The sequence below is a fragment of the Lepidothrix coronata genome, unplaced genomic scaffold, assembly GCF_001604755.1.
Source record: "Lepidothrix coronata isolate B3197 unplaced genomic scaffold, Lepidothrix_coronata-1.0 Scaffold36, whole genome shotgun sequence".
In the NCBI taxonomy this organism is placed as follows: domain Eukaryota; kingdom Metazoa; phylum Chordata; class Aves; order Passeriformes; family Pipridae; genus Lepidothrix; species Lepidothrix coronata.
Window position 1 is genome coordinate 362,971 of NW_016690216.1, and position 72,089 is coordinate 435,059.

The following is a 72,089-nucleotide window of genomic DNA, read 5'->3' on the forward strand; positions in this document are numbered from 1 at the left end:
TTGAAGACACTAGTCTCTAGAAGTATTTAGTGTCCCTAATCATCTCTAGGGTCAATTGGAAAGAAGATTAAGGCTGGTCTGATCCAATTAGCAGGGATTTGAGGAAAAAAAAAACAAAGAAAAAGTTGTAGATTAGCCTTTAATAAGCTCTCAAGCACAAGTCTGAGGAGCTGATACAGATCCTTCACACTGCTGCAAGGGGCTTTGCCCTTGTACTAATGTTTCCCTGTACTTATGTGTACACCTCAGTCCAGGCTGGACAGGATCCATCAAGCCATACAACTCTTGTGGCATCTGCATCCAGTCTGGAACATCATTATTAACCACCACATCCAAGAGTAAAGTGGTGCCTTCATTTGCCCAGGTGGGAGCCGAAGCTTTTAAGATTGGATGACTTACCCAAGGTACAAATGTACAGCGGGGAACACAGCCCTGGGATCACCAACCAAAAATTACTGCCCACAACAAGGAACTTTTCTACCTGAAGTTAGAAGAAGCAGTAAGAGTTAATCCTGAAGTAATATCATAAAGACCATTAGGAAACAGGCCCAGGTTTCTATTGCACAAAGGTATTTGAAGAAAAAGCATTCTCTTTACTTTAAAGTGTTGCTAACAAAATTCCATGAAATCAAACTGTAACACTTAAACTAATGAAGATCCAGCAGATGTTGGACTTGTGATATTTTATAGCATTGTTTATTTGGGGAAAAAATCCAGTTTTACTAAAATATTAATGAAAGCATGCTCATTTTGCTTCTGGATTCACTAAATGCCTGTGTTCAATAGCTTGTTCCTGTTTTCAGTCCCCACTGTTGCTTCTTCATCTTACTAGTAAGACAGCAATAGGCGAAAACAAAGAACTAATAGCTCTTGTGCACTGAACCATCGGATTCGTACTGTGAAGAGGATAACACAGAGGCTGACGTGAACCTATTTTTTCCTCTACCAGTGCACCTTGGAAACATGTCCATTTGAAGCCAAACTGAATTCAGACCCCCGCTAAAACTTCCTTTTGCTGATGACATCCATACTGTATGAACGAAAGTCACTGGCGACTTTTCAAGTCTTGATCTTCAGACTGCAAATCTCATTTTGAATAAAATACCCAATATATTGGGAAGTTTTCACAAAACAACTGTTCTTGACTTACTAGGAAAAATAAAAAAACCCCGAGTATTGCACTATGAAACTCAACCTAAGTCAGTGGATCACAACCATCCACAGTTGCTATGAGTTCTTGCCACTTGGAACATTTCTAAAGGCCAAGACTGAATTCCCTTTTCTGACTGACTGTCAGGAGAAGATCTCTTTTCTGTCCCCACAATAGAAACCTCAACTTCTGTCATTTCCATAACACTGTGCCTGTTTTTTCTGAATCACTCTGCTATACGTGCCTCTCTCCTGTTATACATCTGTTGTGGTACAAGCTTATATCCCCACTGTCATTCTATGAGTCAGTATTTGTACTTCTGTCTCATATTGTGATGAAAACATCTCTAGTGGCACTACACTTTAATTGGTATGAAAATATTTGGTAGCACAGTCACTAACACCCACAACTTTCATTTACTGCTTCTGTCTCTGTGGAATATTGGTATCATCCACTTGTACATGGCATTTTTCTATGCCTATTTTTTATTTCGGTCATGGGACTCCTAGTTTTGAGCAGTCCATTCTGGCAATACATGTCAGACTCTTTCCAGGGAAGTATCCTAGAGACCTGAGAAAGGAATTTAATCATGCTACAAACATCAGTAGATTTTACACCAACATCTCCAGTTGCACTTTCCACCAGGGTCAACAAGTCTGACAGAAGGCCAGGCAGGCCCATAAGACAAAAGCATTTCTGAAATTGCTATAGGCTGGCCTTCTTGGTCAGCAGTTCTGCCTACACAGAAAGCTGACTTCTGTTAGAAAAATCTCATGAGGAAATCACACTAACCATGATCATGTGTCCTGTGCGCTGCATACTGCTAGAACATTTAAGCCATCTTTAAAATTTTTATGAAATTTAACTTTTATATATGGCACAGAATATGATTGACGGATATGGCAGGAGGAAGTATATAAACACACTATTGTCTATTCAGGAAGGTTCAGGTAACAAGAAGAACTCTTTGAACTAATACCCACATCATTTCTCTCTCCTACACATACATGCATCCATATCCACCAAGTTAACTGAGCTTCCAGTTAAATAAGGCCTACCACAGGAAAAAATATTTGTTTCTGCCTGCTGTTTTTTGGAATAAAGTGCATAGAGGGTATTGTGAAAAAGGATCTGGCTTCTAAATAAAAATGCCTTTTTGTGCCCCTTCTGTATTGATCAGTTCATCAGTTTCTAAAGAAGTAACTTGAAGCTCAAATTTTGGCTACATTGATCTGGGACCTACATTTACCTATTGCAGCATAATTAAAGGGTGCAGACCTCTCCCTTACCCCACTCCCTTACCCCACCCCTTGCCATGGACCAGCCCCACAGCTGAAGGAACCAGGAGGCATTTGTGGTGCCAGCACCATCCTGGCAGGGGAATCAGCACTCCCTAGGAATGGTCAGGAATCAGGCTGCCATTCCTGCTCCCAATGTTGAATGAGACACAGCACAGTCTAAAAGAAGGATAAACATGCATAGACTAAACCTTAGCTGCTTTCAGGAAGCACTCTTTTGGGCTTCTTACTAATTCCTCATTTAGATGGACACTCTTCCAACACGTATTGCCATGAGAAACAGCAGAACAGATGAAGAAGAGAGGCACTGCTAACATTCCTGTATTTTAAAGTCAACCAGAAGAAAAGACGGTGGTGAGCCATTTGGTTGCAGTGGTCTTAGCAGTGCCCTGGGCAGCATGGGAGCCAACCACCAGCCTCTGTGACTGTTTATACAAACTAAACCTACAAGCTCCTGGGCAATACCTGGGGCCTGGGTCAAACATGGGTCTGGAGACTGGAGCAAAAGAAACATCCCTTGCTTTGGAACCAAAGCATGACCTAGAAGGGGGCATTTCTTTGCAAAGAACCTGGGCTGAATTCTGATTTTAGTTACATTCAGGAAAAAACCAAGATTAAGTTATCCTGTGCTTGCATTGCTGTCAGGTAGATCAGCTCAGGACTTCTGTCACTCGAGCAGGTGGCACACATAGCATAAATCTGCAGATATTTACACATAGTCATACAAAACCCAGTATCCATTCCATTTCATGGGTCATTAAGATCGTCTGTAGCACAGTATATGCAGCTATGAATAAATTAATTGTAAAAAATAAGCAGTGTTCTTTAGTTAGAGACAAGAACTCACTGCCAGGGAAAGTTTTTCTTAAAAAAAAAAAAAAAAAAAAAAAAAAAAAAAAAAAAATAAAAAGTTGAAGAAACAGAAGTCAGCTCCATATGAGAACAAAGAAAGTGTAATGCTATTTCAATGAAAACCACACAAAGTTCGGCAGAAAAGTAAAAGAACGCATTAAAAAAATAAAATAAAAAAACATTTAAAAGGAGTTAAAGGTGTGGAGACATGGGAGACATATACAGCCTCGCACCTCAGCCGGGAAGGAGCCGGGTGATGAGGCGGCAGCATCCCCCAGCGGGATCCTCGCTCTTTCCCTCCCTCCCTTGTTCCTTCGCTCCCTCCTTCCCTCCTTCCCTGCCGCCTCCCGGCCAACGGCACGTCCATGCTGCCATCTAGCGCTCCCGCCCCGCCGTGCACCCGCTCCCGCGCGGGCTGCAGCGGGATGAGGGAACAACTCGGAGTGGGCGGTACCGGCTGCCAGCCGGGGGGAACAGCCACCTCAGTGGCATTGCCGAGGCCCGGGATACAACTCTAATGTTTGACACGGGTCCAGATAAACCGCCTGCTGCGCGGGCGGCAGCACCCGAAAGAGGCAAAACCCCCTGAAATGCAGTACTTCTTCCTAAAGTTTCTTCGCATACAGCAGGAAACGGGCGTGCCCAGGCGGTTCATTGAAAGTCCTTTTAGGACTTCTTTAGGACTCCAAAGGCTGAATTAGCCTTAGGTGTTGCTGCAGGCATCTGGTTATGTGGGGAATCAGCCAATCCCTCCTTCCCGTTGCCCCCTCACGCAGGAGATGAAGAATGGCCAGTGAGATGGAAATGAAGCATCACCCAGGTCAGTGCTGCAGGTCCAGAGGCTGGCAGAGGAGGAAAGTGCTTTTTCTCCACCACATAACTGGAGTGGGGAGAGTTTCCCCTTTGTGTAAGAACCGCCCTTAAAAACGTGCCTCCTTAGAAACTTCATAACATTTAAACAGTCATCAACCACTAAGTAGCAGCATAGGAAATAAAATTAGACTAGCAACTACTAAAAATACCTGGATTGGTGGTAACAGAAGTCAGAAGTTCTTCCTGTCAGTGCTGGTGGGTTGCACCAGCGGCCACCCAGGCCCCTAGCAAGGGGAGAGAAAAATACTTTCAAACATAGAATAAAGGAGTTTCCTGACATCCCACGTTTTCATACAAGAATCATCCAGGAAGAGAGGTAATACAGCTTCTCTTCATAATCTGCACATCTCAGAGACAACTTTTTGTGATTTCATAAGATGTATGGGGTAAGATTTGCTACCAAACTCCTCCATATCTGGGCGTTTACATCCGGTGCTGTCCAGTCAAGTCTCTCCAACTGGATTAAAACACTTCACTTTACCAAATCCCAAAAGAGCAGAGAGAAACTCTCTTCCCTATTGCCCTGCCTTGTCTGGTTGAAAAGTGAGACGCAGAGTTATGGCAAGCAAAGAAAGCAAAAGAAAACAAAACAAAATCCAAACAATCCAGAAGACTCAAATGCTTCAGAACCACCAAGCCAGGGAAACAGGAAACAGTAGCATGAAACAACTGAATGATCACTAGAATAAAGTTGTTTCCTGACTGAGGCCAGTGAGGAAACAACTGAACTAGGAAAGTAAGAAGAAGGGTGGAAAACTGTTTTAATATTTTGGTTTGTTATAGTTTTCAGATGCAAAGCTCTAATTTGTAAGGAGAGCAATTCTAAAGTCTCAATTTTCACTAAAAAAACCCAAACATCCCCAATCCTTACAGCTGCAAAGATGATGGGAAAAAAACATGGAACTGCATTCTAGCGTACTCAAATGCCAGGACAAAAAGAGCAAGAAACAAAATGATTTGTTTAAAATCCTTGAGGAATGTAGGTCCAATTCCTGGTGGAACTTTGGTAACTACAGTTCAATATTTAGTATTAACAGGACTGAATGGATGAAAGACTACAATGATGATGACAACATGACTATTGTAATAAGAGCAAAAGCAAGTGTGCACTAGAAGAACCAGGTTTGCACAAAATAAAAAGGATCTCACACTCTGTGTTGAAAAATGTTGGAGCAACACTGGAAGTCCAGACATTTTTGGATTTATTTTGCTCTGTGAAGGAGACTGTTAATTTTAAGTGTCTGGAGTTAAGACTCCAAAGAGTGAGAAGCTCAGGTCCAGAAACCCAAAAGACTTTCCCTGCCTTCATGCTGATCAAGCTAATAATTTACAGGATGGCCCGGCAAGAAGCACTGCATAATTTTGGTGGGTGTCCATTTTGCTGAACAGCTCTCCTCTTGGCAGGGGACAGACTTGGTTCTTAGTTTTTCCTTTTGATGTCTCACACAGCAACTTTCTTTGTGTAAATAGCTACCTTCATCTGCTTTATATTCTTTTATAATGCTCAGGTTTAGAGAGTCAGGCCTGGGGTTACACAGGAACTCAGTTACATCGCAGGACAGTCCTAGTTGTACTGAACTCTACTACATGAAAAAAAAAAAATAAACCCCTTTTACAGTAGAGGCCAGTAGTAGTCATTTCTGAAGAAAAGATGGTGCAAGGAGCAATCCCTAATAACTTTCTTCACAGCTGTAATTCTTTCCCTTGCCAGATTTAAAGTCTAGCCTCAGAAAGGCACGAGGGAAATATGTTCTTGCCAAAAAACCACACTAGTGTTAGGAAAGACTATTCATGGAACAGTGATTGCTTTGGGGTATTACTGTGGCACTGCAAACTGCTACTGACAGTTAATAAATGGCTTATAAGCACTGAGTCTTAGAAAAGTGAGACCACATTACCCTTGGACAAATTAAAAACATTTTTACACGATTTATTTCTATCAAAGAAAGTTTCCCACTAATAGCAGTGGAAGATGTTGATCAGCTCACAGACTTTTTTAAAATCAGCTTAAGGACAACATTGCAATCACAACAGCATTATGTGGGGGCATTTTTGTCAGCATTGACAATTTTTATCCTGTACAAATGGTGGTGTTTAACAAAGACATATGTTTACACAGATGGAGGAGGGAGGTTGTAGTAATGGTGTGATTGAAAGTAAATTGGATTGGTTGGGGAGCTGATGCCAGCTGCCATTTCAGTCTAGGAGTAGGTGGGTACTCGAGATGGTCTGTAGTCACTGGGACCAGATACTGAAAGTTTGCTGGGTACCTGTTATTGTCCATTTAGATGATACTAAAACCCTCACTCAGCATCTGAGAGCTGGCTCAGGATTCAGTGGGGCATTTTGGATTCGGGTGTTCCCATCCTGAGAGAAGGAAACAAAAATGTTCCCTGGTGGCATTTAAGTACACATGTTTTTGGAGGTGGGCACACAGCACATAGGTGGAGGCCAGACTTGAGTATCCTTACAGCTCTCCAAATGGAGAATTTATTTAAAAATCACTCGCTCTCTCTTCCTCTATGGTGGCTGACTATCCATCAAGCCAGATACAAAGACAACCATACTGTTATGCAGCCAAAATAGTGTAGCATTGATCTTGCAGAGGAAACACTGTTCCTGGAGCACTAGTGTTCTATCTGGTCAAAGAGGGGCTTCTAAAGGCAGATGCTCATTTTCAGGATTTGGATCTTTATGAGCTACTATTACTGGAATATTGAAGTACTGCAGAGGTCATGGGAATGACACCTTTTTCCACCCAATGTCAGTCTCACATGAGCAAAGGGTCTGCTCCTCCCCACATCTCTCAGTTTACAGATGCTGCTGCAGTCTGGTGGTGATGCTGTCACGACAAGGGACAGAAAAGGAGCTGAAAGGGCTGTGCTACATTCGAATTTTCACTTAATTTTGTGGCATTAGGTTTTTACCTGCTCTTCTTCCTACTCCAATTAATTTAAATAATGCAGGGAACTTTTACGTATTTGGGATCTTCACAAGAAATAGTCAGGCCTAGCTCTCACTGTGGTTTACCAGATGTCAATCCACTCTGCAGAGAGGTCAGCATCATGCTTCCTTCCATATGTATTATCTTGTATATTATGAACAGTGTCTCAATAAAGGATTTTTTTAAAAATTTAGACACATTACAATTTTCAAAAATTCTAAAGCTATTTTTGGTATTTTCCCCTAATAACTACCATTTCCTTTTCATAATTTACAGACCCTTGATTGACTGAATTGCAACTAACTATTTAGCCATAGCACTAGCAATACGTGCATCAGGGTTCATTACTCTCTCTCTCTATGTATATGTACATGGAAGGCTGAAGAAAAAGGAAAACAGCACCCTATGGCATTCTAAAATTATTTAGCTAGACACACAAATATGAGCTGCAAACATAATATTAAAAGAGGGCAGGACTTATGAGACATCCCAGGTGAAGAACTATTCACTACCAGCTTTCATTTACAGGTTCCTAGCTTTGAAATGGGTAACATGCACCTATTTGATACTAAGCACTGCAAAAATACAATTCAAGAAGCTTTTTTCACAGTGAAGGCTTATATACAAAAATACTTTTTTTTCCTGAGAACAAAATTTGCAGGATGGCACAGAGAATTTTCATTGTTGAAACTACTACAGTAAAAAAGGTTTCAATATCAGTCATTATTTGATTATTCTGTTGAAAGGTTCAGATATAACTTAATTTAAACAGCAAGAGTAGCCTTCAAGAACACATAATTTACTGTTACAAACAGCAATGTATTTTATACACCAGAACATCTACACATATGGAGAAACAAAACCAGCTACATTGACTATAATAAGATTGCTTCAGCAGCCTAAATGACAGAGTTAATGCTCAACTATGTTAAATGGCTGCTATTTCCCTATTATAGTGGGTGATATATCTTCATTGTTTCAGTAATGCAGCTAACAATTGAGAGCTAAGTAGTAGCCACTCTTGCCTTCAGTAAGCTTTACAGGTATTTTATATGCAAAGAAATAGACTCCTTAAAATATGCCATTTACTACATCCCACCGAATTACAGTGTATAAACAATAATGGTTATTTGCTAAAACATTACAGCACGTATTTGTTGTAGCAAAGGAGGTAAAGCGATGAAATCCAAGGACAACATATAAGGTCTTAGTTTTAAACCAGGATTATGAACCTGAACAGCATTGTCAATATTGAAAGAGGCATTTCCATATTAACAATATAGGGTTTTATAGTCAAAAATCTATTATGGTAGTTTAAGTTTTTATTCAGGAAACAAATATTAATTTTGCAATAATACAAATTAAATTTACAAATTAAATTACCTTTAGACAGTCTCACGCAATGTTAAATTAGTGCTGTTCCTATGGCCAGGAGAAGCAGCCTGCAAGTGGAAAGCCTCTTTCTGTGTAAATTGGCTTTCAGCTTCCTTCCACTCCCTCCCAGCCTTCCCAAAACTGGAGACCCTATACTGGATCAACTATCTACCCTTCAAAGTTTAATACAAACCAAGGTACCATGGATTCTTGCCCAGTGAAGGAAGCATGGTCAAAAGGTCTCACAACAAACAGGACATCTTCTTGTGCTATCACTGTCATCCTGTGCAATATACAGAGACAGGAAAACCAAACATGCTCTTGAAAAGTGATTAAAAAGAAACATCACATTCGTATAAGATATATAAAATTGTGTATAAAGGGAGTCTACAAAGGAGATCCCACCTTAGAAAAATGTTAGGGATCAAAACCCACTAATCACATTAATTGATGGAAAGGGTGTAAACACCACCATCAGGGTGAAGCTTTAACTCCCAAGAAGGCCTTGGGCACCTTATGCAGGTAGCACTGCTGAAATAGATCATGTTGTGCAAAGCTTTTGGAATACAACACATGCAAAGATAGCTAATTTTTTTTTTTTTTAAAAAAAAGTTCTTTTTTACCTAGAACTTCAGCATATCAGTAAGGACTATTTTGAGATTAAAACTGACTTCTGACCATGCCTTTTGACATCACGATGCATTTGATGTATAACTCAATAGGGAAAGTTGCTTATGACAGGTTTGACTTTTCTACTCCAGGCCAGAGAACTTCAGACAGTGCAAAGGCCCCTCTTAAAATGGAAAGCATTTCGGTTTATGTAGTGAAGCATGAACTAAGATTCAGAGACAGCTCACAAAATTTTGCACTTCCCAGGATTCCTGAGCAATTTGGGTAAACAGACTCAGTTGTGCAGTCTGTAAAATGAGGGCTAGTAGAAAAACACCTCTGTAAAGACCTCCTGTTACATATGTTCAAGTGCCTGTGGATGTTAGGTGTGAACAGAGTGCCAGCTGCTCCCTGTTAGCTCACCATGGGCTCACGTGATAGCTCACCCTGCCCTTTCACGGGCAAACATACAGAGGGGCAGTTCCCACAGAGAAGGTGACACAGCAATTCCCTGCACCGGTGGATTCGCACGCCGTTTCCCTGAAGCACCTCAAAGAGAAGAGGTATGAAAGAGCAAGGTATTACTTCAGACCAGCAGTATCCACTTACTCTCAGTACTTACACTTAAGTCAGTGCTCCAACAGGAAATGAAAGCAGCAATCCTGTCATATGGTGGTTCTGTGGTATTCAGATTTTTGTATCTGCTACTTAAAAGACCCTTGTTATGCCAGTCAGACATATTGCCATGCACTGCTCACACAGGAGTGCTTTTTACATGAGAAGTTTGGTTCCAGTTGTGATTTTATTAATCTCCTTAGAAATGCTGGTTAGATAAGCACAAGCACCATGGGCCAACTGACCTGCACTGAAGTCACGGGAAAGTATTAAACACTGCAGAAAGTATTTGGCTATCAAGTTCTGTAGCTTGGTAGCCATGAAGAGACCAAGCTGCTGGGAACTTTATCCAGATAGCAGCCTTCAGACACTAACATAATAAACAACTTCTACCATGACAACTGGAACAAAAATCTGTTCACAGCAGGCATCTCCTCTGAGATGTTTTTCTATCTTGAGACTTTAACTGCTTTAAGGGATCTTAATTTATTCCACAGAGGAAGCTCTAACTCTTGCAGTCCCTAGTGCAACATGCACATAAATGAACAATAACATGAAGAAACTTTAAAATAATGCAGATTCTGATGTGGCACATGCCTCAGCTTACAGAGGTAGACCTTGCTCTCCATGCGTTAACCTATGTATGTGCAAAGTACCAAAAATTTAAACCATCTTTTTTCAACCCTATACAAAACCTGCAACACAGGCTAAACAAAGAGCATTGCCTGCTCTGTGTAAACTACGAAAAGGACAATTTTCTTTCTAACAGCTTCATACTAAGCTTTAGAGCAGGAGTCTCAACAGGAGTCTCACCCCTGAGGCTAATTAGATGCTGTACCTCAATGAAGAAGTCTCCAGTGACCCCGATGCTCACCCCCTTTCACCAAATCATGTGCTTTCAACTTTTCCTAAAGAATTACAATCAGCATCAGAGATGAGTTGAGAGGTTATTCTCATCTCCGTCTTTATTTTCAATCCTTATAGACAGGTTTGTTCACATTTTAGGAATTCAAGAATAATTTGGTACAGATGAAGAAACAGGAAAGACTATATGGTCCAGCCTTCTGCAAAGTGACTATGGCAAGGACTGCTGCTGCTAACTTTTATTAGGCATGTTTTTAAACTCTGCTAGTTGGCAGCTGGAATGTTGTCACAGGCAAAAAGGAGCACCCACATTTTATTTCACATTGCAGGCAGTTACAGGAGTATTTCACACCTGCCAGTTTGCATCTGCCGAGGTATTCAATGTTTTCTTCCAAATTAGCCCCACGCAGTACTCTCCCCCTCGGCTTACATGGCCTATGGCAAAACTCAGCAACACTGGCTATTTTTGTACGGAATAAGCCATAGGTGATCATGGAGTGGGAAAGCTAGAGTATGATGTATTTCACAATACTGCAGAATGCTTACAGTGCTTTGACAGCTCTTAACAGAGGCACAGTTATGAGCCTCAATTTTGCTTCTACTTATCCCATCAGCATTTACTCTTATTATGAGGAAACACAGCAGTGATTATTCCCTTATTATGCTGTACACAGCTTTAACCCTAGGATGGTTCAGGAGCTTAAACCATGATGTATGTGGTGGCTTCCCTGGCAATCAAGGACTTTGAAACTAGTGCAATGTGATACCAGTACTCTGTCTCTCAGTTCAGCTTCTTTTTGGAAGCCTTTAATGCTGCAAATTTTTTCAGTCATATCCTTAGGTCAGAGTAAAAGGGTTTTCTTATGCTTAATCTGACCTCTGAAAAAGTACAAGCATAAAACGAATGAGTCTGTGCTGTGACTTTCTTCCCTACACTTTTTTCAAAGTAAGAGGTTTCTCTAGGAATGTTGATTCTTCCTAATTTCCCTAATGAAATATTACCTACATAGCATCAGTTATTAAAAAAAAAAAGCTAATGTCCAAAAAACCTCCCTAAAAATGAATTTGAGACAATATCCTCAAGTAGCTTTTGTTTACCTACTTTTTAAAAAACCTTTGTTGAAATGGAAGCATGTTTACACATACACAAAAGCCCAGCTGTGATATGCAGCAAAGGACTCACTAGTACTAGACATTTACATTCCTCTCTGTTAAAGATGAAAAACATATACTTCTAATACCACAATAAGCTTAAAAGAATGTCAGAACATTTAAAAAGGCACCAGTCATGTCTTGTTTAGTTATATTATCCTTTATTATTTTACAATGTATTTCAAAAACTTTTACAGATGCCTTAAACTGTTCTACAAGAGCTGCAATACTGTCATAAAAGCACACCTACAGACCGAATGCACAAACAAACTGTAGTACCTACTGGTATTGAACCATTAATATCCAAAGGGTGTAGTCTTTTAGTAAATAGATGTGCAGTAATGCAAATGCAAACAGATGTTAATGCAGAAAACCAAAACTCTGCATTCATGGCTATAGAACAGAGGACTTTTCAAATACATTTGGTACTGTAACATTCTAGACAGCAATGAGTAGTATTACATATTTAAAGCAATACATGCCCTGAAAAGCCTGTATGTTCAATCTGTGCGTGTAAACCTGAATCAAAAATAAACTATATATATTAAAAAACATGAGACATCTAGTCTGCCAACAAGCTTTTACTTTGTTTTGTTTTTTCCTAGAATGACAATTAACCTGGGTGGGTGAACTCTGACCTGCATTATTATTTTACATTATCATATCCTCAGCATTTCTGTAGTATTATGATATGACAGCCTGTGATTTTTTTTTTATTATTTATTCCTTGTGCATAGGCACAGGGAATAACTTTGATGCATTAAATTTCTTTTCTGAGTCTCCAAGTGGTAAATATAACTCCTATTATAGCAAATACATTACCACAAAAAAGCATTGTATAATGAGGTTTATAACGTTTTGAAGTCCTCAGCTGTATTTCTCTGGTGCAACAAAGCAGTGGCACTGCAGTTTTCAAGCACTGTGTTTTGAATCCTCTCACGCACAGTGTTTACAAACAGCTCAGATATATATTATTCTCTACCTACAGAAGTTCTGCTTTTATTATCACTTCTGCTCACAGAAATTACTAAGACATCTCTAAACTTATACTGTCTGTAAGTTACAGGGTAAAGCCAATTGTTTGCATATGTTTTTAAGCCACGCTGATGTACTTTCATGGGACACTCATCAAAGCCATTAGAAGAGAACAGTAATTGCATATCAGATTTGTTAGGGGGAAAAAACCCAGAGTTAAAGTCAAAATTTAAGAGTGTGGCACTGTGGCAAGAGGCATTCTGTCCTGCTTTATACTTCAAGTTTAAAGTTTTAGTTACCATTAAACATTTCCTAACAGTAAACACCATTTCTTAACCAAGTACAGTCTACATTCCTCTATTCTCTGCAGGCAGGGCTGCAATGGGTCATCACTGCATTAGACCACAGCTTTTTCTGCCAGTCTTCCCAGCTAGCCTAAACAGCAGTCAGTGGTACTTATTAGCTTTTTATATATATATATATATATATATATATATATCAGTCAGTCACACTCATCATTACAAATATGTTCTAGTTTATTTACTGTACAATGTATGTATACATATTTGTGTTTATTCAATCCCTTTTTTCTTATTTTAAGCACTCCAACAGTTAAGGGCAGGCTGGGAAAAAATTCAGTATACATAAAAGGGTTATACATTTCAAGTCTGTAGTGATTCTAGTTTAACAGCAAGAGGGGAACATTGTGCTCACACTGTGCACATGGTTGGCAAAAATAAAGGCAAAAAAAGTGGCAGACTGTATTTTTCTCTGGAGTCAAAATCTAGAAAATTAAACAAAATAATGTTAATCCAAAGGGATGCAGAAACAAAGAGGGCATTTTATTTAATGTACAACTAGAGCTATTAAGAATTTTCTTTCACAGAGGCCCTGAGACTTGAGTTGAATGGATTCTCCCTACCATGTGTTTCATGTGAAGTCAAACTTAAAGCTCTATACGTATAGCATAAACATTTGGTATATAACAGTGGACCCATTTTTAAAAAGTGATGCAATAAAATCTACATGAAAAACAAATGGAAGAACAACTTGATTGGAGGCCTCTGTCCTTTGACCCCTGCCCTATCAGGCTAAACGTCCAATAAAATGTAAAATGCAGCATACATTTACTTAATCTAAAATTTTTGTGATGATTTATTGCAAATTGCACTTGGCAGTTCACCACACCAATGGAAAACTGGCCCCCCTGTTGTTCATTCACACAGTCTTTTAACACCAAATACAAGTCACCAGTAGAAAGATCTTGATAGAAAGTTTGCTGCTGTGCTGAGCCAGCTTGCTGCACCTTCTGGGTGTGACCCAACACGAGACACTGCTTTGTCCTGTTCCTTAGTAGGGCTTTCATCTTCTGGTAAATATTCAGGTAGATCTGTGTTCTGCTCTACTTCCACTGGAGTATCTTGGAACGGAACTAGCATCTGATAAAACACAACACAGATTAAAATTATGTCAGATGTTGTAACTTAAAAGAATGAATCGAAGTTATAACAGATACATGTTCAGGATGACAGACATGCACATTGTGACACTCCTCCCCATCGCCCTATACATCAAGAATATAAAAGGAACCAAATATGCTTAGAAGATACACAAGAAAAGCTTTGGCTTAATATGGAGGAAAAAGTATCAAATAAATAAAGACATAGCCCTTTTACTGTAGTTGTGAATCACATCAGCAACTCCAACCAAAAAAACCCAGGTTCATTGTGACCCTTTTCATACCATTAAGGAAAGTAACAATTACAGTATTTTTGTCCTTCTTCTGAACAATAAGTTCTGTAAAACTGTTCTACTATTCACGCCCTGACACAGGATACCCTTTATTCTCTTTGGACTGTATGTGTTGCACTACCACCAGATGTTACAGGCACAGAGGTGCTGACACTAAAGACACAGCCAAGCTATAACAGTCGGTATTTAGAAAGATACATGTCCTACCTCCTCACCACTTTCACTTTTCACAACTTGCTGTGCCTTCATAACTTTGGTTGATGCTATGGCCGTTGCCAATGCCTACAAGTATACAGAAAAAAACCAAGAGCTCAGTGCGACAGAATGCAATAATGTGAGGATCTGGAGGATTACCAAGCACTTACCTCTGCTTTTAAGTCTGAGCGAATTCGGACCACGCACCTTTGAACAGCCATTTGAAAGGTAAAACTAATAACACCTTTAATTTTCAACAAGGCTTCTTCACAAAGATTCCGTCGAGACTGAAAAACAAATAACAATCCCACAACTAAAGTCCTTTTGTAATACACCAAGTGAAAATGCTCACAATTATTTGTTAAGGTATTCCTGTATGTCTCAAGGCACATGGTTACAGAACCACATTTTTGTAACAGAAAAACCAAGACTTACATTTTAGTGCACAAATATTAGACTCTCTTGCCACCCAAAAAAAAAAATTGCTTACACTTTAGAAGTCAAAGAAGGATGGAATCAACTGTAAATAATCAGAGAAAAGTGCTGAAAAGCAAAGAATGTTTTTCTCTGTATGATCAGCTAAACAGTCCCCTCTGGTTAAGTTCTGATTGACTGAAGTGCTCATTGATGAGTAGTTAGTGTTTAAGTTGCTATTTATCAGGCACCTTGGCTCCATACTGACTGAATGCATCAAAGCAGCTGTTGTATTTATCAGCTGCTTCATCTGTGGCAGCTCACAGACATCATGGCACAGCATTAGCTTAATTCTTATTTCAAAGGGAAAATATTTGGTTGATAACTCACAGAATGTTTAAAGCAAGTGATGCCTGTGCTGTAACATTACATTGACCTGTACTAGTTGCAACTGTTACAATACCTTAGAACATTCTATTTTTTTCCTTTTAATATTTGCACAAGATGGTTGTAACAAAAATAATTAAAATACTGGAGACACTGCTAGCACATAAGGGGATAAAAAAGATACACTGTACCAGAAATAAACTGACAACCTTTACACAGGTTTAAAATAATCTTGTATTTAACTTTCACTGCAAGTTTCTGCAAAGTTTTATATAATTTTTTATTTCAAAGTATATCTGCATTAGTTATGAAATAATCACTGGTCAGCATTTAGGAAGGCTCCATGCATAACAAGCAAATTAAATTCTTTTAATCTCTGGAAGAACCTACTGAAGCGGTTTGGGGTTTTTTTAGCAGTTTAGCATGTATATTGAAATAATTCATTTGTGAAAGTTTATGTAGTGAAATAATTAACATTTTTGTGTTTTACAAAAAATAACTTTGTCAGGTAGGCTACCATTTCTATACAAAGAAAATATTTGATGCAAAGATGTCAGGCTGCCTTACACGAGTGAAAGTTGAAACTACTTCTGGACACAAGAAGCCAAACATTCATAGCTTCATTAGCCTAAACAAATAATTTATGCTTACATGAGTGTATGGCAATTCTGTGACAGAATCTGGCTTTTTACTTTAAGATCCCAGGTAAGTCATAGGCACCTCAGTTTAATTTCAAATGAGGCTTTCAGTGACCAGATAACTGGTGAACCACTTTGTGATAACCGAACAGAGTGATTCATGCTAATTACAAAGAAAACAGTAAGGTCAGTATAACCTAGGGAAAGAAGAAAAACAGATCGTAAAACTGAATTGGGCCCCTATAAAGACATAAAACAAGTTACCTCCCTTTTACCTTGTATGAAATTTATAGTGAGGAGACTCTGTTTAGTTAACTAGATGGTAACACCTTTCTTAAGAATTTATAACTTTGTCTAAGAAAAACATCTGTTGAATGTCTGACTTAACAATATATATTTATGCTTGTGTGTAGATAACAACCTTGTCTAAGAAAAACATCTGTTGAATTCCTGACATAACAATGTATACTGTTTATGCCTATGTATAATGAATATGCATGAATTAGCTGAGAATAAATACAGAATATTGTGCCTGCTTTGAGTGTGACAGGCCTCCTGAGACACATAGACTCGGCTTGGACACCACAGCGCTGTTTGCTCCCATCATATAATGAATCTGAGATTTTATTTCTCACATATTTCCTAAAGACAAAACTTTCTAAAGTTCATATGAACTCCTTAAAAAGCTGGCAGCTGTCAAGCCTTGCTGCACAGACATACTTTGCAAAAGACATTTAACTATGGCAGGTAGCTATAAACCCCAGCAATACACAGGTAGACATCTTTCTGCATGCTATTCCTGAAGCATGGGCACAAGGTAGGACAGGCAAAATGTAGGTTATTTTCTTGCACACCAAAGCCTGATTACCATACCCTAACAAACACTACTAAGATGCACAGACTAGAAAACTGACTGAAGGGCATGCCACAAACTGCTAAATTATTGCCTTGGTTTTTTTCCTTTTTTTAACATTTTTAGTAATTATCACCAAATTTGATAATTAGATCTTAAAATAAAAACATCTGACTCCACGCTAAATGACCTTTCCTCTATCTTCCTAAAACAATCAATATCTACTATGTGAGGTTTTTAAATCCACAAGCACTTGTAGGATCTGCAATCACTCCTAACAGCAGCTTTTTGTTGCAAATGTAAATGACTGAGAACACCACGTCTAAAGCCCTGTGTTTGCTCACTATGCCTTTTAATGCTCATATATGCCACTTAATATTCTTTGCTAGTTAAGTCAAGAACAACCTATTCAATGAAAGTAAGCTGCTTTTGTTGCTCACCTTGTTCACCATCCTCCCAGTCCTACCTTATTGTGACATTTAAAGTAGCATTAAAGGGAAGTTTAACTGCTGGGTGAGCACCTGGAGTATCACTAACATTTGTACACTAGCCATCTCAGCCAGTGCACGGCCAGATTTCTCTTTAATAACAAGCTAGAAAACATGCTGGTCTACCTGCAGTTTTTTTCTCTGCAGATGAATATCTAAATACCCTATGCTTTTTCTCAATACCACTGCATCAGTATCAAAGAGAGAAAACTCCACAAATCTCGCTAAGCTGCACTTGCCAAAGAACACAAAGAAACACTTTTAAGATATAATCAGACTACAGGCGAAATATCTAAACTCACAAAGTAGAAATGGTTGAAATTTCTTGCTTGGAGATACCTGTGAACAAACAAATCAACTACAAGCTTTAAAACAACAATTGATGGAACTGAATTAAAAAAACTTCACAGAGCACAAAAGCCAATGGTGTTGACAAAGCACTGCCTTTCTAGATAGAGCAAGTGCTGGAAGGACAAAACTGTAAAAAATATTTACTTTGTACAAAGTGAGCTAGAGCAGCATGTTATTTCTAAAGGAATTAGCTGTGGTCTTATGAAAACAGTACAGTGGGGATGCTGTTGATAAACTGGGCCTGTGGACACGCTTACTTGGCAAAATGTAAAGCAACAAAGCAAAGGATCAGGTTTGATCATTTAAAATGGGTACAAAACTGAAAGATACAGAGTCCGGAGGGCACTTGTGGATAACGTGCTTAAGCAGCCTACATGCTGTTTGGCAGCCGTAAAAAGGCAAACATGGCCCTGGGGTGTTATCTACAGGGGTATGGTAGATAAATCCGTAGAAGTTATTCTGACATTACATAAAGACTCAGTGAGACCTCATTAACTCAAATGCCATTCTGGTCACTATGGTAAAAAAGATCTCACGGACAATGAAAAGATGTATCAAAACCAACTCAAAAAAAATACAGCATTTCTAAGTTAAGAGCAACAAAAAACCCCACACAGTGTCTGAAATCTCTGGTAACTTTTTTTAGATTAACTCACTGAAACAACCACAAGATACCTGTGAGTGAAAACGCTGAAGGCACCTTGTTTATTCCATTCTTTCTTGAAAAAGGAAAGAAAATTAGGAGAAGTAGAAACAGAATAGATTTTTTAGAGTAATTAAAAAAAATCAAGAAAATTGCCTTAGAACATCCTTAGATATTCCGAGTAAACTCAATTTATGCAAGATTTTATATGTATCTTGTGATTCAAAATACGATCCACAGAAATTGCTGACAACTGATGACGCCACGCAAGTAGCCCAAGTACCTTATTTCTGTGGGCAAAACACATCTCAGAACAGCATGCCTTATTTACATGACCTCTGCAAGCTTTCCTTACCGAATCATCAAGGCCGTCTATATGCAAAACCACTGTCTTGGCACGCTTATTTGTGCTGCCAAGGAAAAACTGTGCTTTCCGTCGACGATAATTCATCTCATTCACATTGTCCATGTCTGACATGTTGGAAGACTGAAGGATATCATAGACTTCGGAAGCTAAAAGTTTAGTCTCTCCTGGTGTAGTGGTCCTTAAAAAAAAAAAAAAAAAAGGGTTAAGATTTTTAAGTATTTTTACATTAGAACTCCAGACAGCTGTTGATTACATCTTTGTAACTGGAATACTCCCTATGCTACGGTCAAGATTAGCAAAAATGTTAAGAGAGGAGAGCAGAAATTAAGGTAAAACTATTTTCTTTCCCATACTCCAACTTTTATGTCGATCTGTTTATTCCAAGACCATCATAAGCAACTCTGTTCTCAACATGAATACAGTTTACACCAGTTTGACAACTAGAAACCAAACATGGCAGTAGATGGTCACTGCATTGTGGTTACTTTGTGTTGAGCTTTATTTTATTTTTTTAAAACAAAAATTTTCCAATTGCCTTCTGACACATTTTGTTTCCCACTTTCCTTGCTACATTATAAAAATAATTCCTCTGTAGAACTGTAATCTTTCCAAAAGTTTTCTTCTCCAAATTTACCAGGCATCAACACAGCAGAAACACAAATTTTCTTGAAGAATCCAAAGGTTATTTCTGATTAGATTAAAATTTATGGTATGAACTATAGGATAGCATTTTTTTAGGTAGAAAAAAATGTAGATAATAGGCTGAACATATATTAAATTCTTATGATTAATTAAAACTAATTTTAATAAGGTACTAATATAAATCTGTTGTCCAAATTCAGCCCTGTTTTAATTATGCCAGTGATTTAAAGCTTTGGGCAGAACAAAATTATTACCACATCAAGTTGCAATTAATTTTAAAATGATGAATGACAGCTTTGCTGCTTTGTTTAGCAAACACTAAGTAAGTAACAAGTACCTTTAGATTTATTTTTTTCCATTTGACTTCCTTAATTACCAGACATTAAACACATTTTCCATCCTACCATATGGACAAGAGAGAACACTGAAGTAATCATGTTAGGAGTTCTTGGCTTGTGGGGGTCTCAGCTAGCCTTTTTTTTATTTCCTCTGCACCTTGTTTTGAACAGCACCCATTTGGAGAGGAAAATATAAGTTCTTGTGATAATTCAGTGCATTACTAGCATTCCAAGGGGAAAAAAAAAAGAAAAAAAAAAAGAAAAAAGTGGTAATAAGCAAAACAACCAAGACCCAAAAAAAGGAAAGAATTTCAGCATATGTTCAAATTTAAATACATGCTTACGTTCTGCTTTCCTACACTGAAAGAAATGCTTATGTTACTTCACAGAAACAAGTGTTGAGAACTCACAAATATTTCAACTTCATCCTTCCATAATTCATTAGACAAAGTAATAGAACAGATGATAAAGCCATGCAAGCTGATGTCTTGAAGTAGTAATAAATTAGCTTCTGCAAAAAATGACATCTTATCAAGATACTAAGAAATTAACCCACCTGTTAGTTTTGGCAAATTCTTTCAACAACAATCCTGTCCATATCAAGTGATTTACAATAGAGTACTTTTATTTTTTGGTAAGTTTAAATTCAGCTCACTAAGCACACTTGAAAAAGTCATTACCCCATCTACTGTACCTACCATGCTGTTGCTAAGGGGTTTTTGCCTGAATACAATTGCACTGTTGCATCACAGAGTTTAAAAAAAAAGCAGAAAGACAAATGAGAAATAAAGTATACTTGATATTTGCCATTGTATATATATTTACACATACATATATACACAAAAGAGAGTTTAAAGCTGTCAATAGGTCAGCAAATATAAGATATTTAGATGCCTAAAAGTAAAAAATCAACAGTGATTTTCATACATGTTTTGTTCTCCTGACATTAGCTGGCACAGTTCTTGGAAAACTAATGACCTTACATTAATTGTACTGTTGAAACAACCCGTTCATTTGAAAACACAAATGTAAATTTGTTCTTATTTGATACAGTTATTCTAAAATCTTCCTAAAAAAAGTCTATACAGGTCAATGTTCTGTGTACACACACACTCTCTTAAACAAGCTACTCACTTCCTGTATTTTTCCAAACAGAGGATTACTGTTACCTCCCACTACATTACAGATGATAACTCTAGTTACCACTATACGCTAAAAAAAAGCCCAAATGCAAGGCTTTAATCTTTTTATATAAAGAGAATCTGTAATAAGGAACTGACTGTGTAATAAAATGCAGCAAGAACCTCAGACACTACACTACAAGGGTAAGAACAATGGATGTCCTGTAAGAATATCAGATTGCAAAACAATCCCCAATAAAGGTACACACCAGTTTTATTCCGCAGAAATAAAATACTACACTTTTGGCAACTCACTTGAAAACAAAGACCCTCACAATTCCTGACAACGCCTTCAACAAGTTTTAGTGCACTGGTGAAATGAGTGAATACAAGTTTTGCATCAACCCCTTATTCTTTTCATTAAAGCAATTTATACAACGGCTATAAAAAGAATAGAAAGCGTAACATCAGACTAGACAAAAGGAATTTTTTTATGATGGCAGTGAAACACTGGAACAGGTTGCCCATAGAGCTGGTCGTTGCCTCATCCCTGGAAATGTTCAAGGACATTGGACAGAGCTCTGATTGACTTGAAGACATCCCTGCTCATTGCAGAGGGGCTGGACTAGACCACCCCTACAGGTCCCATAGGCATTCATATTCTATGATAATTCTATCACCTTTAAGGAAAAAAAAAAATTCTATCTGGAAGTAAGTATAATAAACCCTCTCTATTGCAAAACCATGGTGACATTCAATGCTGACTCTGTTTCTTTATACACTATATTGGTAATAAAAAGATAAACGCAATGAAACTACATGTAAAATTAAACCATAGAACAGTGGAAGTTTTTTAAAAAAACACAAGGATAACACATAGGCTCATTGCCCAAAATGAGAAAAAAAAGCAACTTTAAAAGAAGAGGGCACGGACATGGGCCTTCCCAGCACCTGTTCATCAGGAGTTTCAGATACCACTGCCCAGAGCTGTCTGAGCCAGCCTCCTGCCATCATCAGAGCAGCACAAGGGAACTCTTGCACATCTTTCTCCCACTCTCATTCTCACTCCAGTATAGCACTTTATTCACCCCTGAAGGTGCAGGTACGTACTATAAAGCCAATATGCAGTTAGAGATTGTTTGAGAACAATCAATCACTGGAATAACCTCACCAGGGACATGGCAGAGTTCCCACCACTGGAGGTTTTCAGGATACAATTGGACAGGGCATGAGAGAGTCTCACCTAGGTTCCCTTTCCTAGGAAAGGTTGAAGTAGATGATCTTTTGAGGTCCTTTCCAACCTGGGCTGTTCTGTGATTCTGTGACTAGTGTTCTCCTGCCCTGCTAGGGAAATGGCAGTATCTAGTTAGAGCAAAATTGGCAAGAGTTGGTTACCATCTCTTTCAGAGGCGGTAACATCTTACATTACTTTAGCAACATTCAGAAGATGCCTGTCAGAGACCCAACCCTTTAGTTTTCACTGTCTTCTTGAATTCCTGTCATCCTAGATTGTTGCCTGTCCTTCCATCATGTTCACCCAAGGCTGGCTGTAAAAGTAATATGAACACAGAATCCAAGTGACATGTGCTGTATCTGTCAGAAGAGGATACAAGAAACAGTTCTCATTTGCTTCACAATTAAAAATAACTTTGTAAACATGGTCCAAGTGCTGCAGGGGTTTTATTAACATAACAAGACATTTTTTAAAGTTTTAGCTAAACTTAAAGGACCCAAAAACCTACTGATTACAACTCCAAAGGTGTATGTGATGTAGGTTGAATATGGATGCTTGGAAAGAATGCATAAGCAGCATGTAGCATTATGGCTGTACAACCAGTATGTGACTTAAGTATATACAGAGCATCATACATGATAATATTGAAGGGCCCAACAATCTTCCTAGCATTGCTGCATACGATGCAAAGGTAACACAGAAACTTAGTGTTACTTTGTGCTTAGAAGCACAAAGTCTGAGAAGGACTAATATAGTGGATTTTCCCCTTTTAGAGAAGGACAAGACAAATATATTTATAAATATACATATAGGGGGGGGTGTAAAAGATCACCTTATCCTTTCTAAAGCAACTATGCATCCTTTTTAAAACAAACATATGCACATACATGTATATTACAGACACACGCCTTTATCAGAGGAAACAGATGCAACCATAACCCTGCTCAAAGTACAGCAGATCCTGTGCACAAGCACAGAAACTATTACAAATGAATTTCCTTAGTGGCACACATTGCACTCTAAAGACACATTAGCCAAACAGTAACAAACATACTGTAACAGCTTTCATTAGAGTGTTTCTACTGACTTTATAACCTTGAGACAGGAGGTTTTCAAATAAAAAAGGGAATTTTTCTTTACCCAAGACTCAATTACATCCTAGATTCTATCAAAACACGATTTGCATCAATTAATTCCAAAAGTCTCAGTTCCACAGTGATTCTGCTTTTGGATGTACTTGCTCAATTTGTCCAGTACCCACAATAAGATGACAAAGTAATTACCCATCCATGAAATTTCAAGGCTTTTGATAATCTTTGCACCCCTAGGAAGGTGATGAAACAAATCTGGAAACCGTTTCTTCCAAGTACATAAAGGACAAGAAGGCAACCAGGAAGGGTGAGCCTGGATTCACAAAGAGGAAGTCATGTGTGACCACCCTGAGAGCCTTTCACAATGAAGTGACTGGCTTCATTGGGATGGGACAGCAAATGGATATTGTCTTTTGACATAGTGTCCTACACAATCCTCACAGAAAAGCTGATGAAGAATTGCAGACTGCAAAGTGGACTGAAAACTGTTTAGATAGCCAGACCCAGAAAGTGATAATCAAGGCCATGAAATCCAGCTGGAGGTCAGTATCCAGCAATGTACATCATGGGTCAACACCAGGTCCAATTCTGTTCAATATCTTCATTAACAACCTCAACAATAGGGCAGAATGGACCCTTAGCAAGTCTGCAGATGAAACAAAACAGGAAGGAGGGGCTGATATGCTAGATGGTTGTGCCAGAGGCGCAACAGACTGGAAAAATGGGCTGACAGGAACCTCATTAAGTCCAACAAGGGAAAGTGCAAAGTCCTGCATCTGGGGAGGAACAGCCCCAGGCACCAGCTCAAGTCAGGCATAATCTCAGGATGACCATGTGGAAAGCAGCTTTGCAAAGAACCTGGGGGCCCTGGTGGACATGAAGTCCACCATTAGCCAGCAACATGCCCTTGCAGCAAAGAAGGCTACTGGTATCCTGGGCTGCACTAGGAAGAGTGCTGCCAGCAGGTGGAGGGAGGTGATCCTGCCCCTTTTAGCACTGGTAAGGCCTCATCTGGAGTGCTGTGTCCAGGTCTGGGCTCCCCAGTACACAAGATATATGAATGTGCTGCAGAGTCCAACAAAGGGTCAAGAATATGATTAAGGGGCTGATGAGAGAGAGTTGAGAGTTGGGCTGGGATTGTTCAGCCTAGAGAAGACTCAGGGGGGATCTTATCAGCGTATATAACTACCTGAAGAGAAGGTGCGAAGAGGACAGAGCCAGGCTCTTTTCAGTGGTGCCCAGTGCCAAGATAAGAGGCAGGGGCACAAACTGAAAAATCAGAAAACACTTTTTCCACTGAAAAGTGAAGGTGACTAAGCACTGACAGAAGCTGTCCAGACAGGTTGTAGAGTCTCCACTCTTGGAGATATTCAAAAGCTGCCTGGACATGGTTTTGGGCAATGGGGTTTAGGTGACTATGTGAGTAGAGGAGTTGGACCAGATGACCTGAAGAGGTCCTTTCCAACTTCAACGCCTCTGTGAGTCTGTGAACACATAATGAGAAGTCATTCAGTAAATTCATAGAGCAATGTACAGGGAGCACATCCACTTTTACCTACTAATGGATATCTGATTTTTCATATTAAGAGTATTTTAGGAGATAGGCTTTTATGTAAAGCACAAATTTATTTAATTTTCCTGGCAACTATTTTCCTTATACATTGTCTTCCAAAGAGTTCTGCATGACAGCTTACATAACTCTTAACGCATCTGACAATTAGACAGACTGATTTCAGAAATTTCCTGCTCCCATATTTAGACTTACAGTTCACTGATCAGTCCTAAATTGTTTTATCTTAAGGCAACATGAACTAAAGGCAAGACTAGATGCAAAAAGGGAGGCTTTGTTCTCAAAGTCATTAAAATTTGTCAACTGGCATTCCAAATGTTTTCACCTTCACAGAATCATTATAGAATGGTTTGGGTTGAAAGGAGACCTTGAAGATCATCTCGTTACAACCCCACTGCTGTGGGCAGGGACCAGGTAGTTCAGAGCCCCATACAACCTGGCCTTGAACACCTTCAGGGATGGGGCAACCTGTTCCACCTTAGCTTATAACATGAAGGAAAAGCTATTCGAGACTATTACACCTTAACAATGTAGAAACTTTTAATACAAAACTCAAAACTGCAATAATTCACTGGTTCAAACATGACATTTGATTTTAGGAAAACACTGCTCCCAGTTTTCTCTCTCAAAATATATGATTTCTTTGTTGTCCTACTTAGCACAATAATTGTATTGAGTAAGTTTAGTATAAATTTAATATAAAGCCAAAAATGAGATCACACAGGCATACCAAAGAAATACTTTAATCTCAAGTAATTTCACAACGTAGATCAAAATGTCAAGGTATACAAGCTTACTCAGGAGTTTACATTTTTACTCTCTTAACCAAATCTGATGTAGTTCAAGAGTTTAATTTGTAATCTAGGGACCAATCTCAGCCTTGTGCCAAAGGTTCTTTTTCCCCAGGGTTGCTCAGGAATAAAGAGATCCAAAGACAGACCATTCTCAACTTCTAGCTCTAGAATGGGGCATCACTTACAACTCAATGTTGACCTGTCAGTCTGTCCTGTGCAGGGCCAAGAGCTGGACTCAATGATCTTTGTGGGTCCCTTCCAACTCAGGATATTCTGCGATTCTCAGGATACCTGGAGAAGTGCTATAGCTTATCCCCTGCAAAAGGCTGAGAAACCTCTGTGAGAAGAGGGCAACCACAGGTAGACTCTTTCTGTCACAAAACTCACTCCCAGAACTCTGTTAAGATCCAAGCAAGAAAAATTACATACAGGAATAGTACATTTACAGTACACCACTTATGTAATAGACACTTTCACATACAAAGAGCCTGTACTATACCTATTTTCAGCAGGCATGGCCCCGTAAGTGAGGAGGCATGACACACAGCCTTACAATTCATGGAGAATGCCTGTGGTACAGATCTCAACCTTTTAAAGTCAATTCAGGTAAAATTTCTTCTATTGACAGCTTCAGGATTTTACATAGTAACGGAAAGTTAAAGCACAGGTCTTCAAAAAGATTCCACTACACAACACAGTCTAACAAATATGAAGAGTTTGAAGAAGAAAAATGTCTTCATTATCTAAGTTAAGGCTCCAATAATTGGCAAGACCTCAGCTGAACCCCATCCTAATTAAACTACTCATAAATTAGAAGTAAAAACAACACTCAGATTTAGCTCAGTCTTTCACAGAAAAATCCTAAATCAATGAATGTAACAAAAGACCAAATGCATCATTTTTCCTTAAACTACTAGTTTGAGAGACTCCATTTATAGAATGATCTAAGTGCCTTTCCAAAAAGTTTGAGAAAACTTATGACCACATAGAAGCAGATATTTTCACTTGATCCCAATCCTTCTCATACATGTGAATACTGCCCTATATGGCAGAGCAGTCTACAACTTTCTCCTGAGGGGAAGATGAGGGACAGGCTCTTATCTGTTCTCGGTGGTGACCAGTTATAAGACCCGAGGGAATGGCCTGATGTGGTGTCAGAGGAGGTTTAGGTTGGATATTAAAACAAACGTTCTTCACCCAGAGGGTGGTTGGGCACTGGAACAGGCTCCCCAGGGAAGTGATCACAGCACCAGGCCTGACAGAGTTTAAGAAGCGTTTGGATGATACTCTCAGGCACATGGTGTGACTCTTGGGGATGGTCCTCTGCAGGGCCAGGAGCTGGACTCGATGATCCTTGTGGGTTCCTTCCAACTCAGCATATTCTGTGATTCTGTAATATTTTTCCCTAGGATCCTAAGTAGTGATATTTTCAACCATCATTTTGTTTCCATAATGAACTTCATTCGCTGCAATAAATGTAGTATCCCACATGACACAAAAAGCATAAGTAAGAATTTCATGGATCGGCATCAATTCTATCTAAATACATTGTTGGGCAAATGCACGTGAATTAGAATACTTGAAGCATATACATGGTAGAGAGTTATCATTTAATTATGGTTGTAAATGGCTAACAAATGGATATTAAATCAACTGTGCATTAAGACCACTGATGTATTTGTTTCCAGGTGACTAATTTCTTTTGGAGCCCATTCTTCCTCTACTTAAAGACAGGAATTGTCTCCAGCAACAACTAAAGGGAGCAGTAAGCTGGAAAGAGTTGCTACATTCTGTAAGGGGTAGGAAACCACTGATCCTTCATTTTAAGAGTAAGACACAGTGATTGACATGGTTTTGATAAAAATGTTGAGCATGAATGACAAGCCTAAAGAAAGAGCATGGTATTAGAGAAAAAGCAATCTGTTTCAAGACAGTTATCCGATCTAGCTGTTTTTCTGGCTGTTCTGCTCCAGTGCCAGGTCAAAATTCTTTCTTACCTCCAAGAATGCTGCTCTTTCTTGTGAGCTTTTAGTGCATCCCATCATACAGTGGGATCACTCACAAGCATGGCTGCTTCCCTGACTCATTCCAGGCAATGGGCACATCATTTGAAAACAACTTGAAGAGCCCCATTACTTCAGTGCACACCGTCTCAGAGTCCCGGTATGGTGCTATTACCATGCCACACTTCACAGTACACATCAGTTCCCTCCAGCCCCAAAACACAAAGACCAGATAATATTATAGAGCAGCTGACAAAAATGATCATCACCTGCTTTCTTCAAAAAGAAAGAAGTCAAAATCCTAAAGCATACAGGCAGTAGGATTCTTCTGTTGGCCAACAACAATATATCAAGCATTATCAAAGCATAGTAGCAGGTTAATAACAGGAAAAACAATTCATACGTGTAAAACAGGAGAAACAAGAGAACCTGTAGGACTGGGCAAGTTTTAAGTGACAGAATAAGCAGCAACATATGGAACTCCAAATCCCAAGACCAAACAGGAGGACTGCTCAATGGACCTATGTGCAGTTGTTACATGTGACCGCACTCCCGTGATATCAACTATGTGCTCCAAGGCGGTCACACCACAGTAACAAGGCAAGGTCAGGCACATTTTCCTAGAATGCTCTCTAGAACTGCAAGATGCTTGCCCCTTGGCCAGTCTTCTGGACTCTACTCACACTATTGGCTGTGACAATTTGACCAGGAGACAGTAAACTAAAAAGCTCATAATGGCACAAAGAAACCTGATGTTGTAAGCTTGATTTTATACTAAACAAGATATACCTCACTGAAATTAGGAGTGAGGATTGGATTCCCAGTGCCACTTACAGCTCAATTTCCGTTATATGGCTACTGACCCTGAAAATGTACAGAAACCCCATGTAAATGCTGGGATGTTCTGAAGACTGCTGAAAACCAAAAAAGCAAGCCTAAATATTAAATATGAATTGTAAATATGAGTAAAATCACAGTACAGTCCCATTGACTGCTGTAAAATCAGTGACTGTGATACAACCTTAAACATTTGGCAAATGGAGTAATTATCATACTTAGAACATTTTCCTGATTCATTCTATTGTCCTCTGACCATGAGAAGAGAAGGAACTTTCAAGAACAGGATAACAAATTTGAACATATGCCATATGCTTAACCCAGCTATTCATCCAATTTTGTTTAATTCTTGCTATTTATACACTAAATGGAAAATCAACTTCTAATCTTCCACAGCTTGGTATCTACCATATGGACATACTCTCCATCTACAAAAAGTAAAAAAAAAAAAAAATCAGGGCCTGTTACTCAACTAAACTCAAAAGGCTTCATAGTAGCATTTGCTAGACAAGAGTCTGCATAACAGACACAAACTCCATACTGCATTTCACAGTAGCTAATTCTAACATCTTGCCTGCTAATGAACAGTAATAATTTCATGGATTTATATGGTAGAAATCATGTTTATTATATGGCTTAAACAAACTGCATCAGGGTTAAAATAATAAAAATTCTTAAGGGTAACAACTGCCTCTGGTCCTTTACAGTGAAAGACTCAAGATGCTGCCATTAAAAAGCCAATCCTTCACAGGAACAATGCTGTAGCAACCAGGTAGCAGTATCAGTAGTGCTGAGATTAGGCTTGGTACTGAAGGATTTTACAAACCTCTTGAAGGAAGCTAAATATCACTTTGTTGTGTTATCAACATGCTAACAGCATTAAGTACATAATATAACAATACATGATTATACTATATAACTATCTGGAAAATCCATTTATATTTAAAAACCCCCCCCACCATTTATTTTAATTTTGAGAAGTATGCTACATCTGATTATTTCCCTGAAATTTACTGGAGAAACAAACAAACAAACAAACAAACAAACAAAAAGTTTCCAAACTTACAGAAAAGGGCTTCCCTAAACAAAACCTGTATGAATAATAAGAATCAAACTACAGCACCAACCTGTCCCAGAGAAAAAAAATGCAGGTTTAATCTATGTAGGCATATTTATAGGTAAGCTTTTTATTTTACTAATTTGCTAATATAGTTAATATCTACTCAGCAGAGACTTGAAGTAGGTAACTATTTCAACATCTTGTTTTCCTTCTCTTCAGCTACTTATTTACAAGCAAAGGACTTGGTTATTTTATTTTTTAAGCAAGCCAGTATTAGTAGCTTCACTTCTAGCTAAAGGGACCGTCCCATGCAAAATAGTTCAAAGCATATACCAAGGTTTAAAACAAACATTGTGGGAACTTCATGATGTACTGTATAAATACAGAATGTGCTAACAATTTTAATTTGTTCCAAGTTACTAGATAGGACTTTCTACATGCAAAATTCAGTGGATATCTTGCTAAAAGATATTGTAGCAGGTACTGCAAAACGAAGTATCAAAACACATTCCTGGATAAAAATACATGTAATTCAGAATAACATGTTCACTTTGCACTAGTTGTTCCAGAGTAAAATTCACTTTCTTCTGAAATAACAACTCCATTCAGAAACTGTTAATGAAGACTGTTTCATCATTAGTTTTTTTAGGCATTTCCCTTTGTAGCATTTACTGCCTCTAATACCCATGCAAAACTACGTAGCTTCTAATCATACATCAGCACCTTACTATGTTTATCGATCAAGCAGCACTCAGAAAATAAAAAATAAAAATAGAAGGGTAATCCAGACACTTATGGTTTATTAGAAAAAGAATCTGCAATTTCATTGGGATTCTTACCATGAAGGTCAAAAAAACAGGAACAAACAGGATAAACTCACTGTAAATCAAATACAGACACAATGACACTGGAAAGGAAAAATTAGGAACTTCAGTGTTATTTATCAACTTCCCTTTCATAAATAAATGGCTCCAGCTTACAATACAGTCAATCCACATCTGCACTACTATTAAATATTCACAACAGAACTTGCTACTTTTACTTCAATGCTTCTTAATCCTTAATTTTTGTAAGCTGTCAGCAAAAGTCAGCATATGGAAGAACCTACCTAAGCACTGTTCTTGTAAATTCAATAGCAACCAGTGAAGGTCACTGTATTCCTAAAATGTGTTTGACACCAGCTGATGATGAGGTTTATTGAGTGTTAAAGGCATCCTGCGTTTCCATTACTAATCCTGACTCTTCTGTCAATCCACTTAAATCTCTTCCCTTCCACCTCAGTACAGGATCCCACCATAAAAAGAAAAGACAGTTGCTTTTTGGCACACCATGTCACGTGCATCTTGAATCACTAAGTTCAGCATTATAGAATTTTTTCCTACCCTACAGTCAGCAGTTATTTAAATACTAATTTAGATTCTATTATTTTTAACATATCATAACATTGTGTCTCACTCTGTAAACCACTTCATTTTTATAATCATTTCTCAGAGCTCTCTATGTGTTTTAATATAAGGTCTACAAAAAAAACAGGAAGTAAAAACACCTTAAACTTATACTGCTTTCTAAAATACTTAACTGCCTACTCCAGTCAATTTCTAAATAAAGAAGAAAGTGGCTAAGACATTGAGCACAAAACACTTTCAAACAGATGTATTTTTATTGAATTTATTTTATATTTAACAAACTTTTTTCAATGTTTCAAAGTTCTTCACTTTTTTTGTTCTGCAATACTCATCACAATGTTTCTTGCCTACAACAAAAAGCAATTAGTTCATTTTTAACTTCTCAACTGATTATTTTTCCCCCATTTAAATAAAAAGCACTCAAAGCAATTATGATTGTGCCCCTCTGTCTGTCAGAAAAGTAACACCGGAATAATGCCTATACACTCAGTAACAGGTACTGAAAATTCTTTTCCAGGTTTAGGAACCTATGATTTGGTAAAGTGACTTTTGGAACCTATGATTTGGTAAAGTGGTTTTTCAATATTTTACATAAATCACCACTGTAGAACTTAGGCACTTTGATGCTCAGGTAACTACTTGCACTGCTTGTCATACTTTTAAGTCAGTCACTGTAAACCAGCTGAAGTCCATGATTTTGAAGAACTTGCAGGTACTCTCTAAATCTTACGCTACATAAAAACATTGCATTAATGACTACTTACGTTGTTACCTCACTGTTTGTCAACTTTACCTGAAATTTTTGAAATGCCAAGACAATGAAATATATACCAAAGTAGAGGGACCAGAGAAACTGTTGAAATGCAAGCATTGCAGTGACAGAGAAAGCTCTGCATTAACTGCAAGTGCTGCACAGAAACCAGTAGCAGAAGTTCTGCTGTTCCACGGAGCATGCAAATGCACTGAAGTAGCATACTAAAGGTTGAACTAATTGAACTAGTATTGTACTGAACTGGTACATTAAAAGGTCTATGGATGCATAGTACCCAGATTAAATTGATAAAAACGTCGGATGATGAAAAGCCACACAACCGACAGTCCTGATACAGATGCCAGACAAGTGGGAAGTTTTAAGGTAAAAGTAGCAGCTTGGAAAGCAAAAAGTAGAACTAAACTGCATTTCTGACTGCAGTGAAAAACATTGTAATAGGAATTACACACATGACAGAAAGAGAAAAATAATAATGTAAACAGACAAAAATCCAAAACTAGAGGTTAACAAACATCTAATTGTTGAGTACAGAAACAGTACTGATCATATAGAGCTCACTAAGCAAGTAAGTTGCATGCAAGTAGAAATGATGATTGTGGAATGTCTCTGATCACAGAGAGGTCCCGAGACAAACAAGCAAAAAAAACCCCAATAACTCCTTCCCACCCCTGCCCCTAAAACAAAAGTACATCTTGGAAGGTGTTTGTGCCCTACATTTGGTCATGCTTTCTTATTTTTCTCAGTGACCAATTCTACACACACAAACAAAACCAGCAAGCACATCCTAAATTGTACCTCTCATAATAAAGCTTTTAGAATAGTTATTTACAAGACTGCTAATTTCTATTAACACCTGCAAAATATAAACCCATGGTAGTATTTCAACATGTAAACTACTAGCTACATTTGAATTGCAGACAATCCAGTCTTGGACTACTCTTAAAAATGACATCCAACTTTCCAAGCCTTTAAGCCCTATTTACTTACCTCACAACAACCATAAGATTCTTCTAGAAAGCCTATTAGACCACGACTGAAGTCCAGGTTAACACTGATACTGTAACACTAGGATTTTACACCATTTCATTAGGTAATGCTTTTTGTATTTTATTTATTGTTTCCATTTGTACCCGTGCCTGCACCTCTGTGTTGAGATCGTGACTTCCTACATTGTTCATAAAACTAAAAAATACATTACAGGATATAGACAAAATACAACTAATACACAAAAAAAAGGTCTCGGAACACATTAAAACCAACTGCTGAACCACGATTAAGTCTGAACTCTTGTGAGTTTGCCATGATGCACGAACAAAAAGAGCATGACGTTTTACATGCCTAACTGACCAAAGTAGCCCACAACATTGAACCCTCTCTCCTGTCCCTCCACTCCTTCCTAGAGAGAACCTCTTCAAACACCAGGAAGCTGTCTGACAGACAAAAGAACCTTTCATGCACTTGAAACAAATAACATGGTATATTTAAAGAGGACATACTGATGTCTCCTACATTTCCTAATATTGCATTGCTTTGGGGTTTTTGTTTGTTTGTGTTTTTTTCTTTTGGTGGGTGGAAAGAAGATGCTTTCTCAAAAATAACTTCAAGAAATAATCTACGTCCAAAACTTGTAAGATTTAGAAAATAACAGTAAAAATTTTCTTCAAAGAAACTAGGGGTATCAAAGGGATGGGGGCATTAAGCTGCTTTGCCTAACAATGCTGAATAAAACAGCCTGCAGGCATCCTCCTGCCACGACCATCTATTATTAACAAGCACATTGCTACAACACAATACAAATAAATACAAGGGAGCCCCACAGCCTGAGGAGATGCACCAGCAACCAGCGGTGTCATTTTCTAGATGCACTTACCTTATAACAGACAAAATGTAACAAAGTGGGTAAAACAAGGAGGTTTAGGAAAGTAACAGGAAAGGAAAGGCCTGCCAGGAAAGTTAACGTGAGATACACAGAGATGTGTGTATTACTATTGTTCCAGATGATACTGCAATTTGTAAATAATTTCTAAAACCAAAGTTCTTGGAACCTCTTGCTGACATGAATACTTAAGACCTAGGATAACCATATTTTTCTCCAAAACCACAACTTCTCAGTGCAGAATCACAAGTATGGTACAGTCTAAAAATAATCATGCAACCAAATCACGCTTCCCATTACCCAATCATAACTATTTCTCAATTTTGATGTGTTAAAATGAACCCACATACCAAGGACGACAAAACCAAGATGACTAAGTGATTCAGGTATAGAAAAATAAAATCTCTATAGTCTACAAAAAGCTATTTCCTTCTCTTTTGCAGATCAGAATTTAGGTATTCCAGTTAATAGCATAAATGCATTAAATGTGAAAAGTTCACAGAATTTTTTTTAGCTGTAGTTTCTCATAAAATATTATCTTGAAGCTAGTTATATGGCAACATCCCTTTCATCATCAGATACCCCTTTACATACATAGTTTGCCTACTTGCTAATTAATATATGGCCTTTGCCCTGTCTGTCCCCAACCATTCCTCCTTTCTCACAAAAGAGAAAAAGTAGTATGTCACACAACCAAAAAAAGATAAAATTATTGTGATGCTATATCTCTACTATTTAAATTTCAGCAAACACTACCTGAAACACCAGGCTTTTGCTTTTTTTTTTTTGTTAGACGTCATAAATTTAAACTTTGCTGGTTTCAATGAATAATTAAATTTTCAAAAAGTGCAGGTAATTAAGACTACCAAAATTAAAATTGAGTAAGAAGTCAGTAATTACAGACTGCATGTATTTTACCAGATCTGCAAGGGACTCTAATTAAACACATATTAATTGCCCTAATCTTCTTAGGCAAGTAATAAATTGGAAGAGCTGATTAATGCACTGGATTTAGTTCAGCTTGTTAAATCTGACACCCTGGCAAAGGAAGACTATCTTGAAAAGCTCTTTTAGCTAAGTAATTGGAATTTTACTCTCAGTAATTTGCCGTTCCATAATAAGAGCTATTTAGTATATTGACTCTTCATCAGTGTTTTTTTTAAATACATACTAGTTATATTTAAACAGTACCATTATGCTGTTCATAAAGATTATGAAAAATTATGAACTTTGACCTTTACTGCCCATCAAAAGTCACTTTCACTCTGAACACAAATTAGTATATTTCCTTGTATGCTCTAAATCCTAATTAATTTTAATTCTAGAAGCTGCTAATAACATTTTAGAAAGTCCATACGGACACATTAAGTCCTCTATACAATTCATAAAGCCAGCAACTAAACCAGTTTTCAATATTAAATAACTGCTGATGATTGCTGGAATGCAATGAATGGAATTAGATAATGGAGCTCATTATCCAATGAGCTTCAATTTTTCCTCTCCTTTTTACCTATTTACATAAACACTTCTGCACATACACTTACTGGTACTCAGTCACCTGACAAGGGAGCAAAACATTTTTGAAACAGCCATAAAGCAGTATCAGCCAGTAAAAAAAACAAATAAAGAAGTTTGGAATTTTTGAATTTTAAAGGTCTGATTTCTCTCCAACACTGTTGCTTACTTCTAGATCGTAGCATGGAAAGATGCGTGAAGTTTTACTTAAAAATAAGCAGATGTAGACTAACAGAAGAAAAAATCTCCCATGCTAAGGAAAAAAGCAGCAAGTATAGAACAGGACATCAGAAACCTTCACTTTCAAAAAATGTTTTGAAATATTCCACAAAACTTGAACAGCTTTTCATACGTCCTAGATAAATGTGGAAGTGTATGAAGTCTTTCGTATGAAGTATCTCAGAAAGTCATATGTGTTCTAAATCAAGTTTCAGTTTGAAAAAAAAAGTCCTAAACATAAAAATATCTCGCTGCCTTCAAATTTTTATTTTGTACTCCTCAGAGCTGACATTTCATATTTCTCCTCTAGAACCTATAACCTCCAGTATCTACATTTAAGATCTGTTACTCTTCTGTTAGCAAAAAATAATGTTCATACATCTCAAAAATGAGTCACAGTGAACCTAAAACCTGTCCTTTGTTCCTTAAGGAGTCAGCCAGACATGCATTTTAAGCAGCAACAAGATTTTCACAACTGAGCTACAATGCTTATTATAAGCAAATACAAAAAAACCTGATCAGATAATGCTAGAGGATGGGTAAGTCATGAAGGGAGATATTAAGGTACCTCAAAGAACTACTGTTCAACTTGGATGTCTCAAATACTTCCTACCCATTCTTCATGATACAGCATGATTTACTGCTTATTACTGAGGTTCCCAGCACAGGAAGGACATTGACCTGTTAGAGCAGGTCGAGAGGAAAGCACCAAGATAATTAGATGGATGGAGCACCTCTCCTACAGGGATTGAGAGAATTGGGTTTGTTCAGCCTGGAGAAGAGAAGGTTTTGGGGTGACCTAATTGCATCCTTCCAGTACCCAAAGGAAGCCTCCAAGGAAGATGGAGAGAGACTATTTACAAGAGCATGTAAATAGTGACAGGACAAGGGGGAATGGTTTCAAATTGAAAGAGAGTAGATTTAGATTAGATATTAGGAAAAAATTCTTTACTGTGAGGGTGGTGAGGCACTGGAACAGGTTGCCCAGAGGAACTGTGGATCCCCCATCCCTGGAAGTGTTCAAGGCAGGTTGGATGGGGCTCCCAGCAACTTGGTCTAGTGGAAGGTGTCTCTGCCCATGGCATGGAACTAGACTATCTTTAAGGTCCCTTCCAACCCAGGCCATTCCATGACTGGCACTCTCATCCTCAGCAGTCTTACGAAGGAAACAGTACTTTACCTTCATGATTATGAGTGTATAAGTGCTATATTCTTTTTCCATTGGCTGTCTATTACTTACAACAAAAGGGTTTGGGCCTATGCCTGAGGCTCCCATGTACTATTACAAGAAGTCATCAATAGCAAATCAATTCCAACTACTTTCCAGTTGATGGCATTGACCATTTAAAGATCTGACCATTTAAAGACCATTTAAAGACTCATTAGCTGTAGGTAGGTTAAGACAAGAAATTCCACACCTGAACTTGAGGTCTCTAATACAAAGACCTTCAAGGCTTATAAAGAGATATATGATGAGAAAAGCCCTCAAATTTCAGGATTTGCATCACTGAAAGCAAAGGAGAACTGGAATTCTAGACAAACTCAGCTTCCTAACACAGTGTCAGTTTAGCACTGTCAAACATCAACTTAAGTCTGAACTATGACAAATACTCAGCTTGTGACTTGCCTTTTGGTCCAAAAGATGCTGAGTTCTGTCTTGCTTGAGAGAACCAAGCAATAACTGGAAAAGCAGAACTCCGTCAGAACTCTGTATTTTTTTGTACAATTTGTTTGCATTTTTGTAACACATCACCAAAAAAAAAAACTCTAAATCCCAAATCAAATTCTGGAAATAATAAAAATATTTTAGATAGAGTGATGAGCTAAATACACAGATTCTAGAAGTAAAAGGGAACACACAGCATGACCAGTCAGTCATTAAGATCATTAATTAAGACTTATTAATGTTTAGTTTCAGTCCATACAATATAATCTTCTGGTAAACTGAAATCACGTTAAATGCTAAAACCTACATTTTGTAAAGCAAATTAAAGACTGTAGAGACCTAGTTTTCTCCCCTACAGACTTTCTAACAAAACAAGCCACAACCCCAAACCATTGTTTTTTTGTGACAAAAATCATTTTACATCTATCTTCTAGGCACTTCTCAACCATCTTTCTTCATATTTATGCAGGCAATACAAAACTTCAGCATTTCCTGTCAACATTAAAACCTAAAATCCTGACAAGCACATGACAAAGTCTTATATTTGAAGATGCTATGTATTTAAATTTTCATGATATCACACTTTCCAAATGTTGCAAGCATACAAATCAAACGAATGTTCTTACTCTTGCCAAAGAGCTTTCTAGAAAAAAAAAGAACACCTACAAGATTTCCAGTTTTTATTGACTTATCTCTCCTTTCCTACACATTTCTGAACTTCACATTCTTTTGACCCTTGAAATTGAAACCTAGAAAAAAATGCTGAAGAGATTTCCATGAAATTCTTCAATGTTTCCCACGTAATATCTGTAAGCTGTAGAGACTGATAATGAACTACCATTCCCCTCTCAACAACTTCTTCAGGATGTCTCTGTGCTCCAAATATACATGTAATCTATACTAAAAGTTCTTCTGAAATACATGCTTCTGTTATTACCTAAACATTTCAGGTCTTATTGTTATAATAACAGTAGAAAGAAAAGACTTCTCTATATTTTACCTTAATTATGCTTGTTCTTAAAAAAAGGTGAAAATTGTAAGACTTAAATTTCATTTTTCCCTCCCATACGTCACATTCAAGACACCTATCATTTTAAAAAGGTATAATTATTACATTATTCAAAAAAATTTGGCAAATCTTCTGAATTTTAGTCATTTCCATCATTGTTCTTCTTAAGACATTTTTTTTAAGTCTTTTTGTTTTGGGTAACTGGTGAATAACAAGATGATACTTAGGCATAATTCAGAATTCCATGCCAATACAAAATCTTCTTAGTTTCAGCAGATTTAATGAAGTAAAGCAAGGTAAACAGTTGTAATATTTCCTAGATCACGTTCACACAAGACTTGTGTACAGACCAGAATCTTCCCTCCAGTTTTTCAGGTTCACACATATAGACAGGTAAGTAGTGTCAGACAGAGATACAACAATAATCCTGCAATATCTAATAACAAGAGTACTGAATGCTGGGCTGCATCAAAAGGAGTGTAGCCAGCAGGTCAAAGGAGATGATTCTCCCCCTCTATTCTGCTCTTGTGAGACCCCACCTGGAGTACAGCAAACAGGTCTGGTGTCCCCAACATAAGAAGCACACAGAACTGTTGGAGCAAGTCCAGAGGAGGGCCATGAAGTTGGCAAGAGGACTGGAGCATCTCCCCTACAAAGACAGGCTGAGAAAGTTGGGGCTGTTCAGTCTGGGGAAGAGAAGGTTGCGTGGAGACCTCTTAGCAACCTTCCAGTATCTGAAGGGGGCCTACAGGGAAGCAGGAGAGGGACTCTTCATCAGGAACTGTAGTGACAGGACCAGAAGAAAGAGGTATAAATTGAAAGAGGGAAAATTTAGGTTAGATTAGGAAGAAATTCTTTATTGTGAGGGTGGTTAGACCCTGGAACAGCTTGCCCAAGGAGGTTGTGGATGCTCACCCTCTACCCTGACAGTGTTCGAACCCAGATGACACACTGTACAAAGATATCAGAGACTACAAACCATATTAGCTTCTACTCCACCTGCAAGATGTTTCCTCAACAGAGAGCTGCAAATACATTACTTTCAAAAATACATGGAAAAAAATTCCCTTCCCAAAGGTGGGATTCAAAGAACAAATGTGGCAGATACCAAACAATTTCATTAAATGCACTACTGCAAGACACCCTTTTACAATGATGAGAAGGATCATAAGAGAAACTAAAGGGAAGGGACAAAATTAGTTATCAGTAACAAGGCAAAGAAAACTGTTGTTTGTCAAATGACTTGCAAATTAAGATTTCTTGTAGACTGTGGTCTGACTACTTTGAAATACTGTAAAATGAAAACAATTAATTGCTTGCAGCCACATAATTTCAACAGGGAAGAATGAAATACTAGAAACAGAGTCTACAAATTCATAGTAAAACTTTCACTTTGCATCAGAATGTTACATTTACACTGTTTGGACCCAACAACCCACTGTAAACTTACTTTTGTATTACATTCTGTAAGCTGAGCATCATACCCAATTCACTCTTCATCTTTTCTCTGTTGACACGGCACTCAGCCAAATAGCGGAGAGCCTAAAAAAAGAGGATCACAGCAAATCAGTAATACCTCCAGTACATTATAAGTCATTTCTACTAGTGCATATCTGAAAAACATTCACAATGGCAGTTCTAGTAAGAAGAGAAAAAATTTTATCTACTGTGAACATTAAAAAATTATTTTATTCTTATAAATACATTGAAAGCATAGAATATCTAATCTAAGAGAAAAGGCTGAGAGACTGGGTTTGCTTATACTGGCTGAGAGTCTAAGGGACAATCTAACAGCTATCTACAGCTACACAAGAAGCCTTCACGAAGATGATCAAGCCCAACTTTCCTCTACAGCAGCAGACAATGCAACAAGGGGGAGCAGCCACAAATTTTAGCTCGAGAAGTTTAAATCAGATATTACCTCTGAAGGTACTACAACACTGGAACACATGACCTAGTGGAACTGCAGAACCAACGAGACAAAGCTACAACTGACCTGATTGAGTGCTGGTGACAGTCCCAATTCAAGCAGGAAGTTGAAGTCAATGACTTCCAGAAGTCCCTTCCAACAAACATTTTTGTGACTTGAGATCTAAAGTAATTTTTATACATGATGCTTCTAATATAATTTCCATCAATTCTATCAGCTTCCCCAGCACTAGAAAACTCAGCACCACCACGTCTCTACTGTCCACAGAAAGAGGGCTACCACATGTGTAGCTTTTCAAGATTAACTGCAATATTCATCATACCATGAATAATCCATCACTCCGGGAACAGAATGCAAACAGCAGCAAGCTGCTTATCTTACCATTACCTAAACTGGGTATTTACACTTATTTGTTGCCCAAAATTTTGTTTATTTGACTTTGACAGTAGATTCTTTGCACAGTTTCACACTGCTGACCCCAGCTGGCACCCGTATATCTGTATGATCCTCCTAACATAACACTCCCTTCCAGTTACAGTGTCAGTCCTTCTTTGCACAAGATATCTCTCTATAGTTTGTGCTGAAAAAGTTTTCTTAGAAGGAACTTCCAAAGGTGTTTTATTGATGCAGGTACAAGAACTGCACTTGCAAAATCCTGCAATACACAAATACAATGATTTATAAAAATAGGTTTTGTGATTGGCTTAGAAGTGCACCGATTCTTTAAATATAGTCATATAATAGTTATGCTGCTCGGTAACTGCTTTAAAAATAACATGCTCCTTAATCCCTTCAGAAATAGAGAACTAATCACTTGAGGTGGTTTTTTATCAAGTCATCTTCAGCACATATTAGGTAAAATTCACAAGACCATTTTATTGCCTTTTGAGAAACTCTGGCTGCTGTCTGGCATGATAAAAACTTTAGAAGTGATTTTTGTTATTTCCTGATGTGGATCAGTATCAATAGTTGCAGTCTATAAATGTTGTATATGCATTTATTATCTTACTTTTCAACTATGGGAAAATACCTAAATAATAGCTCTGAACTAACTTGCATGCTATGAAATGTATCCTTATTGGTGGAATAGGTTTCATACTTTTATTAGTCTCTGGCAATGTAGTAAGGGTACAATCCAGTTGGACAAAGAAAAACCTATTCCCTTAACAGCTGATTTTTTGAGTCAAAAACACAGGCAGTCTCTTTTCCATCTGTTACATACTCTTACCTCACACATGTAACTTCCATTAAAATAACACCAAATACAAAGTCGTGACACCAACTTAAGCGACCCAACTTTTCAACATAAGGAAGTTCCTATTCCCCCTGCCCCCCATGGGAGATACAAAGGTCTGAACCTTCCAAGAAGTGAGATCATTTTTACTTATTAAATCCAGTATACTGAAAGCACAGGGAAGGTTACTGTTATGAACTTTGGCTCAACCTTTGTTCAGCTAAACACATACCTATGTTACCTTTAAGGCTCACAAGTAAGTTCATCATACTCAACAGGAATATCTCCATACTTCAATACAGAACATATTGTTCTCAATTTTAATAACAGAAGGCATCTTTGATGGTTTTAAGTGAAATTTTAAGGTAGTTTCTTAACTTTAGAGTCCTATTTTTTAAAATTTTAGTCCAAATTTAAGAGGAAAAGAAAGCAGTATTGCCCAGGTTACTTCTGATCTTTTTAAATTAAATCATTCCAAAACTCTTAGCATTTGAAGTGTATCATAAAAAACTCCTGAAATCAAGATTAGAGAAAATTATAGAAAATATATATCACTTCTTGATCAGACAGAAGAAAAGATTGAGTTGTAACTGCACAGGGGGAGGAAAACACCTTCCCTGAAAGATTCTATAACATATCAAAAAAGTTAAATAGGCAATTATTATGATTCATAGAGACTATTACAATTTCACAGTTAGAGAAATCCCAGAACAGCATAATAAGAAATTGAAAATCAGTGCTGTATATCCTTTTATAAGATATAAACTTGATGAAAGATCATTACATTTAACGATTCCCATCCAAAGGGAAGCACCTTTTGACTAATGGGATGACTAGAAAAACAAAACTGAAAGACTTTTCAGAATAGAAAAATACAAAACATGAAATCTAAAAAGTTATCAATGAAGATATTAAAAGCTACAGAACCTAAGCAGTTCAAGAACTCATGAACACAAGGAGTCTGGGTAGCAGACCAAAGCATGTTTTCACAGTAAACTGATCCATTTCTCATTGCAGCCAGGGTCCTGGGATCTAGCATGGTCTCCTCTAAATCCCAATTTTTAATACACTCTAACCGTACGTTATTCCTAAATGGAACAACCCAGCTGTCCCCCATTCTCACCCACCGAGCTGTCCTTACAACACAACTTGAGTACTGTCTGGGGCTGTGGAACCACACTGCAAACTGCATTAGTCCTCATCACTCTGACAAAGCCAGTCTTTTTTGTGTAGAGTTAGTTTTTGTAACATGAGCACAGACTGATTTCTGAATCTCATGCAGGCTGTGAGAATACACAGCCCAATGGAACAAAGGAAGGAAAAAGACATCCAAACAAGATCTTCTTTTAAGAACAGAACCTAAGGAAACCACACTGGAAAGAAAACCAATGCAACATATTCCCAAGTACAGTAAACTCAAAGTTCTCTTACTGAAGAACATTATAATCTGACAAATGCTAGAACAAGGCTAATATAAAAAACACTTAGCAGGATACAGGTTTTCTGAATTATGGGACCTTATTCCCGAAACCTGGAAGAATATCAGAGTCACTAAGGTAATTCCAAGAAGTCTACTAATATCTACTATGACAGCAACCCAAATGAAGAATAAAAAAATCATGGTACAGAGATGTCTCACTGACATAAAGAATAATGTTTACTTGCATGTAAAAGTCAGAGCTCTTTGTTCTTTCACATTATTTACAATTCAATAAGGACATAAAAATGGAAAAAAAAAAAAGAGCACCACATAAATTTCAGTAACTTAAAAATCTTAAAAGTCTAATTCAATTCTTCAAATAACTCAATTTTGACTTTCATTTGTCTCACTTCTAAGCAATAAATGCACTTTAAATTAGTATTCAGATTCAGGATAAGAAACTGGAACTTCAGTGTTCATGACTTAGAATAAGAAGAAACAGATGAAAGCTGGAACAAGTTGTATTAGATATCGATAGATTTTGGGTTGGCTGGTTCTTTGGGTTTTGAGAGGGTTTTGTTTGTTTTTAATAACATGAGGGTGGTCAAATGATAGAACAGGGTGCCAGAGAGGTTATTAAATCTCCATCCATCAAGGTGTTCAAAATCAAACAGGCACAGTCTTGAGTTGTGATTTTACTGCACATAATTTGGGCATGGGATTGTACTACATAACCTCTGGAGGTTGTTTCTAACTTAAATTAACCTATGATATGGGGTTTTTTTGTTTTTTACACCACGAATGTCAAATCACTGTGTGTATCTACCAAGCTCCATGACTACATCTTTAGAAAGAGATTTAAGGGTCCTTACCTCCCTCCACACAAAAAGTGAAATAGCTGTATTAGGGAAAAAATGCAAAGTGAATTAACATATTGAAAAGGTCAACCCTGGAATAACGTGTCATTGCTAAAAATTTTCTGAAATACACGTTTTTTTAAAAAAACACATATAACGAATATCAACATAACATAAAGCCAGGTGGTTTTTTTTCCTTGTTTAACCAAACTGTTAAAACAGTTTTGTTTATAAACTGTTTGTTTAAACAACTTGTTTAACAAAGTTTGAAAATGCCCTACCAACACACAAATTCATTCCCAGAGTACTTACTAGTAAAGCTGAATGAACAACTGGAGGGTTCGGATGGTCCAAAAACAGAATAAGACCTGGCAGGCATCCTTGATCCTGAACAATGGCCCGTCTGTTCAAGGGATCAGCTGCTAGATCTCGGAGCTGGTTAACTACAGAGAGTGCATCAGGCTCCTCACTCATAGCGGAATTCATTTTTTCTGCACCATGCATACAAAATATACCTGCTGGTAAAAAAACCTGTATTACTACTACCACAATACTTACCCTCAACTAAAACACAGATAAGAAAAAGAACAAAGGCATTGATTAGATGTAAGAAACAAGGAGTAGAATTCATAAAACACGGGTGGAATTGATCTTGAATGGATCTTGAAACTTGTAAACTAGAAATCTAAACTTCCTATGCAAAGATCAGGTATATTTGGTTAATAAGATTTTTATTTGTTTCTTATATGTTATTCCAGACCTGTTAGCCTCTATGAGAGCACATTTGTATTTTTTACACTATTGACAAATGTTTCCAGGAAATCCATAGTTTTTTCACAAGGCGCCCTAGAAATCTGCAAACATACTTCTGTGTAAACACATGCAAATTCAGAATACATACTTTCAGAGTAGCTTTGGCAATCCACAAATTTTACCCTAAAATCAAACAGAAAAGTCAGCAAAATACTAACATTTCATCAAGAACAGTGAACGTAAAACATTACTCTGCACATACATACATATATATAAAACAACTACTGTAATGCCATACTCAAAGGCAAAAAGGGTTTTAGAGGCTGGGTTTGGGGTGGTTTTTTCCCTTTTCACTGTCAATACAAGAAGAGCAAGCAGGTCAGCCTTGATCCAGCTGAAGCCCAGGCCACCAGATCAATTTCAAAGGAGACACGTGTTAGCTTGAGAGTATTGGATTTCACAGTTGTTTAATAATAACTACTTAACAAGCAACAAAAGCATAAGCTTACTCAGAGAAAATACTGTATCTTGGTGCAAAAAACTAGCTTGTCTCCTCAGACTGATTATGTGTCTCTGAAACTACTGAACACTAACTGTGGTTCTGGTTGTTCCAAACTACCAGCTCATCCAAGTAACTTATTTTAAGGCATAAAAGTGCAAGTAAATAAATATGTCTTGGTAATTTGTTAAATATCTTGTTTTCCCCGGAATAAAAATAAAACAAATTAAATTTGTAGCATCATTTTAACATCCCTTAGCATCATTTGTCAACCAACTACTACTGTACAAACATTATGTATAGTTTTTTCTCACCAAAGGTTAGCCTTTCAGCAACATAAATTAATCACACTCATTACAAAAAAAACGAGCCATAAACATGCGTTTGGATTATGATAATTTCTGACATTTTCACATAGAAAAAATACTGTTAATCTCCAAGTCACTGCTTCTTCCTTCAGGAAAGACAGTGCTAAAGTGAAAAGTACATGCCAATGATTAGTCTTCAGGGTATTTTTCTGGACTATCACAAGTCCAAGAGAGATTAACTGGGAGATACAGCAGCACAATCAACAGAAAAGTTTGTATTTCCAAAGAAAACAATTCTAAATTAAAAAAAAAAAAACAAACAAAAAAAAACCCAACAAAACAAAAAACAAAGCAACTCTCGTTAATATTATTACTTCACAATGTTCACAAAGGAATTTATTCAAAACTTAAAAATCAAGTCAGTTGTGGAGCTGATGCCAACCAAAGTCTGAGTTCAAATTCTGCATTCCAAGCACCAGATCATCCCCACAACTCTTTCTATCCTGATCATCTTTTATCTTTTGCTTTCTAATCTTCTAAGAAAAAAAAAAAAGAAACCAAATTTTACCCCCTCCTATCCCGTTAGGCCACACTCGTCTGAAGGGAACCTACAAGACAGCTGAAGATGAACTTTTTACAAGAGCATATAGTGATATGACAAGAAGGAATGACTTCAAACTGAGAGTAGGTTTAGATCAGATATGGGAAAGAAATACTTTGCTGTGAGGATGGTGAGGCACTGAAACAGGTTGCCAAGAGAAGTTGTGGATGCCCCATCCCTGTAAGTGTTGAAGGCCAGGTTGGATGGAGCTCTGAGTTTAGTGGAAGGTGTCCCTGCTCACAGCAGAGGGGTTGGAACCAGAAGACCTTTAAGATCCCTTCCAATCCAAACCATTCTGTGGTTTTATGTTCTCCCAGACCCTTCTCCATCCCCCCTCAGCCACAACTGCGGGGACATCTTAAGTTCTCACCATGACCTGCAACAACCAATTTTATGAAAACTCGCTTCCTCCACCCCCGCCGGCGTTTTTTTATTAAAAACATTAAGGTTTTTTATAAGTTCTAAGAAGTTACTTAGAATTTAGGAGCCTGGCAGAGCAGTGAGCCAGGTGCTGGCTCATCTCCCCTCCTCGTAGCTCTGAGATCAAACCCCGGCACAAGCACTGCAGCTCTCTCTCTCTGCTGCTCTGTGCCCCCGTCGGAGCGGCCCCAGGGAGGCACCTCCGCAGCCCGCACCCGCTGCCAGCGCCCCCTGAGCGCCCGAGCCCACGGCCCGGCGGCGAACAGGCTCCGCAGCTCAGCTCCCGGGCCCCGCGCCCGGTGGAGGCTCAGCCCCGCAGGCCCCGGACACCGCGAGCTCCGGGAGCGCGGAGGGAGCCTCGGCTGGACCCGCCGCGCCCCCGCGGCCCTTACCCGGCGCGGCCTGTTCCCCTCCCCGGCAGGGCCCTACCGTCGCAGAAGCAGTCCCCGGGCGGCAGAACAGCTCAGCCCCGCGCCCCCATGTCCCGCGGAGCGCCGCGGCCTGCGGAGAGCGGCGGTGAAGCCCGGAAAGAACAGCGGAATCAGCAACGGGAAGAGCGACGGGACCACACTCACCGCACCGCCCGCCGGGCCCGCTCTGACCCGGCACCGCGCAACACCGCGCGGCGCGATTGGCCCAGGACCGGTAGCGGCTCTCCCCCAATCTCTGCGCGCTTTGCTCCTGGCGGGGCGCGATGTACGACGGGACTTGTAGTCCGGAAGTAGTAGTCCTGACCACCCCACCCGACCGGCAGTAAGGGAGCGGCGGCCCTGCAGGTCCGTTTGGGTTTTTTTTCCATAGGCAGTCACCTCCAGAAGCTGATTTTACTGCTCAAGTAAAGCGTAGCGTGTACTGTAAAACAATATAGTATGAACCACACCCGATGCTGCATGGGAGACGCAGTGCCGACTCCCCGCTTGGAAATCCGAAGCGGGTAGTCCCTACTCTATGAGACCCTGACAATTAAATTTGTTTTAAGATAGAATCAAGGAATCGTCAAGGCTGGAAAAACCCTCTAACAGCATCGGGTCCAACATCTGGATCCTTTATTGAAGGTTTCAGTCCCCGTGCCCTCCAAGTTTCAAAGGTTTTCCATTTCCGTATTCGTCCACTCGTCAGCTTTCCACCTTATTTTGAAATGGTTGAGCAAAGTTCTCAGTAAAGTTTGTAAAGCTGGAAACACCCCCAAAGTAATCCTTAAATCAATTCAGCACGAGGAAACACCCCGAGCTCTCCTCTGCCCCGTAACCCACCCAGCGCCCTCCGACTCCCAGCGGTCCTAGCAGTGCTTCCAGCCGGGTTTTACTGGGACACAGCCGACACCACCCACGGAGACCCGGGCGATGCTGCAGCCCGTCAGGCAGCGCCCTCGGCCCCCGCTGGGGAGCCGGGAACAGCCCTCAAACACGCACCGCAGCGCCGGCTCGGTGGAGACGAGGGAGGGCCGCTGCCCTTCCCCACCGCCTCAGAAACACAGAATGAATTAGCTTGGAAAAGGCCTCTGAGATCACCGAGTCCAACCTATGACCGAACACCACCGTGTCACTAGACCACGGCACTGAGTGCCACATCCCGTCTTTTCTTAAACACCTCCAGGGACGGTGACTCTTTCCACCTCCTCAGGTAGTCCGTTCCAAAGTTTAATCATCCTCTCTGTGAAGAAATTCCTCCTAGTGTCCAAACTAAACCTCTCCTGGCACAGCTTGAGGCCATGTCCTCTCATCCTGTTATTAGTTGCCTGGCAAAAGAGACCGACCCCCAGGTGGCTATAACCTCCTCCCAGGTAGGTGTAGAGAGTAGTAAGGTCAGCCCCGACCCTCCATGGGAGGACCAGAACCGCCCTCCCTCCGGTGACGCTCCCGCAGCCCCGCCCCTATCGGATGGGTCCCGGTCACGTGACCTCGCGCGCTCCCCCGCCCCTGCCGGGTATTTCGCCTCACGGCGCAGCGCGCGCCAAGTCCCACCTCCCGCGGGCACGGGCGCGGCCACGATTGGCCAGGGCGGCGCCGAGCCGGCCGCGGATTGGTTGGCGGGGGCGGCTCGCGACCGGCCGCGCGAGCAGCGGTGAGGCGGCGCGGCGGCGGTGGCGGGTGAGGCGCGCCGGGGGGGGTCGGGGCTCCCCTTCCCATGGGAACTCCTCTTGGCGCGGCCGATCCCGGGCGGGGGGCGGTGCGGAGGGGGGAAGAGGGGAGCTGCGGCAGTGGTGCCGCTTGGCTGGCGGTAGGTACAGGCCGCTGTCCGCAGGCAGGGCCATACCGCCTCCCGCCGGGAGCGTGGCGGCGCCCGGGACTCGTCCCGGCAGGGCAGGGCAGGGCAGGTGCCAGGCCGTGGGAGCGGCTCGGGGTGCCGGGGTCGAAGCGGTCGTGCCTACAGGCGAACTGCTGCGATAGGGGTGACAGGTCACAAGGAACAGTGTAAATAAAAGATAAGCTGGGGAAGTTTGAGGGAGGATTTTTAAGGAGGCTGTAAAATACAGAGTCGATGTATAAAGAGAAAATGAGGGAGTCTGGTGCTTTTATTTCCCTTTTCCGTAAACTTACGCTGCTTGCTTTGTACACCTTTAGTGATGCTGCTTCTGGGCTCAGGTTCTTCTGCAGTGGTCATAAATAAGTAACTTGCTGGGTGCTTGTTTTCATTTTGTTTAACACGCTGTTGAAATTCCAAATATTGAGTGTGAGTAGATTTTGAACGCTGAAATCAACCGTAGTGCACTGACCTGTGCCTGACAGCGTCAGCAGGACTTCATTAACATTATTTACATGCTGTCTTCAGGCAGCTGTAGGGCTCTGCAGCTCTTGTGAAGGCAAGTCTTACAAAGACTAAATGAAAAGGAATTGCGTCTTCTGATCCCCACTGCTTCTTAGCTAGTTGATAAGGAAAAAGAAGGCAGCTGAGTTATCTGCACATCATCTCTAGAAGTTTTAGTTAGTTGTTGCTGAATCCAAATAACTTGCTTCGTAGGGGTCACTAGCTAAAATATGATTACTGTGTGTAGGAATTCAGCATCGTTATAAAGAGAGATTTACGAGGGGAAAATTGGGTGTTTAAAATGCTTTTTTCAGACAAACAAACCCTTTTGTTAATAAGATTTGCATGGTTGTGTTTCTCAAAGCTGTGGCAGAAAGAATGGTGTTCACAGCGATTACCAGGGAGGTCTGTCCGTCTGGCAGGGAAGTGTAGGTGTGTGGTTGTGTCTGTATCATGTAATACCACATGGTTCATGGTGAAGGCTTTCAGTTACCTCTCAGTGGTATCACAGTGCACTGTGCAGGTATGATCTCTGCTGAGCAAAGGCTTTTGATTAAACTGGATTTTTTTTTTTCCTCTGTCCTTAGTTGACAAGATAGGTTAACGTGAGTGAGATGTGATGAATACAGTTTTGCACTCTCAGGTATATATGATGGGGCTATGTTTTCAAGAAACCTTTAGCAAGTTCTGTTGCAAGTATGTATAATTTTCAATTCCTGCTTTAGATTTCACGCTGATACTAGTTTAGATAAGGCCTTGATTGTCTCTGCAGTATTCACTGACTTTTGTCTGTCTCTGCATATCTTTCCAAACAGGTGTTTCTGAAAGTACTTGGGTGCTTCATTATTTGTGGCTTCCACACCAAAAATTAGACCTCTGTTTTTGGCTATGTGACCTCTGACAAACACATACTTAAATAACTTGTAACTGGTCTGCGTCAGTTTGGGAAAGGATCTGGTCCTTTGTCAGAGGATTGCTCCTGCCCCTTTGGCTATTGCTGTGATAATGTTTTGTTGGCTTTATCTTTCTTTGTTACTTTTTTAATATGTTTCCTTATGGTTATAATTTCATTAGATGAGCTTGGTTCATGTGTCAGCCTAAAAGACTGGGGAGATATGCTTGCCCTAGTTCTTGCTGAAATAATGAGGAGCCTGATCTTTTTGTGTTTGATTTTTTTTTTGTTGGTGATATTCCTTTGAACCCATGCTTCTTTGAAAATTTTGTACTTATTTATGTTATACCCTTTCAATTTAGAGACTAGACCTTTAATTTTTCAGATTTCCTGCCCGTGTTTATTCTTTGTTAAAGCTGATCTGCTCCATCAAGCCCATTAAGTCATTCTCTTTTATTTTTGTGTGGTTATTAAGTGAATGAGAGAAACTTCCTTCAGTAGGAAAAATATGAATATCATATTTCTTTTTAAGAGTGAGAACTTATGCTTTGAAAAGTGCTTGGACAAATATGGAAAATATACATGGAAGAGTTTCAATTTAAAAGCAGTTGCATTTGATTTCTCTTTCTTTTCATCTTTCATGTGTAGGACTCACTAGAAAGTTCTTATGTACTGAATGTTCTTATTTACTGAATGTACGTGTACAGACTCCAAAGCCTTTATATTTATTTAATGAACATTTTGTAATTTAAAAGTGGTATTATCTCTCAGCTTTGTAGACTTGATATTTGATATGACAGTATTGAATGAAACCTGCAAAAGTGATTGGGAAGAGTAGGGGCAAAAGAGAGCTCAAGGAGGCTAAAATGAGAATCCCTACACTTGGAAATGTAGACCTCTTAATTTCTAAATGAGGGAATTCCTGCATGTTTCCATATCAGAAAGAAAGTTCTTCAGCATTGCTAATTTTTGGGTTTTATTTAAATGAACCCATGAAATTCCAATCCCTTTGTGCTTCCTGCAGTGAAATGTAATTCTTTGTGCTGTTGTTCTTTGAATCTCTTGGTAATCTTGTCTGTGACTGCTGCTTATGCTTGTAATAATTTTGCTGAGGCAGAGCAGAAGGACCAATTTTTATAGCAATATTATTGTTACTCAGGGCTCTTTATTGTAGTAATTGAGTTGTGGAAATTTGGGGGGGAATTCAACTTCTACTGTTTTTAGTGTAGGTAGCACCAAGAAAACAGATGATAAATACCACAAGGGTCAGTATTTTAGAAGAGGTATTATTACTAAAAGCATTAACATTTAAGTCCTGCTTCTGAAATTGTCATGTATACAGAGCAGGAGAGAAACATTTGCTAACAGTTTCATTCTTGCTGTCCAGCAGTTTCTTTTGGAATGAACTCTGTCTGTTCTTGGCACAGAAACCAATTATGAAATATCTAAGTTTGGTGAAGAAAGGTGTCTGAATATAGTCTGAAAGAAATGAGTAGGAAGTTTGCCCCAGGGATAATTCTGTAGAACTAATAATTTTATAAAAATATCAAGCTAATTTACTTAGAAGCCTTTTCCTTTTAGATAACAGATTAGCTGGAGGTTGTTCAAACATGGTGGTTTTCCTTAGTACCATAAACTAAGGAAACTATTTCAGGAACTGGGTGGTACTCTGCACTCTTACAGACTGATTTCAGTCACTTTCTGCTGCAAAAGCAGGCAGGTCATTCACATCAGCAAGGCATTGATGACCCCAGTCTTAGGTACTCGAAGTATTTAGGCTACAGAGTTAAAAATTACTTATAAAGTGAACTGTAAATATTCATTTTACCGAACTAGTTCTTTTGTTCAATGCATGCTCTTTTGTGCTTGATCATCAAAGTCTTGGAACCTGGAATTATCAAAGGTCACCTTAATGTTTTAGGGCAGGATAGGTGTTTTGGACTATTTCCAATGCTTTGTGTCATCATGCTCCTTTTATTCCTGGATCTTTTGGATTTCATTGAACAAGTTTCTAAAATTCATCAGTAATATTTCAGAAATCGCTTTGGCTGTTTTCTGTACTTTTCAAGGTAAAATTCTCTAAATACTGGATGTTTATAACTTTTCGGAGCTATCTATAAACCATTCCACTATCTGTCTGTCTTTTCTACCATCCTCAAATTAAAACACTGAATATACTGACTATCCATATCTCTCATTGCTTTCTTTCCTCACTCATTACGTTGTGGCTGTATCTCTTGTTTCTTACTGCCCATACATGTGTAGGACTTCTTTTATGTCTGTAAGCTGGAACTCATTTTGTACCTTGGCCTTTTTTAGCATACTGCTTCCTATTTATACTATTCTGTCATCCTCATATTATGCTATCTTTTCCTACATCTGGTTTATGCCTTTAATGGGTTGTTTTGTCAGTTTTTGTGTTGGTCCTTTACCTCTTTGCCTTTAAATTTCTTAAATTCATGGAAACTTTCTAAACCTCCTCTGATTTTCTCAGAGGAAGTTCTAACACTCTCTTTTTACTTCTGTCCGAATTGTTTCTGTTATTAAAGACTGGGGTTTCTCAGTTGATCAGAAACAAAATAATACCTTTTCTTCAGTTCCTGAAACAACACCTGCCTCTGACTTTGTCTGGGGATTTTTAAACTGATAACCTGGCTGTCTGTTGAAGGAGCAATGTATCAGGATACAGTCATTCCTTTTAGTCCTTTCACTTGCCTTTCTCAGCCAGCCCTGCCTTGCAGTTGCTCAGGAGTACTCTACCTTTTCTTCTCTTTTGTTTGAAAGTCTTGACACAGCTTCCGTTTTTCTTCTCTTTGATTTCCACACTGCGTGTTCAACAAGTCTAGACTTTGAAGTGAGGTGGAGTGTATCACATGTATCATGCTTTTGGATCAGGTTTCCCCTTTTAAAGGAGCATTCCTGTCTCTTCTGTGTCACTGCATGTCTACAGTGCCATATAGATATGATGCCGTATCTAATGTGGGGCACATAGAAAGAGTTGTGTTCTTCCTGTTTTAAGAACACAGCAGGTGCAATGTGATCAAAGATCCACACAGTCCATGTGGTAGATTGTCTAAGGGAAGAATAACAGATGCCTAAAGGAATAATAGATCAAGTAGATGGTCATGCTTCCCTAACAGACTTCTCCAGAGTTCCATAAAGAAGTCCCTGTCTTATTTATTTATGATGAATGACTGTAGCTTGTATTCATGGCTGTTTGGTAGGTAGCCTATTATTCTTCCCTGTTGTTTTTCTTATAACAATTGCAATTTCCATTCTAATCTCGTGGTGTAGATTAGTAGTTTCTTCCTAGTTTATTCAGAAACAAAAGAAAATTCTGTTGGGAAATGTATTTTATTATCTGTGGAGATGAGACACTTAATATCAACTTTTTTTTTAAGCCTGTCTAAAAAAAGATAACTGTAGAATTGCATTGTTTCTGCCAAGTTTCCACGAGAAGTAGGTTATTACTAAGGAACCACAAACTGTTGAAAAAAAATTTGTGATGGAAACAGCGATGGTTTAACTGTAGGGCTTGTGGGCAGTTTCAAACAGCATCGTTTTTCCACCTCCTGGCTTTCAAACTTCCTGAGTACCGGTTCCTTGCTGTTACACTGCTTTAGTCATCACTGTCTGGGTTCAGAGTGGCTTCAGCAGTGCCGTTGTTCATACTACAAATATGTTGCTCAGGGTGGTTCAACAGAGTGTTGTTTCCAGCCTGATACACAAAACAAACGTAAACCTAAATCTGTGGCTTCCTTTTCTGGTTTTGGTGAATACACTTCTCAGTGACATCCAAGTTATGACTGGTGTTGAACACAGCTAAAGAAAAATTATACTATTTTCACTAAAGGAGCAATAATACCATCTTGATTTAAGTGAATGGGAGTGTATATAAATAGACGAAATTTGAAATCTGTCCAGCTTTATAAACTGCGTGAATATTTTCAATTCCCACACTACAGTATTTCCTGTCATTTTCTTACATTAGTCATTTTTCCATGTTTCCTTTCTCTCCTTAGTTGTAGAAAAAAAGGAATAAACAACAACACTGTCAGAGAATGTGAATCAAGAGAGGTGGTCAGCTTTCTGCAGTCAGCTCCTGCATAGAAATGAGTTTTAGATATGGTATGGCACTTGAATCATAGTGCTGATCTGCACCTGCAGGCGTTCTGTAGGGCTTGATGCTCACTAGGAGTTGTCGAACACCATCATCTGTCCAAGCTCAAGTGAGCAATCATTTCCCCAACTTTTTAAATGTTAACTTTACAATGGTTTGATTTCTTTCCAGTACCCGAAGGGGGCTACAAGAGAGCTGGCGAGGGACTTTTACAAGGGCATGTAGTGATAAGACAAGGAGCTTTAAACTGAAAGAGATCAGATTTGGATTAGATACGTACCGCTGCGAGGGTGGTGAGGCACTGGAACAGGTTGCCCACAGAAGCTGTGGATGCCCCATCCCTGGAAGTGTTCAAGGCCAGGTTGGATAGGGCCCTGAGCCATCTGATCTAGTGGAAGGTGTCCCTGCCCATTGCAGGAGTGTTGGAAAAAGATGATTTTTAAGGTCCCTTCCAACACAGACCATTCTAGGATTCCATAAAAATGACCCTACTAAAAAGTCTTTGTTACCTGTATTGAGTAAATAAATGCCTTCTGAATGCCTTTGCTTTCCAGTACGAGGAATTGGTGTCATCTAATGTGTCTTGTTTTCACTGTTTCTAAAGCTTGTTTTTTTAGGAATACATGTAGCAGTTTACTTCTGTGTATGTTCCACAGCATGCATCTAAAATTCTTGTGTCTCATTTCAGAACTACTATGGAACCTCGGCAGCCCTGTAGATTTGGAAGGCTTAAATCCAAGTTTGGAAAGGCCTTTTCCATTCCAGATGATTTGCTGGCTTAAGCGCTTAATTAGGATGGCATTTGAACAAGTTGGATTGAAGATGGAATCAGTAAGTATTTCAAACTTCCTTTATGTTTTCAGAAAATCAGGTATAGAAAGCGCTTCGTGTATTTTAGTTTGTGCTTGTCAGTTGTAGCAGAACACTCAGTACTGATTCTGCATTGCTGAAAAATCATGAAGTTTACAACTTGGACACTGAAGTATTGAGTAATGTATGTGTTAAAATAACTACGCAGTTCCTTCTAGCTCTAATAACAAACTGTTTACTTTGTAAACACTGCTTTTCATGCTGGACTTCCACGTGTGTTTTGAAGCTGAAGGAGAACTTTCAGTGATAAAAAAAATGTTTCTTGTTCTTACCTTGGAGATATGAAAAGCCCCATGAAACTGAGATGATTATAATTGTGCTATATTTACATATTTCTGAAAGTGTTAAAATACATGAGAGCAAGTCAGCTGTGTTCTGCACTGACTGAACAAAGGAATGTGCATGCATAGCTCTCCTCTTGGAGGAAAGTGTGTATGTAGTTTTCTTTGAATGCTCAGCAGAGAGAGAGAGAGAGAGAGCTGCTATACATGAAGTGCTTTGTCGCTGGGACCTTTAGGAAGCTATTTTGAGTACAAGTGTTGGCCTCAGTACAGTAATCCCTGTAAGTTGTTAAAATATTGTAATGTTTTAACAATGGGGAAATCCTTAACAGCTATGTGCAGTGCTTACTCTGTATTATTGTGCTAGAACCTTTTATCAGTCTTGGGAATCTGTGGATAGCAAAACGTTTATACATACCAAATTAAAATTGCCAACAAGAATCTGTGTTTTGGGATTTTATTTGAACTTTGATCTGAGATTTTTATATAACTTTGAAAATTCAAAGTATAAGAATATGTAGCATTACCATGGCTGTTGCTGCATAATTCAGCAATTTCAGCCTAAATAGGGAGAGGAGCGAGTTTTTAGTCTGTTTCTCCCCATTCTCTACTTATATCAAGCTTGTGATAATGCAGTTACATTTCCAAATGTCAGCTGTTCTGGACAGCAGCAAAACACTGATGCAATAAGAGTGTATGACTAAGTAATATTTTGCAGACTTGCTCTGCCAGTGCTTCAAGTCAACAAGAAACTGTAAGAACTTGGTTAGAGCAGTGCTGAGACTGTGTAGCTGAGCTGAGCAGTGCACTGACTTTACTTGCATACCTTGTGGCACAGTTTCCATGAAAATATTGTCCTGGCACATCTTGAATTACCAAAACTGGGTCATTCAAAGTTTTGATGCACCAGGCCACTGTGGTTGAAGAGCCCTGAGGGCATTTGAGCACCAAATATTTTTGAGTATCTGGGTGCTAGTCAACATCTTGTCTGTGGTCTGAGCAATCTCTGAACAAGTTTTGCCACTTGTTTAAAATGCACTGCACTTATGTTGGTAAGACAGCATGTAGTCTGGGCTCTCTTGCTGTTGTGGAAATACTTCTGTAATTAATTAAGCCTTCCCTTGACTGGTATTATTTTTTCCAATGCCACATCACTTTGAGTCTATCTCCAACACTTCTGCTTCAGACACCAGAATCAGTTGTATCACTGTGGTACTGTTTGTCAGTGACTTTTTCTTGAAGGCTACTGATCTACCTGCTGTTTGCTCAGGCACAAACAAACAATCATGTGATAGGCACAAACTTGAGGTCTTTGTTGGGGCAACCAAAGTACAGAATCAATACTCTGCATTGAAACATTTGTGTTCAAACTTAGCAGAGTATTAAGCAACAGAACGTATGTTTCATAGACTGAAAAAAAATAGATCTGAGTGGATTCATGGCAAAGTTGTAGCCCTGATGTGAGGATATAGCATAGCATATGTGCAGAGCACATTTATTTTGTCAACATTTTTACATTCTCTTAAAGTCAGAGGAAGGAAAGATACTTGTTTAGAAATAGGCAAAATGTTTGTGCAAAGTTTCGGAGATAATCTGGGGATAAATACTAGGAAGCATAAAGTTTTCTTTCTAATAGAACCTTCAACATCTAAGACTAGTGATTCTTGCTTAGCATATCTGCTGTGTATAGTTTAGCTGTGTGTTGAGTAACTCCCACAGCTGTACTACAGTGCAATACAGGCAATACTCCTGTGCCAGATGAGGGTTGTTTCAGTATTAATAGCCTGGACTTTATCTAAGTGTTTGTTGTCAGGCAACCTTCTAACAGGATGCTGAGTTTGCTTGAAGCTATGACCCTTTAAAATGTCTCAGTGGTAAATTCATATTTACAGCCATAAGTAAACACTGGCCAAGTTTTTAAATTACCATACAGTGTTCTAATTGTTTACTAACAATGTACCCTGTGTTAGAGTCTTCTCATTATTCTTTTTCTTCTTTGCATTGTTTTTGTTGCCTTTCCCTGTGCTGAAATCTTTCATACTTCTTTCTGGTGCTTTTTGCTTTCATTCTGGTTCATTTTGTAGTATTCTCCTAGGATTAAAGTCCCATTTTATTTCATTTCGTGCAGTTATGGTAAATAATAGAGCAAACATTAAATACAACAAAAGAAAGCAAATTTAATCCCCGTTGAAACAATGTGGAGTAAACCTAAACTGCAGTGGAAACAGTTCTGATGAAGCAAGGTGTGTTGAGGTGCCATGGGTAGTTTTCTATAGGTGAATGTTTGGGTGGGGTTTTTTAGGACAAAGTTTCTTTCTTACAAAAATTTCATTTTATTTTCCCCTTTTTACTTTCCTTTGCTCTTTAATTTCACAGTTACACTTTCATGTTTCTTATAGTTTAGTTATTTCTATTAAGACTGGTAGACACTATTCTTGTTTTAGAACAGCTCTTAATTAAAAAAGAAAAGAGATATTTTGGGACATGTAGAATTACATAACTTTATGGAGTTTTTGATGATTGAGTGTCTCTTCTTGAAATACCATAAAAAGAGCTGTCTGACCTGATGTAGGTTCTTTGTTGTCTTGAAAATCAACAAATTATGTTTTTGAAGATGCTTCCAACTCTTGAATTCTTCTGTGTTACCTGATTTATTGCTTTGAGTGTAAACTTAATGCAAAGGCTGTCTTGACCTTAAGTAGCCATAGCCATATTGTAATGACATGAAGAAATCTTGTATCAATTCAGGTATAGGATGTAAGGAGTTCACTGATACAGATTTCAGTGTATATACATTGTATTCCGTTCTAGCATGAAAGGAATAACTAAATACAGTTAGCACAAGCATAGTATTGAAGGGTAAGGGAGAACTATTACAATATGATATAAAAATCCATTCCCTAACAGCTGGCTTCTTTTTTCTTCCCCATCCAGGTGCTTTGGTCAAGCAAGCCTTATGGTTCATCTCGAAGTATTGTAAGAAAAATTGGTACTAACCTCTCTCTTATACAGTGTCCAAGAGTTCAGTTTCAGGTAGGTGTTCTTAACAGTTTAGAATATGTGTTTCACTATACTGATAAAGGTATTTGCTCCTGACTAAAAGGTTTGTAAAAACAGAATATGATAAACTTGACATAGGAGAATTAGCCTACTTCAGTTCTTCCTGCTTCCAGTTCAAGTGAATTGAAAAAAAAAACCATTTTTTTTTTAAATAAAATAAGAAAAATATTTTTTTTAAATAAAAGAGAAAATTTTTTGAAACTTATTTCTATAAACAGTACTTACAAGCTAGGCTTAAGAGGCATGTAAAGATGAACAGTGTTAACAATATTTGGGAAAATGAATAACTTTATCAGAAAATAAGACATTAGTAACAAGATAACATGAGTACTCTGTTTGCTTTTGTTTAAAATACAAGGCTGTGTAGGTGAAAGGGGAGGGTAAAGAGCAAGGGTAAAATACTTAAGGAAGAGAAAACCCATGCTTTTTATAATGAGTCTTTCAGGAACAGATGGGAAAGTGGAAGCTGTTACACATGATTTCTTCAACTCTGTGTGTGTGTTAGGGGGGTAGGGGGTGGGTATAGAATTGGAAAAATTTGGTACTTGAAACTCAAGTTGGGAGGAATGTTTCATGGGCTGAGCAAGGGCAGGAAGCATAAAGATGAATGGAGGGAATCATCTACCACACTAAGATGAAGTAATTTCCACACAGCTAATTTTTCAGTGTTTAAATTAATTTCTTTCTCCTAAATGAAATATAAGAGCAATATTTAGGCTTGAAATTACGGTAGCAAAACTAGATAGTTAAGATGACCATAGAAGCCTTGTTGGTGTCATAGTAAAAGCCATGTTGCCTCTCTTAAATAAGTACATTGAGAAACGGGGGTGGAGGGGCAGCTGTCTCACATTTATAGTGGTTTGGTGAAACTTAAAAAGTAAGGGGGGGATGGGAATTCGTGCAAGTGAGAAGGAGAACAAATGGTGTGCTGCATTTAAACTTTTGAAGTAACACTAGTAATAGTTTTGCCAGCAATAGGGCTGCCTGTGCCTCGGATTTGAAAGGAAGTGAAGTCCTCCTATAATGTGTCTGATTTGCTGTACTGTAAAGGCTATACAAGGGAAGATCATGCTCATTTGCAGAAAGTTTGCCAAATACTACCTTCTCTTAATAGAGTACATAAAAGAAGACATTTCTGGTTAATGTAGCAAAGAACAGTAAGATATATCTGGTGAAACTGTTCCTGAATATTTTTAGTGTTTAAACAAACAAATAAATAAATACGTATACATGTTTTGGTCTGAATTCTGTTAAATATAACATTTGCCTTTTTTTACCTCTTAAAGAGACATTCAGTCAGCTTTGCATGCACACTAAGTCTAAGCATTCACCTTCTATTAGATAAAAGGAAAGGATCCTAAAAATAGAAGTACAGTTGTCAGAGTTGATTTAGTTAGAAAAAGGAATTTCAAAATTTGAGCCTTGAAACACATTAAAAGTTATGGTTTATGGAGACATTAAACTATTTTAATATATAAACTGTTAAACATGTAACCTGATGCTAACATCTGTTTTTTGTGTCTTTATCTCAGCATTAAGATTCTGTAGTGAAGTTCAATCCTGATCTTGATCGTTTCCATGCTGTTGCAACTGGTGCTTTCCTATAGCTGTCTCTTCCTCTTTCTTTCTTGCCAGCTTTAGCTATTTTATGAAAGGACCATGCACTGAACCTTGCTGTAAGTCACTTCATTTGAAAAAACAAATCAAATCTTACTTGCCTCATCTCAGGGTGCGTGTATGTAATCACTGTTTCTAACCCCAGAGCAGCAAACTGTCCTCAAGTCTTTGTTTTCTTTATGATAAATGGATGAAAGATACTGAATGAATATCTCTGTAATGTTCATACTTATCTTCTCGTGTGCGTTTGTTCAGCTGGTCTGGAAAAAAAAGAATGGTAGCTTAACATTTTGATGTTTGGGATCTGCTGACTGTTCTGTCTGTCTCTATGGATCTTGCCACAGTAAACATTTAAATTAATTGCTAAATGCTGCTTAAGTATTCAGTAAGAGGCAGCAGAGCTTACCTTACTACTCTAAATGGTTGATACAGTTCTTTTGTATGTCATTTTTTTTAGGTTTATCTGTAGTCTTTAGGAAAAATAAACTTACCGGTAAAGCCTAGGTAGATTCAACCAAACCTACAGGAGCATTTCTGAAGATAGTATCCTTCAGCTGCAGTATCTCTGTTTTAGTCCCACGCTTCTCCTGTCTGTCTGATGGATACCTGATAACTCAGTAAAGTCTCCTAAGGAATTGGTGTGCACGTAGCAAACATCTGAATTTACTGGGCTAATTTGAAAAATCATAGCAAGTTCATCTTACTTGAAGAAGTATTTCCAAATGTCTAATACATAACTGTATTATTAATTTGAAACTAGACAGTTCTATTCTGTCCTTAGAAGCGTAAAAGTACTTGTTCTACTTTGCACTTTCTGGAGCAAACAAAAAGTGGGGATCCTGCCCTGACACATCCCCGAGCAGCGTTTCCGTAGTGTAGTGGTTATCACGTTCGCCTAACACGCGAAAGGTCCCCGGTTCGAAACCGGGCGGAAACACTGGCGAGGCTGACTCTTTCTCAGGGAGTTGGACTCAATGATTCTTTATGCATTCCGTGACAGTCAAAACAGTTCAGTGTGTGTAATATTCAGACATTCGTGCTGAGTCTGAAACCCCCAGGCCTGTGTGTTTGTGTGTCTGTGTGTGCAGCGTACAATCGGCAAAAAAATCAGCACACTACAATCGGCAAAAAAAGCCTGTGCAGGACGAAGTGGGGGAAGCAAGTATGTAGATTGCAGAAAAGAAAAGCAGCCTACTTTACTGATTCTTTCAGTTCCTGCCATCCAGTAGAACTGGGACTCTGTTTTCAGCGCTCTGTTCTCCATATCAGGTGCTGGCAGAGCAGTCGACAGAGTTTTCTTCAGCTGGAATTGACTGGAGGAATAGGGTAGTCACAGAGTTGTTTACAGGCAGGTGATGGTTTTTAAGAGATGGATGTTGGCTTTTAACCTTTAAATTAAAGTAAAAATCTTGCATTAACTTAAATTCAAAATCTACTGCTGTGGAAGGCTTTGTTGTTTTTAGGGATAGAGGAAAGAAACATCTGTATATGGGGTAACAAGCATATTCTGCTTACATATAAATATGAATAAAAAAGTAAGAAGAAACTTGTATCATAATATAACAGAAGGGTTGCTCCTAAATGTTGAATTAGAAGTTATTTATCTCACAATTCAGGAAATCTGGCAGTGATAAATGTATTTCCTTACTGTTGATTTATGAAATTATATTTGATTCAAGTATGTGTAGTGCCTTTATTTAAATTTGGCTTCAGTCTTCGAATGGTAATAGTCCCTCATGTGGCCATTACTGTCAGGAAAATCTGTATCACCTGCAAGAAGTGGCTGATGTATTACAGATTTTTTAAATTGCCATTAACATTAATACAAATGCTGCAGTCATGAAAATTTCAATTTATTTTTAAAAAGAAAAAAGCCAAGGACACAGCAAAAATCCTAACATGCAATATAGTATTCTCTAGACTGTTTCAAAGAGAGGCAGACTGTAATGGTATTAGGCACAACTGTTAATGTGATAAACATATTACCATCTGTGCTGATGCTACCTGGAAAAAACCCTGTTGTTTCCAAATGATCTGATGGTGCCAATACACACTCCTGGGAGCTGTGATAAAGGCTCACATACAAGTTGTGAGAGTGTGAGGTGAAGATGACTAATCTCAATTTCTAAAGCTGTTTGTAACAACTCCTGGGGAAAAAACAGCCCCAGTTCCACAACTTCTTTCTTCCTGGGACTTGTATCTTTAGACTACAACTAAAGTATGTGTGGATATTCTTGAGAAATGGTTTCACTGCATCCAGACTGCAGTCCTACTGTGATGGGTCTGCTACAAATTCAGATTAATGCCAACATTTTATAGTTGCTTCTACATAGTAGTTTGCCCTTACAGAGAGGATTTGCCTTGAAAATTGACCTAAGTGCTAATGGGCTGGATCCAAGCTGCCTTCACAGACTGATACCTACTACCACCGCCTCTGTCAGTATTCCCAGCTCTTGGCCACTGTTAGCCGTAGGCAGCACTTGAACAGCTGCAACAACTGGTGCAGATTTGGCTGTGGATTTGTGTGTAGTGTTGGGTTAACAGTTGGGCTTGATGATCTTAGAGGGCTTTTCCAACCCTAACAATTCTGTGATTCTGTATAATACAAGAAAAGAGGGGACGTGGTTGTGTTGGAGATAGGTAACTCAAGGTGACAGACTGAGCAGAAGAAATTACTGAAAATCGGTTCAGTAGCTTTTATCAGCTGAGATACTGAGCCCAGGCTGCTCAGGAGTCCAGTGACTGTGTACACATGCCCTCATCTAACCCGGGGAAGCAGAATTTCAAAATAGATTTGAAACCATTTTGTTGAGTTGTGGCTATGGAGCAGGTACTGATGGTCCGAGCAATTTTTCAAATCTCGGTTTATGTCACTTAGCTGGAAGTCTAAGAAAGGTTCCAATCTCTGGAGCCTTGCTCACCTTTGGCTTCAAACAGCTGTAAAGCTAATGGCCAGAACCATGCTGGAAAATGGTCAGTTTGTTTAGCATGTTGTAAATAGGATTGTTAGCAAATAGTGTATAATGTTATGATTGCATCCTACCTCTCACTCAGTCTTTGTGATTACTGAGCTTTTTTGCCTGGTTTTGGCGTTTGTTCATTTGCTTGCTTTTCCTGTGCAATGTACATACTTCTTGTACAGAAATTCTGGAAGTTGTAGGGAAAGGGAAGCTTCAACAAAATTTCACTTTCAAAATAATACTAAATCAGAGCAAAAGACTTAAGAAGTACTGGTAACCTTAGTGTCTTTTTTAATGACTGGTCATGAATGTAATTTTAAAACATACTATTTGAGTTAATATAGCAAACTGTGTGAGAATGTTGATGTTTGTTTGTCTTTAAGGTAACAATTTGCCTTGGATTTTTAGTGTTCAGTAGTTCATGTGATAGTACATGAACCTCTGTAAGGCATTCAGCAGACTAGATTGAATAGTTTGAAGTCAGTGAAATGGTTCTGGACCAAGCCCAGGACAGAAATAAGTGTGCTAAGGCTACAGATGTGTTTATGCGTGTATGTGTTAATAGTGACATGTAGCCTCAGTAGAAGTGTTGGATAAAATAACTGTGGCACGGGCTGGGAGTGTTGACTCTAAGGTCTTCAATCTTGTCTTTAAAATTTAGCTTATTTCTCATGTCACGGAAGGAAACCGTCCTGCTCAACTCAGAGAAGATGCAGTGGCCTCCTTTGCAGATGTGGGCTGGGTTGCTGAAGAAGAAGGAGAAGTCTTTACAAGGCTCAGGTATGTTTCTCAGATCTTCCCTCTGAAATCCTGAACTGAGAGGAAGAAACCTCGCTTCTCTCTGATGAGAAGCTGTTGTGCATTGCAGTTAACTGAGGGCACTTGAATGCTGGGAGAAGAGAGAGGGAAAAGCCAGAGGCAGGGTCTTGAAAAGAAACAGTAGAAATTAGACTAACAGGATTGTGAAAGCAGGACTGGTTTGAAAAGATACGGGACATTGGCTTTATACAAGGAAGACTTTGGGTTTTATTTATTTATGTATTGCAAACAGTTCCATGCAGTAGCTTCAAGCATCCTTGTCCCCACAAAGATGTCTGCTGTGGTATGACAATTGCTAACACTGGTTTTCCAGTTCTGAGATCCAGGGCAGTACTGCACAGCTTCCTCATTAGCAGCAATGGTCATTTTGACAATCCAGTAATTAGCACATTGTTTTTCACCTTTCTAGTTAAGTCTCTGCAGTCTGTTAAGTACAACTGAAAAATTGTGGTTGGTGTTTCATCTCTAATCTTCATAACGAAAACTGGCAGGGAAGCATGTGAGCACATGTCCAGAATGGTGGGATGATAGGTACTGTTGTGTTGGACCAAGGGTTCTACACAGCACTGTCACTGTGTGAAACGGGTTGGCTGAAGGGATGAAGTTCTCTAGTTCATCCTATTCAAATTGCTGCTCAGATTAGCCTGGAACAGAGGTACAGTTCTGTAGTGCAGAGGAGCTTTTTGTTTTAAATAAACTAACCTTCCAGAGAAGGGCAGAGATTGTTGGCTTCAGAGATTACTGGAGGATACTGTTCTTAATTTGAAAGCATGATATAGGTAGGTAATGGCTTAGATGCCCTCCAACATGACTTGTTACAGTGAAGCTTTGCATAACAAACATTCTGGTACTGCCCACATTAATTTCACAAACTCAGAGGGGAGTCACAGAAATCAACACTTGTTTGGGAAACACTATTTGTGAAGTCTATTTGATACAAAGGAAATTAACTGCCCAATACTACTTTTGTTTGCACAGAAACATTTTGTTTAAGGATTGAACTGTAAAGTTATTATGTTTAATGGAGACAACAGGGAGAATAGCTCTTTGATGCTTCGAAGAACCTATTACAAAAGATGTAGGACTTGCATATTTGCTGAAACGTCTGCCTGGGAAGCGGGGAAGGGGGACAGATGGATGTGGGATGGGACTAAAATAATCCTGCAGATATATAGTGACCTTAAGGCAAACAGCTTATAATGGAGCATGTAAGTGAATTACTTAGCAAATAGGAGTATTTCAATGTGTCCTGTTTATTACGTCTGTGCACAGTATCACTAGTGGAGCTAGTATGCATTAGGTGTTTTCCAGGCTTTTGAAATTCTGTTTCGACAAGATCACATAGGTGTTACTGTTAAATATTTATTCATGGTATAATTCAGTAAACAGTCTTGCAGACATCGTTTTTCTTCTGTGAATGCAGTTTTATAGAGGAAGCAACTCAATGATGAATCATTTTTCCCCTACTAGCCAGAGCAGTAATGACAACTCAGGCATAATATTTTTCCACAGTGCTAGGTTCCAATCAAGACATTTCCTTAAAACATTTAAACCTGCCTTCTAGAAACTTTAAAGGAGCAGAATAGCTAAAAAACAAAGGGTATTTTCTGCTCAGAGCAGTAATAAAGAGTGAAGTGACCACTGGCTCCTTCCACCTTAGGGAGAGCAGGGAGGTAGCTGCTGTAGGAAGTATCCTGTTCTCAGCTTTAGTTACTCTCTATTCCTGTCTAGGTAACAACACCTAAATTTTATCATCCTTGATAACATTCAGTTTTCCTTGAACAAATTTCTGCAAGTTGTGCTGATGTTTTCTGTCAGTGTCATGGAAGACTCAAATCTGTATCTACTCCTGGTTTGAGGTGAGAGTTCATTCTAGCCTTAAATCTTGGCTCTTGCTTTAGGTGTAGCACAACTGCAGATTTAACGTGATGAGCATCCACAGCAGCTTAATCCATGCATCCAAAGTGATGGGGCACTTGGGCTGTATTAATCTGGAGCCTCTCTACACATTTCAAAACGTCCTATCACCAGCCCCTGTTCTTACTCTCATGTTTGAATAAACAGTGGAATCCTGACACGCCTGAGAAGTTTTGGGATTGAAGTTAAGGAGGATTGAGGTATGACCACCAAGTAATGTGGTCATATTTTGCAGTTTTAATGTTTATGATGATTTGTTGTCATCAATCCCTATCAGTTCTACTTATAGTACCATTAATAGTTTGTATTGGAAGGTACCTTTAAAAGCCATCTAGTCCAACCCCCCTGCAATGAGCAGGGACATCTTCAACTCAATCAGGTTACTCAGATATTGAGATAAACCATTTAACAATGTTGGTGTCTATGTAAGGGCTTATGTGACTTACCTGGGCAGTTTTTCCATAATGCCTCAGTGTTTAACATGGCTTGAGCTTGGCTGGGTAATAAAGGAAGGTAGCAGCGTTGCATTTTCTTGTGAGAAGAGGAAGGAAGGTCACGGACTCTTTAAAACTGTAAGACTTTTTTTTCTCTGTAGTTCTAATTATTACGTTAGGAAACTGGATACATGACCCTTGCCCATCTACTGATAAGTAGCCTCTGCATCACTAAGCTGTTTCACATACTCCATATTTCCAACATTGCTAGACTTGGGGATTGTCCCCTCAGAAGTAAAAAAGTACAAAAAATACTCTGTGAAACTAATAAACTCTTCCTACTTCAAGTGAATCAACAAGTGACTGTTTGCAGCCCGTGGGGGAAAATGGTGGCATTTGAGGGCAAAAAAAAGATCTTAATTCCAATAAAATATACAATAGGTATGAAATAGAGAAATAGATTGGGGTGAGGGGGAATGTATTCCTTTTTTCTTCTGAAATGAAGGATTCTACAAAAAGCTGGCCTGGGGAAAAGAAGAAATACAGGTAGTGATGCAAACAGAAAGGATGAGAAGCTCTTATTTACCTTAAGCTACATAAGGGGTTGGTGGAAGTGATTTACATAAAGAGATTTTTGAAGTCAGGTCTTCAGTTTGTATTCCTGATTTGTAGGTAACGTTGCTTTAGCTTTTATCTATTACAAAGCCTTTAAAATAGCTTGTGATATTTTTGTTACAGATCAGAAGTTCGGTCACAAACAGCCCAGCCTCCCTCAGGGGAACTACATCATTCCAGGAGGTCTCCATGTAGACAAGTGTCCTTACAAAACCCACCGGAAGAAGAACCAGTGCCCAGGAGTGCAGTGATGGCAAATGAAGAAGCACTGCAGAAAATCAGTGCTCTAGAAAATGAACTGGCCACTTTAAGAGCACAAATAGCCAAAATTGTAACCTTGCAAGAACAGCAGAACTTGACAGCAGGTATTAAATTTGCTGTACTTTTAGCAAAAATTAGTTAATGGATTTGTCCCTTTTATAACTAATACTGTGCTAATTCATTTTTGTAAGATACTGCAACACTGAGCACTTCTCCATATTGTTTTTGTTAGTTTGGTAGACAGACATGGCACACTAACCAAAGGATACAAAACAGGTCTTGAAGACAAGTGATCTGACAGATTTTCTGTATTTCCCACTATTCCAAAAGTCTTCATGTCTGTGTGTAAGTCTGCCAGAGTTCTGAATCTGTGAATGAGAGAAGTAGTATTAAACAGCTTTCAGAGCAAAGCTCATGATAAACATGATGGCTTAAACCAAACTAAAAGAATGTAACTTAATTACTAGCACTGAAGTCTTTCCATTCAGTCATGAAATAAGCTCTCTGATATCATTAAGTATTCATACAAGATACTAATTATACTTTTGGAATATGTAATATACGTAACAAGGAACAGAAAAGGCAATTAAGTGTTTACTGGAATCATCTCTGGGATCAGACACATTGTCCATATGGAACCAGAAGTGGTGCATCATTTCTGGCAGTAAACAGAATAATTCTTTTCCTGAATCTCTTTCTCCTCTTTCCCTCACCTCTGACTGCTTTCCAGTTTTAAGTCTTCTAAGATTAGTGGGAGATGGCCCTTGTCAAATGCAGATGACAGGCATTTGGTTTTAACTCCTTCCTGAAGTCACTTAGCAAGTACAGTTTTGTTTGTGTATAAAATCATATTATGATTCTTCAGATGCTCTTGTTTAGCTTTTGTCTGTGAACTGATAGTAGTTTCTTTATTTTTCTTGACCTGCTCATATTCAAAACTATGAAATAGTTTTAAGGATCACATAGTTTCACTCTTGGATTTTAATTGTGGGGGGAACAGGGGTGTGTGAAATAACTAATAATTTATTTTTATTTTTTCCCCTTTACCTCTGTTTATTAGGGAAGGTAAATTTTTATTTGATTTTAACATCTTTACCTCCCTCTTCTGGTAGAACGTGGTAATGACGCTGTGTCTTTGCCAGCACGTAAACAGAATAGGCTCATCTGTATTATCTGTATACATACCTTTACACACTTTATAACCCAAGCTTCAAAACTCTGATTTGATATGGTTTTCGTGATTTGTTTAAACGTGCATTTGAGCAGAGGTTCCTTCATTTATTACTTAAACTGTACAGGAAACTTGAAATCAAGATTATTGTGAGAATCTCAATCTTCAGCCAGATGAGATGATTAGGTAAAAATCCTTAACCTCGGAGAGTTGGTATGAGGTTCAACTTGGGCACTGTTTGAGCTCTGAAATTTATGTTTAAAAATCTTTTATGGTAATTTCATATTTGTGATGATGATAAGTAGGAAGAAACATTGCTCGCATTTGGCAGATTGTGACTTCCAGCTCAGTACCTGCCTCTTACAAGAAAGTGAAATACTGGTAACAGTAGGAGTAGAAGATGACCCTGAGATAAGCTCAGTTGGTTAGAGCACAGGCTAATAATGCCAAGGTTTGATGCCTGTATGGGCCCTTAACTTAAGAGTGGGACTCAATGATCCTTGTGGGCCCCTTCCAACTCAGAATATTCTGTGATTCTGTGATAACTAAAAGTTGTCGTGACATCCATCCCACTGCACTAGACACGAATGCCCCTAGAATTTGAACTGTAAATTTAAAGGGCGTTTCTCACTATTCCAGAAGGATTTTTATGTGGCTTTTCAGCTTAGGTGGTTTAAGAATTAAGAAGTTACGTGACAATCTAAAGGTGGCAGAGAGGAGGCAATTGAAGTTATTACAGTGATGTTCTTACCTGGGCATTTGTGACATGTAAAGGGGAGTTCCAAGTAAACTGACGTGTAACACTCGTTTCGTTTGTAGTCGGGTCAAGTCCACTTGCTCCAGCTGCTGTCCCTGTTGCACCTCCACCACCGCCACCTCCTCCTCTGCCACCACCCCCTCCCTCGGGTCTGCAGCAGAGCAAGTCTGCCATTGATCTCATTAAAGAAAGGAAAAACAAAAAAACGAACTCTGGCCAGAGTGTGATGGAAAACGGGCCAAAGAAGTCTGAAGTACCAAACATGCTAGAAATCCTCAAAGACATGAACAGTGTGAAACTACGCTCGGTGAAAAGGTAATAAATGTAAATAAGTATCAATATACTAACATTTGCATTAATGATTTATGACTTGGAACTACCTCAAGGTGAGACAGTTGCTGATGGAACATCTGACAAACAGAATGCAAAAGCATTCACAAGTGGTTAAGTTTTGGACTGTGTTAATGGTTCTCATTTTCTTCTCTAGATCCTCAGAAGGTACAAAACCTAAAGTGGCTGACCCTGCAGATCCTGCAGCATTAATAGCAGAAGCTCTCAAAAAGAAGTTTGCTCATCGATACCGAAATGACAGCCAAAGTGAAATAGAAAAAGTGATTCCAAAGACTGAAACAAAGACACAGACTGAGGTAGTGCTGGTGAGTACTGTGATTCTGAACACGTGCTTGGATTAAATTATAGTTGTGAAAACAAAAGTATGTCTTTCTGCCAGCACATGCAGTTACCCACAAGTTAGCATCCCAATCCACAAAACCCTGTGAAATACTGCTGATATGCCAGGAGTTGTGGCAGTCCTATGTTTTTAGTTTCAAATCTTAGGACTGTGTGCTGTCTTGGCCCTAGGTTTAAAAAGTCCTGTTACAGTTTTGTCATTTTTATTTTTTAAACAAAAGTGTTTTCTGTTGCCACAAGCATGTGATATTCTGAAAACTCCATTGCTAAGGGCTCATACTGGAATCAAATATGAACTGTGTTTGCCTGTTACTACCACCAACCTTAACTATTCAGACAGTGGAGGTGAAACTTTGAAGCAAGATCCTAAACCATGTCACCATTCCTAGGAACACAGAAAGAAAATTGTTCAAAATGCCTGCAGGATCTTGGTATAGGGAGTTTCTTCTAATAATTGGAAATGCTGAGTAAATAAGAGCAGTTTCTTAATAGTGTGAGAATGTTAAAGTGAAACTGTATTTAAAATCCACATCATGGCACCAGTTAATGACTTCTATTTCAGATGGATTTGAAACTGAAGAGGTTTTTAAGCAGTGAATGTTCAAGATACAAGTTTATAGCATTGTACACTTACTTAAAAAACAAGCTGGTATAGATCAGCTTTGTTTGTAAGCAATACTTGAAGCCTTGTGCTATGGAACCCTTTATACATTTGAAAAAATGCAGCTAAAACTCCAAAAGCTGGATCACCTCTGAATTGAGTTTTAAGGAAAATAACATTCCCAAGCCACAAATCTCAGGATTTTTGAGTACTTCTGCTAATTGATGTTGACTTACTTGCCTTCTGGTTTTGGCCTTTAAAGGTGTATTTCTGTAATGTTCAGGCTGTTCTTCACAACTAAAAGGCCAGATATTCCCTAGAATTAATCACTTCTTTCCTCAGCATCTCTGGGGCTTTAAAGAAAAGAACAGAAGTTGGCAATGTTTATTTAGACAGAGGTTTTTCATGACTTTCTAGTTTCAAAATTTACAGTCCACATTTTGAGATTAAGGGTCAAGTCCTCAAGAGGTAAGGAAATTGCAGGGTTTTGTTAGATGATAGAGCATTTATTACCTTTAATGAGGTAATAAAATCTGTCCATCAGTTACTTACCAGTATGTACCTTCTTTCTTAGATCAAACTTGTATGATATCTTTCTGTGGTCATTCTGAAAAGGACTTGCACAAAAAGACAAAGTAGAGTAAGAACAGAAATACTGTAAAACTGGTGCTAGAGCAGTTGGTTGTCAACTTGTAAAGATAACTGCATCTGTCTTCTTTTCTTGCTGTGGCAGAGTGAGCTGTCACTAGTCAGAGCTGCTTCAGCAGGTCATTAGCTGCCTCATCTGAGCAATTTCAGTCAACTGCTGACACAAGTTTTCCTTTACTTTGTGAAATCCACGGGCAGAGGAGCAGGATGATAAATTATCTCTGCCCAAGTTCTGCTTTTACTTACAACTTGGATGGACTGTAGTTCAGCAAGGTTTCTGTTGAAAGCAATCTGAACATGTTTCTGGTTTCCTTTTCAGTTTGGGCCGCACATGCTGAAGTCCACAGGAAAAATGAAGACTTTAATTGAAAAATCCTAGTGAATTCAGATCACTACGCGAAAGACTGTTGAGCTCCTTTCTCCGAAATATTTTATGTTGCAATTAGCACTAGTACTGAGTGGTCTCTTTCTTACAGCACAGAAAGACTCAATGTGAAGTAGAAGTGAGGCACTAAACGTGGTTGTATGTGATTTGTCAAGGGGAATAAATTGGACCATTATACTCAGGTATTAATTTTGCAGTCAAGCCTGGCTTTCCACTCAGACTTACATGGTGGATTTAGTTTATTAACACTAAGTTATATATACAGCATTCTTTATGCATAACTGACCATCTTAAAAATCCGTGTACATGTTAATGATGATGGTGATACACCCTTAACTTAATATCAGTTATTTGAGCTCTACCTGTAACTTGCACTACAATGTGTAATTTGATATTGAAATTTTCATGTTGAAGCCTTTCTTTTAAATTTAACTTAAGCAAAATTTTAGCCCAAAGAAAACCTGGAGGCACTTTGCTTCTTAGTGAAACAAAGGAAAAAACTGAATCTGCTGCAGAGTCCAGATAAATTTTAAGTAGTAGCACATTTTTGTGCAGGGTTGTTTGTTTCAAGTGAGCTTGCAAGGCTAAGAGAGTAAAACCTGCTTACATCGTCCTGTGGCCGTTATAAAGAGTGCAGGACAAGGGAGTAAATCGTGCTGTGGGAGCCTCTGTGAACAGGTAGTCCAGTGAATATGAAATAGCCAGTAGATAGCAGCAGAGTAAAATAGTAAGAGAATATGTGTTAATTAGAGGAGAAACAGTGGAGGTAAGAAAATAAAGGTACAAAGTACTGTGGGGTGCAAGTACATTGTTCACCTCTGCTGCTCTAAGGGATGTTTGTGGACACCTTTCTCCCAAGCTGTTTTGGGTCCTTGGATAAATTTCTGGCAGCTGGGACCTGCACGCACGCTCATGGTCCTGTTTGCTGGGAAGACATGGGATAAGCCATTGCACATAACCTGCTTTCCAAGGAAAGCCCTTCTGAGGCTTCCCCACAGCAGTTATTTGCTGCCAGACCTGCACTAACCACCTAAGCTCATGGCTCCAGCCACAGATGTAGAAAAGGCTCAAGCTAAACATACAAAAAAGCTGTTCAGGAGCTCAGAGCTACAGCTTAGCTATGCTGTGAAATGAAGCCAAGCTTTGCTCTGACCATGGACGGGAGTAGAAAAAGCTGAGCCTGCTCGAAGTTGATCCTGGCTCCTGGGACAAGTACAGCTGCCTCTAGAAGCTTCTGTTTTCTAGGAAAAGGCAAAAGCAGCACTATTTAATAA

At 38.8% G+C, this 72,089-nt stretch overlaps 2 protein-coding genes and 1 non-coding gene across 9 annotated transcripts in view; 2 read left to right on the forward strand and 1 right to left on the reverse strand.

The window, feature by feature from the left end:
* Window positions 1–11,875: 11,875 nt before the first annotated feature.
* Window positions 11,876–46,592, reverse strand: ARMC1 (armadillo repeat containing 1). 4 transcript variants are annotated; one of them, XM_017812415.1, is made up of 7 exons: window positions 46,399–46,591; window positions 43,701–43,903; window positions 39,398–39,489; window positions 18,783–18,972; window positions 14,824–14,940; window positions 14,666–14,740; window positions 11,876–14,145 (listed from the first exon to the last, which is right to left on the reverse strand). In XM_017812415.1, exons 2-7 carry the CDS (start codon window positions 43,890–43,892, stop codon window positions 13,954–13,956), a joined length of 858 nt encoding a protein of 285 aa, XP_017667904.1. In that variant the 5' UTR covers window positions 43,893–43,903; window positions 46,399–46,591; the 3' UTR covers window positions 11,876–13,953. The 4 variants fall into 4 exon arrangements, with proteins under 4 accessions (XP_017667904.1, XP_017667907.1, XP_017667905.1 ...); XM_017812416.1 differs by having other exon boundaries at window positions 13,593–14,145; window positions 43,701–43,906; XM_017812417.1 differs by having other exon boundaries at window positions 13,593–14,145; window positions 46,545–46,563.
* Window positions 46,593–48,008: 1,416 nt separating this feature from the next.
* Window positions 48,009–72,089, forward strand: part of MTFR1 (mitochondrial fission regulator 1) — a 24,640-nt gene continuing 559 nt past the window's right edge. Inside the window, exons 1-8 of one of the 4 annotated variants that reach the window (XM_017812427.1) lie at window positions 48,009–48,059; window positions 54,418–54,560; window positions 57,815–57,913; window positions 63,179–63,297; window positions 66,426–66,667; window positions 68,554–68,806; window positions 68,979–69,147; window positions 70,750–72,089. The exon at window positions 70,750–72,089 is cut by the window's right edge and continues 559 nt beyond it. In XM_017812427.1, coding sequence (XP_017667916.1) covers window positions 54,495–54,560; window positions 57,815–57,913; window positions 63,179–63,297; window positions 66,426–66,667; window positions 68,554–68,806; window positions 68,979–69,147; window positions 70,750–70,809 — 1,008 coding nt within the window. In that variant the 5' untranslated portion in view covers window positions 48,009–48,059; window positions 54,418–54,494 and the 3' untranslated portion in view covers window positions 70,810–72,089. Of the gene's footprint in view, window positions 48,060–48,079; window positions 48,190–51,553; window positions 51,679–54,417; window positions 54,561–57,814; window positions 57,914–63,178; window positions 63,298–66,425; window positions 66,668–68,553; window positions 68,807–68,978; window positions 69,148–70,749 lie in introns of those variants that run through there. The other 3 variants (XM_017812429.1, XM_017812428.1, XM_017812426.1) reach the window with 3 other exon arrangements.
* Window positions 60,422–60,494, forward strand: TRNAV-AAC. Its single transcript has one exon. It is a non-coding gene; the product is annotated as a tRNA-Val (tRNA).

Excerpts from the sequence above, each read along its gene's own strand:
- ARMC1 (XM_017812415.1), bottom strand. The coding sequence starts at position 43,892 with ATGCATGGTGCAGAAAAAATGAATTCCGCTATGAGTGAGGAGCCTGAT. Across the intron at positions 18,973-39,397 it reads TTACAGAATGTAATACAAAA|GACCACTACACCAGGAGAGA; the intron begins GTAAGTTTACAG and ends TTTTTTTTTAAG. Across the intron at positions 14,741-14,823 it reads GCTCAGACTTAAAAGCAGAG|GCATTGGCAACGGCCATAGC; the intron begins GTAAGTGCTTGG and ends GTATACTTGTAG.